At 40.7% G+C, this 72,089-nt stretch overlaps 1 protein-coding gene and 1 long non-coding RNA gene across 4 annotated transcripts; one reads left to right on the top strand and one right to left on the bottom strand.

Annotated features, from left to right (window-relative positions):
* Positions 1-13,612: 13,612 nt before the first annotated feature.
* Positions 13,613-24,841, bottom strand: LOC121394530. The gene is made up of 2 exons (XR_005961751.1): positions 24,765-24,841; positions 13,613-13,748 (listed from the first exon to the last, which is right to left on the bottom strand). It is a non-coding gene; the product is annotated as an uncharacterized LOC121394530 (long non-coding RNA).
* Positions 24,842-24,943: 102 nt separating this feature from the next.
* Positions 24,944-66,701, top strand: paxip1.L (PAX interacting protein 1 L homeolog). 3 transcript variants are annotated; one of them, XM_041565314.1, is made up of 21 exons: positions 24,944-25,341; positions 30,017-30,151; positions 31,170-31,213; positions 33,077-33,140; positions 33,427-33,540; positions 35,880-36,297; positions 36,400-36,521; positions 43,752-45,231; positions 46,148-46,242; positions 47,192-47,287; positions 47,726-47,863; positions 48,431-48,552; positions 49,891-50,075; positions 51,956-51,999; positions 53,870-53,931; positions 56,418-56,520; positions 57,741-57,909; positions 60,078-60,178; positions 61,050-61,184; positions 63,482-63,557; positions 63,647-64,551. In XM_041565314.1, the coding sequence occupies exons 1-21, from the start codon at positions 25,261-25,263 to the stop codon at positions 63,724-63,726; spliced, it is 3,864 nt and encodes a 1,287-aa protein (XP_041421248.1). In that variant the 5' UTR covers positions 24,944-25,260; the 3' UTR covers positions 63,727-64,551.
* The last annotated feature ends 5,388 nt before the right edge of the window (positions 66,702-72,089 follow it).

Here is a 72,089-nt window from a genome sequence, read left to right as displayed (position 1 = left end):
TGCGAGGGGCACACAAGGACATTTCATGAGCGCAATTGATGCGCTTTGGGTCATTGTGCACATACTGACTCGAGTATAAGCCGAGGTTCACTTTTTCAGCACATTTTTGGTGCTGAAAAACTCGGCTTATACTCGAGTATATACGGTAAACTTTAAAATCGCACAGCCTTTTTTAGGAAATTACCAAAACTTCCCTTGTGCTCCTTATCAGAAAAGACAACAAGGTGACCATCGATCGTGCGGAGCTCGATTTCTACTCCCTGGCTGTCTCCTATAAGGAAGGCAGGGAGGAGAAATTGAGCACCATTAGATGGCCTTTTCTAAAGGCTGTGCAACTTTAAAAGTTTAATTAGTCTTGGTGTTTTTTTCTGTGGTATACCAACAAATTTTTAAAAAAAAACAAAAAAAAACTTTGATGTTACTGGTCCTGTAAGAGCCTCTATGAAGGAGGATATTGCAAAAGCATTTTTTGGATTCTATTTAACAGCTATTCTACAGCTATATGCCAGGTTCAATCAATATACAAGTTATTTTTGCCTTTCCAATTGTTTTTGCTTTATGTCATTTAACTTTGATTTTGGTTTAGAATGACCAAAGGATGTTTGTTATATTTTTGAGCTTTGCCAGTGCTAAAATGCTTTGTATGTTGTGCACTTAACTTTTTTCAATCAACATGGAAAATATTTTAGTATATTAAAGACGTTTTAAAGTAATAAATATATACTTTTAGCATGCACTGGTAAAAGCTGTGTATTTGCATAGGTTACATAGCAGATAACAGATAAAACACCATTGTATTGGACAGGGCTTATCTGTTGTCTGCTATGTAACCTGTGTAGTGATGGGTGAATAAATTCTCCTGAAGTGAATTTGCGCGAATTTCCACGTGTCACAGCCAGCGAATACATTTGCGAAACTATTGCAAAAATTCACCAGCGTCCAAAAAGTCGCTTGCGTCAATAGATGTGCGTCAACACTATTCGGATGCCCATGGACTTTAGCTCGCCATCAAAATTGACAGGAATGTCAAAATTGCTTCTGGCATCAAAATTTACGTGGACGTCAATTTTCGAGTTGCGAAAATTTTACGCCGTTTCGCAAATTTCTCAGGCAATTCGCTAATTTTTCGGTGAAGCATAGCAAAACGGGAGAAATTCGTCCATCACTAAACCTGCTTGAAGAGTTGCCCCTATGGCTACAGGTTTATATAAAGTATATTAGTCTTTCTAAAGCAAACACACCAGTTTTACCAGTACATTATATTTTAATTACTTTGATACACTTTCAGTTGTTGGTTTTATTTTTTAAAAACAGAGGAGTCAGAGGTACCATAAAATGAGGAGTCTGAGTTGACTTTTTATGTACTGACTCCACAGCCCTGGAAGTTTGCTCCTGGGGCAACTTCGGAAGACCAAAAAGATGCATTGGTTTAAACTCAGGCAATTTCAGTTATTTCCAATGGAAAAGCATCAGGAGATTTGTAGCCCACAGTCTTGCATTTTTATCGTGGATGACAAATACATTAAAAATAAATGTATTAAAACAAATGTATTAAGCAATAACGTTCAATGCTCTTTACCAAAAGGATTTCAAGCTAGATCACAACCTTTCTATTTTCAGCCTAAGTGAGCTGAAGAAAATGAAAGGGGTCAAATGCATAAACCTCTTAACGTTACTATGGTGCATGAGATTTGCAATTATGGGGGGGGGAGGATAACTAACAGAAAACAAAGGAAAAATGGAAGATGCGTGTCTTTGAGCTGCCTATGTTAATCTGTTCTTCTATGTAAAGCTGAAGCCAAATAATACAATAAAAATAATACAACAATGTGAGTGTGGATTCCTTTAGTAGTTCCATTTTTATAAACCTTTTTTTTTTTTTCAAGATCTTTTTTAGAATGCGCATCATACAAAAACATGACTTGATAGTTCCAGGGGAATTTTCTATAATGATTATAAAGCTATACACCATATCCCCTGCGTTTCACTTGGACACAACTCAACACGTAACACTTTTAAGAGCAGCAGAGAGTGTAAATGCCTATATTTTTTCAGTCAAAATCAGGCCATCCATTGTTCCTTTCCGAGACAGACTTCAGTGCTAGGTCTAACCTGCTGTGCATTTTATCCTTTCGCATGATCTTTTTTGAGACTTATGTAATTCAGAGTAAAGCACAGTAGCTCCTAGATATGAGTTATCATTGACCTTAAAAGACCAATATTGCTGTCGAAAATTAAAGGATGAGGAGAGCACTTCTCAATAGCAAAACGCTGTGGTTGTGTTTATTAAAGGCTACTACACGACATGTTTCGGGTCATTACATACCCTTTCTCAAGTGCACACTTTTTTGCACAGCGTTTTGCTATTGAGAAGTGCTCTCCTCATCCTTTAATTTTCGCCAGTTGTTGGGATAGCGGTTTACCCAAGCGAGGATTTGATGCATTCTTTGAAAGATTGAAAAGGCAGTGCGGAGAACGTCATTTGTTTATTTTCCAATATTGCTGTCTTAAGTATGTAGAACTTTCCTTCTAAAGTTTTGCTAAACACTCCATTGGCTCCAGCTTACTTGTTCTTAGCCCAGGGCAATACATTTGTGGACAGTTTTGCTTTAGACTTTTAATTAAGAATGGGATAACATTTAACGAGCCACTAACACATTGATAGAAGTTAGGAAGACAAATTATGAAAAGAGTTCACTAATACTAAAGGGATAATATAACATTGAGGTTAAAGTGGTCCTTTGAAGGGATACTGTCACGGGAAACGTTTTCAAAATGCATCAGTTAATAGTGCGGCTCCAGCAGACTTCTGCGCTGAAATTTGTTTTTTAAAAGAGCAAACAGATTTTCTATATTTAACTTTGGAATCTGACATGGGGCTAGGCATATTGTTAGTTTCCCAGGTGCCCCCAGTCATGTGCTCTGATACCGGTCACTCTTTACTGCTGTACTGCAAGTTGGAGTGATATCACCACTTCCATCATACTGTGTGGTTGTGTTTGGTGTGCTCTCTGAAAGCAGTGTTTCTCCCAGGCCCTTGCGGGTCAAAGTGGGGGAGGGTCAAATCTGGGTAGCTTACCCTTCCCTTGATCTCTGGGACTTTTTGGTTTATTTTCTTTACGGATGTTTGATTTTTGAAAAAAACCTATTCTTACCTGAACTATGAGAAAGAAAGGAGATACTGCCCTGTTAGCCAGAGATCACCTCTGGGCTATGGAAGGAGGGCTGCAGAAGTCAGAATGGCAATGGCTGCAGAGCGCAGCAGGAGAAGCACTAGCGCTAAATCCCCAGTAAACAAAATAGCAGGTGACTTGTCCTTGGAAAGTGAAGCCGAAGAAAAAGTGGATGGTGGCTCAGATCGGGTTCCAGATGCTAGTGTTACTGCGGGGAGCTGTGGTGCGGTGGCAGAGGAAACGGATCAGGAAGTTTGCAAAGTCCCGGCGGAAGGACAGAAGGTACCGTGAAACCTGGAGGAAACCTCGGCAATGGAGGAAGCAATAGCAGCAGTGGAGCAAAAGTTAGCAGAGAATGCATTGGGAGGCAATACTGACCAGAATACAGAGGTGCAGACTGCTGGAGAAAGCTGGAGGGTGCTGCTGTTAGACATTGGTGCAGAGAGCATGGGGGAAGGGAGCTCTGAGACTCACGCTGTGCTAGTTAAGGAGAAAGATTGCAGTGGGAAATCTCTCTCACAAGAGACTCAACAAAAAAATCAAAACTAGCAGATAATACAAATGCTATGGAAAATGACTGTGGGGTAGGAGAGGGGAGTGCTGTAATTGAATATGACAATATTTTATTGCTGCCCTAAATGATTTAAAATGTCTGGAGATAAAGCAATCCACCATTACTAAAGGAACTGATTTACTGATAAGGGATTTAAAGTTGCTAAAAGGAGAATGGAGAAAAAAAGCTATATGAGAACTGGCTGTTTTGAATAAAGATTTAGGATGTGGATGAACAGATCATAAATATTCTTAATGTTATTGAACCATGGAAGGAACTGTATCACAACAAAAATGTTTTGATGAAATTAAGAGTGGAGGGAGTGATGTGGCAGCAAAAAGACTCTTTAAGATTTCTGAACTATTGAAAGAAAATGTGACTGATAATGTAGATATAAGTAAACAATCATGTGATACAAATGCAGTAGTAATCAAACAAGTAACCCTAAAAAGGCCAATAACCCAAGTATATCCTATACCTATACAAAGCTTTGATTCCTCCCCCCCATGCAAATAGGCAACATTTTTATAGGAAAATACTAAAACAGGTTGATAAAGGTCTGGTATCAAATGAAAATGTGACAGTAACTCGTTCAGGTGGAAATTATAATGTGTCGGTTACTGGCAAAACCTCTGATTTTTTTGTGTTAATGAAAATATTTCTAGTAGTTAGACAAATTCTGAACAACCTGATAATGATAATGGAGCAGGACATGGTAATGTAAATCTGCATACAGGGGAAAGTGTTTGGGGGAGAAAGAAATTGTTTCAGGAGGAGGGTGAGGAAGAGGAATATGGTAAAAGAAAGAATGTTGTAAAAATCAAATGTTGATGGTGAAAGAGAGGAATTCCCAGGTAGACGATTTGTAGCCAGAAACCTGTTAAAGCAAGTTCTAGGTTTTTCTGCTGAAGATGTGTATGCAATGATCAGTATACCAGATACTGAGTTTGATTTGAGTTTTAAGTTATCACAAGGGTTGCAGGAGTTTTGGTGACAGTATAATTTAAAAAAAAATGTAAAGATATTGGCAAAACCTTAAGGTTATTCCCATACCCAAAGGCAGAACTTAAAAACATAACAATAATAATGAAAAATGAAACTGTACACCCAGAGGATATTTTAGTTTGCTTAAAAGACAGTGTACAATGATGTCATCCCTGGTTAAAAAGAAGATTTGTGGGTAGGTGGGTATAAAGTACAAGTTAAGTTACATACTGAAGGTTACGCACAAAAGCACCTACCCTCATCTTTCTTTATCGGTAAGGACAGGGGGGTTTTGCTATTATGTTGGGCAGCCTCGGCTTTGCTTTAAGTGTGGAACAAGAACTCATTTGGCAGGTAAATGCAGTTTGAAAAAAGATGCACTTTGCGGAGAGACAGGTAAAGAATAAGGTGCAAACTTTTTCTCAAAAATGGTCATGCCTACAGAAATTGCCCAAAGGTCTGGTGCAATACTAAAAATGTTTTCCCAATATTGAGGAACACTTAAGAGAGCATAAGACTAGTGAAGGACGAATTTATTCGCCAGGTGCAAATTCGTGATGAATTTCTGCATTTGGCCGTCTACAAATAAAATCCCGAATTTGCAGTGAAAATCCACCGCTGAAAATTCAACAGTGTCAACGTTTTTTTTGTAGCCAGCACCGGTTTCAACACCATCGACAATTTAGACTCTGGCAACGATTAACGGACGCCCATTGACTTTAATGGGCGCCGGCATCAACTTCGACACCGGCACCAATTTTGAGGAGGAGGAATCTGAAGAATTGGAGAGAATGGAAGAGGAGGAGAGAGAAAAAAAAAATAAATCAAGTTCAGGATACCAGTAGAAGAAAAGTAAAAAAAACATGATGAAGATGTATCTCTGGACTTAGAATGGGATTCTATAGAGGAGGGGGAGGAGGAAATGCAAACAGATTTAGGTTCAAGAATTCAAGTAAAAAGGTCAGGAGTAGAAAGTAGGGTCCCTTTTCCGCTATGTGGATCCTTTAAGTCTGTCGCCTACGTGGATGATGTCACTCTCATATCAAAACCTGAGGAGGAGGGAAAGGTTTTAGAGCACATCAAAAGCTGCTCTGAGGCCTCAGGGTCTCAGATAAACCAGGAAAAGTCAGACGCTTTTTGGACTTTAGACAAGGATCCAAGCTTTAAGCTTGGAAAATTTCCACTGGCCCCAGGTTTAGTTAAGATCTTGGGAATCAAATTCGGGAATGGTGATTTAACAAATTGTGAAGAAAAACAAAATGCCTGTCAAGCAAAAGTTCAGCGCTGGAAATCATGGAAGCTGACTTATAGAGAAACAAAAGGATACCTAGGAAATATTGGGACATTTCATGGCTATCAATGCAGGGAAAGCTTTTTGTAAGAGGTAACATGAAATATCTAAGTATTGTAGACAGAGAGTGTCCATGGGGGTGTGGAGTAGAGGAATCACAGGAACATTTTTTGTTGGACTGTAGAGTATCTTGTACTTTAAGAGTAAAAGTGGCAAACAGTCGCCATTTAGACTTGATTGAAAATCGAAGTTATTTGGAATTTGCTTACGGAATAATAGGGGTATATTTATCAAAGAGTGAAGTTAATAGTGAAGTTCCGCCACTAGAGTGAAATTGCGCCACTCTCCATTCATTTCTATGGGATTTTTATAGGCGTATTTATCAAAGGGTGAACTTTCACTTCACCCATTGATAAATACGCCTTTCAAAATCCCATAGAAATGAATTGAGAGCTGCGGAATTTTACTCTAGTGGCGGAACTTCACTAAATTTACCCCATAGAGCCGGTAGTAAAGATAAAACGATTCTGTATATCATTATTTCAGTCATTCGGTATTAACTTATGGCATATGAGTTGTAGGATGACTACTAGCAAATTGAATACATCAATTGAAATTACAACTGAGATCATATGTAGAGAAATCACCTTTATTAAAACCAAAGAAAGGCAATAGTCTGAATAATTTAAAAAAAATGTGGGAAAATCTGTACATTTTTACTGATGTTTGGATGCTATTGATTATATTTTGTTTGACATTGTACATATATTTTTGTAAATCTGAATAATTTTAAATAAAATTCCCTAACACAAGATAACAGCTGCCTGGTAGATGTAAGAACAGCACTCAATAGTAAAAATCCAGGTCCCACTCCGGCGCCTTCAGTTACATAGGAGAAACAATAGCCAGAATAACTTTTCTTTTCATGGATAGTATACATTACATTAAGGGGTGATTAATAAACGCTTACATTTAAATTTTAAGTTTTTTTAAACTAAGTAACTCCACAGAGATTTATTAAACACTAAAAACATGAAAAAACTTGAATTTAAAGATTCAAGTCAAGTTCATGTAGACATCAATGGGAGTTGTGATATGCAAAATGTAAGCAATTTTTTCAATTTGAGTTTTTCTAATGTTTTTTTCAGCTTGTAAACTCAAGGTATTTTTGACAATTTTATTCAATCAAGTTTTTTTGTATTAGCATTCTCAGTTCCTTTTTCAGTTCAGACCTTTTTCAGTTTTAATTTGATATAAATCACTTTAAATCAATGCTTATTTTACTGCCATAAAACATGGTAGGAAATAAGGTAGAAAGAATATGTAATATAACTATCCAATTGCACTTTGAATGAGCTCTTAATCTTATCCAATTTTGTATGCCCCAAGCGGAAAAACTTATTTAGCATCTGTAGTTTCAGAATCAGTCCATTAAAATGTGGATAATAAATCACTAAAACTAAACTCTTCAGCCGGGAAGGATGTAATGTCTAGTAATTGAATTTACCAAGTCTGTTACTATTCTGTGGGTACTTTTTTTTTTTAATTCAAAATTTTCGCGTTTTTTCTGAGCTTGTAAATTCACAAATTAGAGTTTTTCAAACTTCTCTGGCAGATTTATTAAGAGTCAAGTTGTGTTTTCCACAAAAATTTTTAGTGTATTTTGGAGTCACAAATTGAATTTTCGGGTTGAAAAACTTTTTTGTTAGCTTTTTCCAGATTTTTTCCAGATTTTTCCAGATTTACTATACTCCAACCCTGGAAATAGCTTGAATCTGAAAAAAAAACATCTAAAATTTGTCAAGGTCATGTAGAAGTCAATGGCAGTGGTTTATTGATCCATTTGAATAGTGTTTTTTTGGAGGGTTTTGATCAATTAGAGTTCTCGTGTTGTTAACCCCGAACAAGCTGATTCAAATGCTTTCAAGTTTTTTGTTAAATTAGAAACCATTCCAGTTGTGAGTTCATTCCAGGTCTAAAAAAGCTCACATAACTCGAAAAATTTATCTTTGATAAAAAGAACCTAAAGTCACAAATTCGATGTATTTTTCTATTCTGATTTTTTTAATAAATAAGCAAACATTCAAGTTTTTTTTTTAAATTGTGAGTTTATTCTAAGTAGAAACTCTAAAAACTCACAAGTTTGATTTTTGATAAATAAGCCCATTATAGTCCACTAGCCTGCATTTTTACCCAATTACATGACTTGATGCATCACCTTGCAGTTACTGTGCTCCTATGCACTTGTCTTCATTGGCTACCTATTTAAAGTCTATGAGCAAGTGCCCCAACAGGCGTGAAACGTTAAGCCCTTTCCTGTCATGTCCTAATTTGGGGGAATCTCACATTGCCATGCTCTAAATGCTTTACATTATCCGAAAAATATATATAATAAAGGAATTCTCTACAATTCCTTTTTTCCAACCATTAAAATGCCACCTCTTAATGGATAATTGTTAAAAACCCTTGTTTGTAACAATACAGTAATACAATGCTTAACTTGTTATTGTCACGGTCAGCACCCTAATCCAGAACCAATGCTAAGCACCCTGTTCGCTCTTGCTTCAGCTTATAACAGCCGCCTTTCACCTCGGGAGGAGCCCTTGGCTAATCAGATGCCGCCAGGTCTTATTAATAGAGGTGCCAAGCTAAGGGTTCAGGACGAGCAAAGGGGTACGAACGTAAGGCAAAGTCTTTTGGGCAGAAGGTCACAGTACAAAGCATAGACAGAAAGTTTAGTCAAATTAGGCCGGGTCGGTGCGGGCAGAGTACAAGCGGAGTCAGACAGGCAAGGGTCAAACTAGGAGATTAATCAGAAGGGATATGGATACAGCAGAGTCGGTTACCAGGCAGGGTCAGGATTTCAGGAGTCAGGATTGTCACAAACAGGCAGGGGTCACAACAGGTAATCAGATATTGGAAAACAGAAGCTTTAAACAGCACAGAAGCACCAGAAACTTACTAGGAGGAAACCTATAATGGGCACTGAAAAATACAAAAAGCCCCTTTAAATATGTTTAAATTTTGCGCCCTTGCACGCTGGCGTCATCATGCCAGCGCAAATGCTCCTATAAAACAGGAGGAGGCACGCCACACGCGTCCTAAGGAACCGGCGTAGATGAGGATGAAGGACATCGTGACGGGCTTCCCCTCCGATGGTGCCGCGGGCGTACCCGCCAATCCGCTAGGCCACCAGGGAGGTGAGTAATTACAGTTATTAAGATTATATGAAAAGATACAGCATATCACAAAATATATTAGGAATGATAATTTTAAGCAACGGTGTCACCTAGATTAGCGTATGCCATCTCCCTCATCTCTGGGCTTTGTTGGCTAAAGTCGTTGGCATGGAGTTTTTTTCTTATTCATTTTGTAACAATTCTTAATATTAATTTTTTTTCTTGGGAAAGAAATACAAAAGAGCCCCCATCCTACTTCATACAGTATAATGTCAGCAACAAAAGGGGACAAACTGTTATCACCACTAGATTTCATATAGTCATAAATTTCCTGTTGGCTTCATCTGTGGCGGTTTTCATCAATAATACTTGTGCAAACTCAAAATCCTGGACCTTTATATAATATTAGGCATCCAGATGACATGTTTGCATGTCTGGGGTTGAGTCAGGCTCAACACAGTCAGACGATAAATAAATTAATACTCTTTAACTCTCATTTTAATTAAATTCTTTATATTGATCTTTATTCACACTGAGCTTCTTAAACAGACATTTGCCAAATCACATTATTTCTTAGTGGGGCATAAACAAATGTATTTGAAATAACTGTTCGGTAGGGTTTGAAGTTTGCTTAATTACTTCCTCCTTTAGTGAAGATAAAGTGATTTTTAAAAAGCTTATGCTTCAATTAGTCCTAGTGAAACTTTGATGTTTACCCCATGCTGTTTATATAAATCCTAAACGTTTTACCGATTTATTTTTTCATCATTAAATAATATTCATTATTTCTTCTTAAGCTTTTAGAGTGAAATTGTTTTAAAATGCGTTAAGTGAAGAATAAAATAAATCAAAGTCTTAAGATGTAAACAGAAGTTATTTTATATTTTTATCTCCAGTAATTGTAAGGGTGATTTGTAATAATGCCAAACTGAATACATATTCTATTAAAATAATGCTGTATTGGGCTCCACCTATCCACCTTTTCAGGTAATAGGCGTCATATTGAATACGTGCTATTAAGCTCCATTTGTTATTAGCAATTATTGGGAGTTAATGAGGGAAACAAATTCCTCCAATTAAAACTAGCCCCACAAAGAAATATACCGTATATACCTGAGTATAAGCTGACCCGAGTATAAGCCGAGGTACCTAATTTTACCTACAAAAACTGGCAAAACGTATTGTCTCGAGTATAAGCCAAGGGTGAGAAATGTAGCAGGTAAACTGAGACTTTTTCAATGCTGTAAAAACAGGCATTTTCTATTCTAAATAATTGTTATAGACAGTTATATTTAGAGGTTATGGGAAAAGGGCCCAGGCAGAGAGTCCCCCCCACGATCCGCCGGCTAACCCACCCCACACACAGTCGCCGCCAGTCCCACCCCGAAACAGGCCACTGAAGGGAAGCCCCATCCCCGGACCAAAGGAGGGACTGTGCCCGCACCACACAGAGTGTGCTGCAGCGCCCCCCACAGCAGACGGCACCCCCAAGAACATGACCCAGGCAGCACTGCACCAAAGGCCCAAGCCTGACGAATGCAACAGTGGCCCGCTCCCCCTCTGGGGCTGCCAGAGACCACGGTGATAAGTAAACCGCAGGTCTAGAGGAGATGAGGGGGGTGGCGTGAACCATGCTGTCTTTCCCAGTTCTTTGTAGATTCCAAACTCGAGTAGAAGCCTCGTTTTTCAGCACTGACTCGACTATAAGCCGAGGTATATTCAAAACGTGCCCCATAGATATTCAGGCAACTATTTTGTCCCTTAACAAAGACAAATAAACTGCAGACTTGCTCTGAAATGGCAAAGCCAGAAGCTAATGTTGAATGCCTGAGTACAGGCACCTTCGGTACACAGTAATTCTATAAAAACATGAAATCATAATATGAAGACATTCATTCTCAAAAGACTTACTTCATAAAGCAATCTCACAGCGTTGGAAGGCAATGCTAGCCAACCTCAATGTATTTGAAAGCCTCATGTGCGCACCCATGGGTCAAAAGAGCCTTTAACACCCATGAGCTTTCTAAAACTGTCAGTGCCCACTCTCCTTCTACTAGCTGCTTGTGTGTGGGTAACAAATTATATTTGAGCTCTGTAGAAACCTTGGGTGTGTGACAGATACTGGAGAGGGTTAGTGGGAATTAAAAATGTCACTAGTGATTGTCAACCACAGCGAGAGCACGGCTAAGAAAAATATGCCAATGGTTAGGCATATTAGGTCATACCACACTAAAACACCTGGGGAAAGGGTTTTGTATAGTGATAAGCGAAACTGTCCCATTTCGCTGAATAATTTGTGAAACTGTGAAAAAATATACAAAACGATGAAAAATTGCCGGAATGCACTGAAGTCAATGGGCATCAAATTCTTTTACGTGCAACAATTTTTCTTGCTACAAATACATTAAAGTCAATAGGCATTTTTTCTTATGGGACTTTATATATATATATATATATATATGGTGCAAAGTTTGCTACACGTCTTATCACCTATAGTAGTGATGTGCGTGCCGGGCCGATACCCACGGGTCGGGTCAAACTCGCACGGACTTTCTGAGTTGCGGGTGGTGGTTGATCTCTTCTGACTGCTCTCCCCGCCCTTACAAATGCTGGCTTCCGACTTGAACTTTTATAGACGAGCACCTGCTCGCCCCGCCCCTTTTGTGACATCATCGACGGGCGGTGTGGGTCTATAAAAGGAACCCGGAAGTCGGGCTCGTGGAGGGAGGGTGGCAGGTGGGTGTGTGTCGGGAAAAAGCCGACCCGCACATCACTAACCAATAGCAACCAATCTGCAGGAAGCCTTTCCTGGACACTTGTCTAAAGCAAAAATCTTTAGAAATAACTGTAGCCTGGAAGAATTAGCAGAAAGTAAAGTCTTAGACAAAGTTATTTTGCTTTTCTTGATTTTTCTTTCAATTTGGCTACAGGTTTCCAATAGATTATATAAGTAGTTTGTCATAGGGTGGTGCTCAATATTTTCACTGCATTAATCTATGTGATCTGGGGGTATAATTCATGGGGGGTATAATTCACTGAATGGCACTGCCATTACCTTGACAAAGGGGTTGTTCACCTTTAGATTAATTTAGGTACAATGTAGAGAGTGATATTCTGAGACAAATTGCAGTTGGTTTTAATTTTTTATATGTGGTTTTTGAGTTATTTAGCTTTTTTTACTGAGCAGCTCCCCAGTTTGCAATTTCAGCAATCTGGTTGCTAGGGTCCAAATTACCATGCATTGATTTAAATATGATACTAGAATATTAATAGGAGAGACTGGAATAGAAAGATTAGTAGTGATGGGCAAATCTGATTTAGCCATTTTTTGCAAATTTTCGGCGAAGCAAAGTGTCTAAAATTTTCAGCAGTCACCATTGTTGTTTAAAGGGGAAGGAAACCTAGTCGGCGCAAACCCCAAACCTAGTCGGCGCAAACCCCCCCTCCCGTTTGTTGCCCACCCTCCCTCCTCCCCCCTGGCCTACCCGTCCCGCAGGGCAAATGCCCCTAACTTGTTACTTACCCTTCTGCCCAGGTCCAGTCCAGGGAGTTCACTGACGACATCTTCTTCCACGCGATCTTCTTCCTGCTTTGAACGGCGCATGCGCGCGACTTTTGGCGCATGCGCAGTAGATCCGTACCGGCGAAATGATCCTACTGCGCATGCGCCATAACGCCGTTCACAGCAGGAAGATCGCGTGGAAGAAGATGTCGTCTGTGAACTCCCTGGACTGGACCTGCGCAGAAGGGTAAGTAACAAGTTAGGGGCATTTGCCCAGCGGGACAGCTAGGCCAGGGGGGAGGAAGGAGGGTGGGCAACAAACGGGAGGGGGTGGGGGGTTTGCGCCGACTTGGTTTCCTTCCCCTTTAAACTGCAGTTTTTATAGGCTGCTCATCATTAGTCATTGCCTCAGTGTAGCAAGTAGTATATAGGGCCCAGTGAGGACATGACTGTATTTTTAATATATTTTTTGCATAATAGGCCATCTTTTAAGTGTTTTAATGTGCCTTAAAAATATTTGCTGCAGGGCCCTGAAATTTAGAGTCCCTCGCGGTAAGGATGCACCAAATCCACTATTTGGGATTTGGCCGAATTCTCAGTCGGCTGAATACGAAACTGAATCCTAATTTGCATATGCAAATTAGGGTTGGGAAAGGAAAAAGGTTTTACTTGTTTTGTGAAGAAAAGCCATGTGATTTCCCTTTCCGGCCCTAATTTAAATATGCAAATTAGGTTTTGGATTCGATTTGCCAAGCACAATGATTCAGATGCATCCTAATCCTGTTTAAAAAGGCCAAATCCTGGCAGAATCCCAAACCTAATCCTGGATTCGGTCTTCCCTACCTAGTAAATTCCTGGAGAAGAGTCTGTAACAGGCTCCAATGCCTAGTGCTGCAACTCATCAATAGTAATCTCTACACCATGGTTTTGTCCACATCTGGTATTTTATTTAGTTTTCATAGGTGTTTGTTCCTGTTTCTCGGTATACTGGTTTTATACATTTGATTCCCTTGTTCTTCATCACAGCTTATTTCAGACCATGAAATGAATAATGGAATTCTTCTTCCTGCAAAAAAAAAAAAACCTAACATTCTTAGTATGTTGAATATGGCAAATCCCACAAATATTGTTTACTGAGCTTGAAAAAGTTATGAAGAGGATCTTGAATACCGTATTGTAGCCTACCATAATGCTGAAGTTATGCTGCCACCCTCTGACCATCAACTATAGGGAATTAGGTTTTTCCAACAGTGCTTTGATTCCTTAACAGCTTTGTTCACAGACTTTTTTCAAGTATTTAGGGAGTTATTTATCAAAGGTCGAGTGTTAAGAGTTTTTTTACCTCGAATGAACTAAAATGACCTCAAAACTCGAATGGTATCTTATTTAACAAAAACTAGAATGGCAAAAACCTTTAAGTGCGAGTTTGAGTCCTGAAAACCTGAAACCTGAAACCTCGAATTGATTGAGGTTTTTGGCAAAAAAAAAACCCCTCAAATTGATCAAAAAGATTTCTCGATTCGAGTTTTCGCCCAAAACCTTCCGAAATACAACTCAAATATCAAATAGTAGGTTAACCTCTTCAAATGGTTCAAGGCCATTGACTTCTACAGTACCTCGACAGGTTTTAGGAAGATCTTGCTGATAAATGGATGTAACTCCTCTTTCTATTGCCAATCCATAATTGTACGTCTATACAAACAATGTAATGGGATGTTGTATTTATGCTTGCACAGCTTTTGAAAATGTATAGGACTTACTTACAACACACCAATGCCGAGGGTGCAATCACAAAAGGGTACAAAATTGCATTACTTGGGGCACATGCAGGGACCACTTGCGCTTGCCTCAATAGACAGTGCAAGCTGCACTCTGAACCTTGTGGTGAATTAAAGGGGTGGCTCCCATTTAAATTAACTTTTGGTGTGTTATAGAATGGTCAATTCTAAGAAACTTTTCAATTGGTCTTCATGATTTTTTTCTATAGTTTATAAATTATGTGCATTCTTCTTCTGACTCTTTCCAGCTTTAAAATCTAAAAACAAATGCTCTATAGGCTCTATAGGCTACAAATGTATTGTTATTGCTGTTTTTTATTATTACTCCTTATTACTCATTGGGGTGTCCTTCCATAGGCAGGTGGCATAGGCAGGTACAGTCCTCAGCAGGGCCTTGCGGCCTCCCAGCACGTATTTTCTCCAGAAGTTGTGATTTACAGAGTAATAAACTTGGGCTTTATGTCAATGCTTTGAAAACCGACTTGCCTTTTGTGCAGATACTCTGAGATGGATCTTTAGGGATGGATTTATTATTACAGGTATGGGACCTGTTATCCTCGGGACTTGGGGTTTTCCATATAATGGATCTTTCTGTAATTTGGATTTTCATACCTGAAGTCTACTAGAAAATCATGTAAACATAAACCAAATAGGCTGGTTTTGCTTCCAATAAGGATTAATTATATCTTAGTTGGGATCAAGTACAAGGTACTGTTATATTATTACAGAGAAAAAGGGAATCAATTTTTAAAATTTGATTATTTGGATAAAATGGAGTCAGCCTTTCCGTAATGCGGAGATTTCTGGATAATGGGTTTCCACATAACGGATCCCACACCTGTTTTATGATTTTTGATTTGTGTTCATTTTATAATAATATGAACACAAAAGTTTCATCAGGTCAACTCAGCTCTACCAGAATGCCAATGATGAGTGGATTTTTTTTAAAATTGGAATGTTGATAAGAGAGTTTACTCCACAATGTTTCCTGAGTCCTCAAATGGCTTGGAAGTGCACGGAAAGCACTGTGGTCATCACTATGGAAGAAACAGAAATTTCCTAGAATTCAGTCTCTATACACTTATCTATGAGATGATTAATCTAAGACAGTTAACTCCAGTTGGGGGTAATAATGAGCAAATGCCGTGACTTGCTCATTAAGCATGCAACGTTAGAGGTGAGATGTATGACATGGGCACTTGCAACAGGAGCTCTCTCGCGCTGGTGAGGGGGGCAAAATTAAAAAAACAAAAAAAAAACACTACTGTAACCCCCAAGTCTCTATTAGCTCGCACCTTTGGTTGGGGATAATATTTCTGTCCAACAGGTGCCCTTTAACTAGGATGGATATGCTTTGTGCTCATTTTCCAAAGCAAGCAGGGAAACTTGTGGAATGCAAATTTAAATACACAGATGAATAAAGGAAAGAAGAGGGTCGAAGTAGCCATAATTACAGCTAATTCCCAGTTCAGTTCCAACTGTCTTAATGATCAGCCACTTTGAGCTGTTAAGTATTCCATCTGTCAAAACATTTCCCTCATCATAGTCATCAGCTCAAACAACTGAGGTGTTTTAGATTATCTCCATTTAAGAGAATGACATTTTAGCAACGTTTAGTAAACAACCGCATCAGCTTTAATAAGGATTGCCAGATGGTTCAATTTTCGGATACAAGGGCCACAGGGGCTTTGGATTTTGAGCCATACTTCAGAAACGAAGATATTGACTTTTGCTATTAATTGTGGAAACGTGGAGACATTGCAGTTTTGTTTAAGCTTGCAGATGTAATGCATTTTAAAAAAAGACAAAATGTGTTTTAACTTATCCCCTTTTGAGCTATTTTTAACTTATGGATCGCTGGAAGTAAAACCCATGTGTCACTCCAGTCTCCCAAAATCGCTTGAAGTTTCCTCTTGTATCGATTTTGAGAGACTGGAGCGACACATTGCCTATGGAAAAGCTTTTTACTGGAGAGTGCAGGAGATTAGTTGCCCAGAGAAGCAGCGATTTATCGCTAGCAATTTATCTCCTGGTGTGTCACTGCCGTAATGGGCCAATCTGCAGGTTACACTAGCAGCTAGAAATAGTGTGCCAAAGAAGAAGGCTATTTGCCAGGGCTCACGTATTTAGATACAGCCAGCGGCACTAACCCTATAGTAGAAAAACTACCACACAACCTACAAGATAGGTGGATGAATGTTGAAGCGAAATACAAAGAGGATAACGGAGTTGCCTTTCCTCCCTTCTCTGTGTTTTCCAGGTTTGTCCGACAACAAGCAAAAATCAGATGTGATCCCAGTTTCTCCTTTGCTACTAGCAGTCACGACTGGAAAAGCCACCTAGACCACACAGTAAGACCTCTGTGTTTACACACAAAACAACTGTACCTTCAGAAGTGACAGACTGTCAAGATAACCACAGGCAATGCCCAATTCATCAAAAGTCCCAACCTTTAAAGAAGTGCAAAGGGTTGAGGAGTAAACCTATTGAAGAGAGGATCTCCTTTCTCAAACAGAATGGAATCTGTTTCAAGTGCTGCGAATCCACTGAACACATAGCCAAGGACTGTTGAATGCTCAGAATGTGACAGTAAGGGACATATTACAGCACTACACCCTGTTCCACCTCCTCCACCACTGGAGACTGCACAAGCCAGGAAAGATCAGGGCAGGAAGCAAAAAGAAAACTCACTTTCCCCAGTAATATCTAAGTGCACTGCGGCCCAGGGCAGAGGCTACGTTCATGTTCAAAAATTTGCCTAGCAACGGTATACCCCACTGGAAAAAGGGAGTAAGCAGTAGAGATGTATGTAGTCCTTGACGAGCAGAGTAATAGGTCACTTGTCAGGTCAGACTTTTTTGATATCTTTAACATTAAAACAGGTACAACTCGATATACCATAAAGACATGTGCAGGGATGATGGAAATTGCAGAAAGACAAGCTACAGGTTTCACTATTGAATCTTTTGACAGGAAGTTCCCACTCGCTGCTCTAATAGAGTGTGACATGATTCCCGGTGAGAAGTCAGAGATTCCTTATCCAGAGGCAGCTTACCACCATCCTCACCTCTACTCAATTGCTCACCTCATTCCAGCTGTTAAGGCAAACGTTCCGATCCTTTTACTTCTTGGAAGAGACATTTTACAAGTACATAAGGTGCGTGAGCAAATTAATGGACCCTTTAATGCCCCTTATGCTCAAAGACTTGACCTGGGGTGGGTCATTGTAGGGGAGGTTTGTCTGGGGTCAGTACACCAGGCAGACAGTTTGTGTTGGCAAATAGTGGCATGTCCTTTTTTAGTCCATGCCAGAACAGTTTCACCGTCAAAGAAACTTTCAACAGCCCGATACAGTACTGGAATCCTGAATCATCATACAATAAATAAAACTTCAGTATCAGCATGGAAACTGACAATTTAGGAACTTCAGTGTTCCAAAAAACGAAGGATGATAATAAACAAGCACTGCCTATAGAAGATCAAACCTTATTTCAGATCATGGATAGAGAGACAGATCAAAATCCTGCAGATTATGCCACTAGGCCTACACAGACATCATGTTTTCAGGACTCTATATGGTTCTCAGGCCCATCTTTTCTGAATAAACCAGATAGAGAAAATCCTTGTGTTACGAACACATACCCTCTCATAGAACATGAGGTTGATTAGAGAAATTAAATCCGAAATAGCAAACCTCAGCACCAGAACTTCTGAAGCCACTCTCCATTCACATTGCTTTGAGAGGTTCTCTAACTGGAAGACACTAATTAAGACTATAGCTAGACTCATTCATGTCGCCAAAAGTTTCAAAAAGAATACTGGTAGCAATCGACCGGGAAGCTGGAAGATTCTCCAGTTTGGAAGAACTTTCACAAAGACTGTAATAATTTATTCTGTTCAATATATATACTTTGGACTAGAATTCAACTACATCAAAAAACAAAAGGCATTCCCAAGGCAAAGTCGTCTCAATAAACTCAGTCCTGTTATAGATAAAGATGGACTGCTGAGAATAGGCGGACGCTTGTCTCTTGCAGATTTGACAGATGAAGAGAAGCAGCCTATTATTATCCCTCACTGACTGTAAGATACCACCACAATCAAGTGGTTCATCAAGGGCGTCACATAACAGAAGGAGCAGTCAGAGGTGCAGGTTTCTGGATCCTTGGTGGCAAGCCCCTGTTATCTGCAATCATCCACAAATGTGTTACCTGTTGCAAGCTACGGGGAAAAATGGAAATTCAAAAGATGTCCAATTTACCTGAAGATAGGATTAAGCCTGAACCCTCATACATTAACGTTGGTATCGATGTTGGTCAGTTGTAACCCGCCGAACCAGAGGAGGTAGTGCTGACAGCAAGCGTTGGGCAGTTCTTTTTACTTGTCTGTCTACAAGAGCTGTTCACATAGAACTGATAGAATCGATGTCAGCATCTAGCTTCATCAACGATTTAAGAAGGTTTTTTTCCCATTCGTGGCCCGGCAAAGTTACTCCGTTCTGAGAGAGGAACGAACTTCGTAGGAGCTTGCAAAGAACTGAATATTTGTACAGATGATACTGAACTGCAAGATTATCTTAGAGACAGAGAATGCACATGGATCTTTAATCCTCCACACTCATCTCACACGGGTGGTGTTTAGGAGAGAATGATAGGTGTAACTAGGCGTGTTTTGGAAGCAATGTTACTCCAAGTTAAACCTGCCCGTTTGACTCATGAGACTTTAAATACTTTCATGGCTGAAGCTATGGCAATCATAAATGCAAGACCTTTAGTACCAGTATCTTCAGACCCAGATACTCCTATGGTCCTTACCCCAGCTATGCTCTTGACTCAAAAGGCAAACCCCTTGTCAGCCCCTTCTGGGAAATTTACATCAGCAGAACTTCATGCGAAACAATGAAAGCAAGTTAATGCCTGGCTGATTCATTCTGGAAGAGATGTAGGATGGAATATTTGTCCACCGTACAAGGCCCCAGAAAATGGACTCAAAAGCGGCCAAAAGTTGTGAATGTTGTTTTGCTAAAGGACAGTCAAGCAAGCTAGAATGAATGGCCAGTGGGACTGATCATCAAAACATTGCCGAGCAGAGATGGTAAAGTCAGAAAAGTGGAAGTAAGAGTCATCAAGCAAGGAACTGCTAAAGTTTATATGAGACCAGTCTCGGACATTATTGTTCTTCTTTCAGAAGATAGTTAGAGATCCTATCTCGTGTTGTATTTTCCAAGCATAGACAGTATTCAATGTAGTGGCACAATTGTTATGACAGTCAGGGAGTGTGCTGCCCTCATAGGGATTCTGGAAGAATTATATTATTGATAGGTGCACTGCCATCTATTGGTCACTCTCACTGAGGCAGCTATAAAAAACAGGTACTGTAAATATGTAAGCAGGAAGTGACCTAAATCAGGAAGTTCTAAAGTTGCTTTCACTTTGTATGTTCTCTCCTCATGACTCTGGGTGTTTCTTCCTCAATCCTGGGGCATCAATTGTCTTATCACAAAAAAATATCAATATAAAAGATATAAGAACGTTATAATCCACCAGTAAATATTACAAGAAAGCAACTTCTTCTGTTTATTGAAGATTCTAGCTATTGTTTAGCTGACTGTCTAGCTGCACACACACAGTACAGTGCCGTGAGGGCAGTACGATTACCTTACTTCAAAAAAAAAAAAAAAAAAACAGACTCCGGACAGAGATCGGGACGATTTGTTTTATATGAGCACATATGGGCCTTGTACCTCATTGATTAAAAAATCTCTTTCACAGTATTGGCCTTTGGTCAGCATGGATCCGGATATGTCTAAACTAGTGAACAAGAGACTACGGTTTGGGCACAAATGTAATAGTCAATATACACAATCAACAGGAGGCGGCTCGTTAAAGCCAGGTATGTATAAATGCAACAACTGCGTGATATGCAATACCCTTATACTTGGGGATAAATTTTATCATCCACACAGCGGCAAACCATATAAAATCAGGCAAAGATGGACGTGCCAATCTCAAAATGTTGTCTATATTATCAAATGCCCGTGCGGGTTATTGTACTGTGGTAAAACCACTAGACAATTGAGAGACAGAATCAGCATGCATCGATCAACGATACGAGCAGCATTAGACCAGAATTATGATAACAAAAAAGTAAACAAGATATTTCTAAGTGGCTAATAGCGCAGCATTGGCTCAAGGCACATCATTCAGTGGCCTTGTTTAAATGCATGCCCATAGACTGTGTGAAAGTTCCAGGAAGAGGACAGTGATGTTGATCAGCTGTTGCTACAAAGAGAGGCTTTTTGGACCTTTGCACTGGTATGTGTAGCTCCTAAAGGACTAAACTCTGCATTGCAACTTAATGCTTTTCTGAACAAAATATAATGTCTATCATTGATTGATATGTTTTTGAAATATTATTACGGCTCTAATTGCTTCCCTTATCCATGTAACAGATTTGTAACTAGGTGCCTTTAGAATCAATGTATCAAGTGCATTTGGGATGATTGTTATTATTATATTTGTAATAAATAATACAGAATGGATTAGGAGCATTATAGGCCTATATTATCCATAAGGGACTATTTCAAATATGGCTTAGATTGTTTTTAAAAAGGTTTTAATAACACGTGTATAAGCACTATATGTTTACCTGTCATAGATATTTTAAACAAGCTTTTTAGGTAGCATATGTTTGCACAATTGCTGTTTCTCAGCCATACAAGGAGTTAAAAAATGCACGTGATGTCACAGGCACAGTCACATGATGTGGGTGTATATATAGATAGATAGATATTATCCATTTCTCCATTATAATCAAATACTCCAAATTTTTAAAAGTGATTTCCTTTTTCTCTGTACTAATAAATCAGAATCTTGCACTTGATCCAAAATAAAATATAATTAATCCTTATTGAAAGCAAAACCAGCCTATTGGGTTTATTTAATGTTTAATGCTTTCTAGTAGACTAAACGTATAAAGATCCAAATTACAGGAAGTTCCGTTATCCAGAAAACACCAGGTCCCGAGCATTCGGGATGATAGATCTCATACGTGTGTGTGTGTGTGCGTGTGTATATATAGTTTACAGAACTGCCAGAAACCCTAAAGATATGACAACAAATGGGATATTCTAGTAAATAATGGACCCCTACTGTAACTTATAAAGATACGGTGTTACATTATACTTTACACAGGTCACGCAACACTGAGGTGACTTAATATGTGTATGCTAGGGATGCAAAATCACATGACTTTTCATCACACAAACAAAGCAGTCCAAAAATGTTTAGCCATGTGCACACAGTTCTCTTTCCCCTAATTTACATTTGATCTGCTGGGCTGAACTGCCAGAAAAAGGTACAAAGTTTCTAACTTAATTGGCTCTTGGAAGAGAGCCCAGAATACATACTTAAGAGATGTTTTTAACAGTTTTAGATAAGAACTTACACAAATTAAAGGGCAATTCACCTTCATTAGAGAAACTGTAATAATGCATAAAAACCACAGAAATGTGTTCAAACTTTTATAACCTGCCAAATTTTGTAAAATGGACATGGTAATTAGGGGGTGTGGTCACAAAATGGGCGGGGTCAAAATTCCTTTTGTCCCTCTTTCCGTTTCCAAACTGTTGGTAAGTATGACTAAGCACTGTATTTATAGTGAATAAAGTACCCCATTGTATTATAATACACAAGTTTCAATGAGTCATGTGACAGAAATGGCATCAGAACTCACCGTTTACAAGGATATAATTTACAGGATATTCATGGCTTTTGTGTATATATAGTGGATAATGCACCCCCTACTGTAATTTATACAGATATTAGAAGTCACCGAGGAGTTACATGACCATATAAAAGCACGAGGCCGCAGGCCACAGGTCACGTAACTCCGAGGTGACTTTAAATATCTTTATAAATTACAGTAGGGGTGCATTATTCATTATAATCTACAGTGTTTCTGTGTGCATGCAGTGTCTGTTTTGCTCTATTTTAATATGCACAGTGCCAACAATTAGTCTGTTTCCCTTTAGTTCCACTTTCATTTTTGTACCTTTTTTACTGGCTTCATTGATTCACCATGGCATAATGCTGCAGACGGAGAGTGGTGAAGGAAGAAAGGAGCTCAGGACCGGTGGGTGGGAGCGACACCAGAGATTTATGGTGGGGGGGACGGGACGCAGAAACCATTGTAAGAGAGGTGACGGGTTAAGAATGAGGGAGGAGGGCTGAGAAAGGAGAGCGTTACAGTTGCAATGCAGAGAAGTGAAGAGCTATACATGCGGCCAGGAGATTCATGGACGATGAGGGCAGCAGGTGATATCAGAGAGGCACAGAGTGAGCGAGACGGAAATGGATGTCGGGTGGGAGCGAAAGATGAAGCAGGACCTCAGAGGGACAGGGGGCGTTAGAAAGATCAAGCCTTGAGAGGGTAAAAGGGATCGTGACCAGTGTCGGACTGGGGCACCTGGGGCCCACCAGAGAACCTTATCTGAAGGGCCCATTACTCATGAAAGCCCAGAAGGGAAAATAATGTGATAGGGACCTTAGATTATAAACTCGCTGGGGCAGAACTAATGGTAATTTGATAGGGAATTTAGATTGTAAGCTCACTGGGGCAAGGACTGAAGATAATGTGCATTCCATTTAATCAACTTAATTAAATAGACTAAAAATGAATGTTACACTTAAGTAAAAGTTAATTTTTTAATAAACGTTTAATTCCATATTAGCAAACTCCCACCCAGTCCCAGTAAAATAATTTATAGCTCAACCAGGAGTAGAGCGATGGAGAAATGTAGCTACTGGAAAGAAGCATGAAAATGGGCAATAACATAAAAAAAAATGGGGCAGCAAACTTAAAGAGGCAAACAAATGAAGATTCCTCGGGGTGGTGGGCAGTCAGGGTTATACAGTATGTGTGGATTATGGGAGTAAGACATTCACTGGCAGCTTGTTTCCTCCACACCCAGGCAGATAAATTCCATATTCCCCCCACTTTACTGACTCACCCCCCCATCAGATTGTTTGCTCACCAGCTGAGAAGTAGCCAAGGAGGCAGCAATAGGCAGCTGCAGCTGAGAGGGAATACAGGCAGTCAGACCTCCCCAGCGGAGCGATCAGCACAGACCAGGAACCGCACCAGTATTCTTCATTGCACATCTCCCTGATGCAACACTCTCTTGATTCCCCCATCCACGTGAATGGCGCCAGCGAGTGACGTCATCACTGGGCGCACATCAGTAAAAATTATCCCAACCGGAGCGCAGCAGGGACAGGAGCTGCTGGGGCAGCAAACGGGTACTAGATGGAGTGGCAGCGGGGCCCACTAGGTACAGGGGGAGGGGGGGAGGGAGGGAGGGGGGCTGTCCGACCCTGATCGTGACTGGAGTAGGAGGAGTGAGAGCGTGCCATTGCAAATAAGGAGGCTGGCTGGCGCAGAGTGACGCATACGCAGCGCAGTCACGTCACAAGCTGCTGAAGAGATGTTAAGGGCACCTGCTTGCCGCCCCTAACATCTTGCCGCCCTAGGCCCGGGCCTAGGGGGCCTTCCCCTAAATCCGGGCCTGGGCTGCGTCCAATTCAGAGCAGCTGCCCCAAGTCATGTGACTTGTGCTCTGATAAACTTCAATCACTCTTTACTGCTGTACTGCAAGTTGGAGTGATATCACCCCCCCCTTTCCCCCCAGCAGCCAAACAACAGAACAATGGGAAGGTAACCAGATAGCAGCTCCCTAACACAAGATAACAGCTGTCTAAGATCTAAGAACAGACTCAATATTAAAAACCCATGTCCCACTGAGACACAATCAGTTACATTGAGAAGGAAAAACAGCAGCCTGCCAGAAAGCATTTCTCTCCTAAAGTGCAGGCACAAGTCACATGACTTGGGGCAGCTAGGAAATTGACAATATGTCTAGCCCCATGTCAGATTTTAAAATTGAATATAAAAAAATCTGTTTGCTCTTTTGAGAAATGAATTTCAGTGCAGAATTCTGCTGGAGCAGCACTATTAACTGAATCATTTTGGGGAAAAAAAAAATTTCCCATGACAGTATCCCTATAAGGATATAATTGACAGGATATTCATGGCTCTGGTGTATTAGGATATCGTTTACAGTTTGGTCTCACAGAGAAATGAGCAAACTCTAGATTACAAATATATTCATTTACAGGAGGATAACAATGAGAAGGCCTTTATATAAGTAAAATCAATGAGAATACAACATACAACACAGCGAGCTTTCAACACGCTCATAATAAACATTGCCACAGTATGTGAATCCATTCCTCGTTCTCATTTACCTCTCACCTACTCAGCCCGGTATAGAGCTGAAAAGGCGCCTATTCTTTCAAGCTTCTGCATATTTATAGGGCACGCAGCCCACGCCTACTTTTTCTTCAGAACGTTCCATTTCTGCCGGGGGAGGGTGGAGAATACGTCCACGGACCTCTTCTCTCCTTTCATTCTGTCGCTAGCTATATATTAACCGCGTCCAAGAAAAATTATGATGTTGTTTTTATTTACCCATCTCAATAGCCCCAAACCGCGTCTCTGAGAGAGTTCTGAAAGTTTCAAGAAGGTCTCGCCCACCCCTGCGCTTAGGATGGTACGTGCCGCGGCGACGCGCGCTCCTCAGTTGGTGGCGGAGTTGCTGAGCATTGGATCCGTCGCTGCCGCTGTCTCATTGATTCCCGCCAAGGCGCACCAACAGCAGGTGGTTGAGGGCCAAGGAATGAACTGAAGCAAAGCATTCTAGTCCCGGAATCTGAAGCGGAACTCGCCGTAGGTCCCATCACCATGGCGGAGGACGAGGTGAAAGTTCCTGAGGACATGTTCAAAGATGTGAAGTTTTACCCAGTCGGTGATCTGGACCCGAAGGTAACACGGGCCGTACTAGTTCTACCTACTCGCTGATACCATAATAACCCTCACCCCCTTGCGCACATTTACTTGTTCCCTGCTCTGCGCAGCGCGGTGGGATCAGGATTATTGCCTGTTCGGAGGGGATGTTCTAGGGCTTGCCAAATAGTGAGTGCATTTCTCAGCGCGGGACTTCGTGGAGGGCGCGTAGTGATGACGTAGGGCGGGCGCTTCCTGCTATATAGTGAGCCCAACATGGGGCTTGTGCAGAGAAAAGTAGAAGTAGTGCAGCTCTTTCAGTTCTAAATCTGCAATGACATCAGCTGTATACCCAAGTGGCCCCACCCATTTCTTTAAAAACATATTTGAAAACTGGGATCTTGGTCAATTCTCCACAGTCACGTGATTTGCTACTTTTATGGTTAGGAGCCTGTGTATTTATATAGACATTTGTATAGACTGCAGTGAAAGCTAAGCAGCCACCCAACCTCCAGTGCTGTTGTCCTATGAATACTTGTATGATGTAGTCGTGTTAGAATAACCTCCAGCATCTTTCAATAAATAATCAAGGGCTAAAGCATGCTGGAAGTTTTAGTCCAACATCGTCTTTCTTAAAGGAGAACGAAAGACAAATTACACTTGTGGGTGCCAAAAGTTAGGCACCCCAAGTAATTACTTTTACTTACCTGACACCTCAGGCCGGTGCTCCTATTAGCAGAAATCTGCAGGGCCAGGGGTTATTCCGGTGAGTACCACGGAACGTTCTTCTTCCTGCTTCCTCGGTCCTCTCGCGGCTGCCATGCACAGTAGAGCAAAAAGCCGAACTTTAATGAAAAAGCCGGCTATTTCACTCTACTGTGCTTGCATCTGCCCTGGGAAATTTTAAAAACGAAGAAGCAGGAAGAGGATTGCTCCGTGGTGCTCGCTGGAATAACCCCGGGCTGGTGCAGATTTCTGCTGATAGGAGCACCGGGCCGGGGTGTCAGGTAAGTAAATAGAATCACTTGGGGGTGCCTAACTTCATCAAATATTTAAGTGCTTTTATCAGTGGCACAATAACTATTTCCTGGGCAACCTGCCAAAACGTTTTGAGGGACCTCGTGTATGTCTTGTTAAATGTGAATGGCTTTATACATATATTCCACCATGGTGTCGGCACTCACGAAAAACGGTGTTGGTATGCCTGGGTGCAGAAACGATAATTTTATCCATAGCGATCCAAAGGAATTCACACTCACACGTCTTAAGTAAAGTTAAAAATATTTATTAGAACAGATGACCTTTCTCAAAGTATTCATTCTACAAAAAACATGCCTTATATACACACAATCTGGTGGGAAACAATGGTAGCTCTGACGTTTACTACTCGTCAGAAACAGAGCGACTCCATTTATGATAGAAAACCACAGATTCATTGCACTTCATTATACAGTGGTGTGAAAAACTATTTGCCCCCTTCCTGATTTCTTATTCTTTTGCATGTTTGTCACACTTAAATGTTTCTGCTCATCAAAAACCATTAACTATTAGTCAAAGATAACATAATTGAACACAAAATGCATTTTTTAAATGAAGGTTTACGTTATTAAGGGAGAAAAAAACTCCAAATCTACATGGGCCTGTGTGAAAAAGTGATTGCCCCCCTTGTTAAAAAATAACTTAACTGTGGTTTATCACACCTGAGTTCAATTTCAAAGGTTATAAAGCCATTTCTAAAGCTTTGGGACTCCAGCGAACCACAGTGAGAGCCATTATCCACAAATGGCAAAAACATGGAACAGTGGTGAACCTTCCCAGGAGTGGCCGGCCGACCAAAATGACCCCAAGAGCGCAGAGACAACTCATCCGAGAGGCCACAAAAGACCCCAGGACAACATCTAAAGAACTGCAGGCCTCACTTGCCTCAATTAAGGTCAGTGTTCACGACTCCACCATAAGAAAGAGACTGGGCAAAAACGGCCTGCATGGCACATTTCCAAGGCGCAAACCACTTTTAAGCAAAAAGAACATTAAGGCTCGTCTCAATTTTGCTAAAAAATATCTCAATGATTGCCAAGACTTTTGGGAAAATACCTTGTGGACCGACGAGACAAAAGTTGAACTTTTTGGAAGGTGCGCGTCCCGTTACATCTGGCGTAAAAGTAACACAGCATTTCAGAAAAAGAACATCATACCAACAGTAAAATATGGTGGTCGTAGTGTGATGGTCTGGGGTTGTTTTGCTGCTTCAGGACCTGGAAGACTTGCTGTGATAGATGGAACCATGAATTCTACTGTCTACCAAAAAGTCCTGAAGGAGAATGTCCGGCCATCTGTTCGTCAACTCAAGCTGAAGCGATCTTGGGTGCTGCAGCAGGACAATGACCCAAAACACACCAGCAAATCCACCTCTGAATGGCTGAAGAAAAACAAAATGAAGACTTTGGAGTGGCCTAGTCAAAGTCCTGACCTGAATCCTATTGAGATGTTGTGGCATGACCTTAAAAAGGCGGTTCATGCTAGAAAACCCTCAAATAAAGCTGAATTACAACAATTCTGCAAAGATGAGTGGGCCAAAATTCCTCCAGAGCGCTGTAAAAGACTCGTTGCAAGTTATCGCAAACGCTTGATTGCAGTTATTGCTGCTAAGGGTGGCCCAACCAGTTATTAGGTTCAGGGGGCAATTACTTTTTCACACAGGTTTGGATTTCTTTTCTCCCTAAATAATAAAAACCCTCATTTAAAAACTGCATTTTGTGTTTACTTGTGTTATCTTTGACTAATAGTTAAATGTGTTTGATGATCAGAAACATTTTGTGTGACAAACATGCAAAAGAATAAGAAATCAGGAAGGGGGCAAATAGTTTTTCACACCACTGTAGGTATGCATTACAATTAAATCTCACAGTATATTTTAATTAGATACGATATTTAAACAAGTTTAAAACCAATATATCAGGACATTGTTCCTTTGTAACTATTTTGTAACTATCTGATGACTCCTTATACTCTAATTTATAACTTTGTTTTCAGTGTCACTGATGTAACATTCTTTGAGGATGTCTAAAAGTCCTGACTTAAACGCTTCCTAATTCATCACCTATTACCCCCAAACGCTACAACCTTAACCATACGTACCCCTGCTATAATTCGTCCTCCCACTGACTCTAAACTGTGTGTAAACTCCAATCATTCCAGTTATGCTATCGTTAACCACACAAAGTTAATTGTTTCTTACCTATATCACATGGTCAATATGGTACATGCTGGTGATTGGATTCTTTCTTTCGTTCACATGATTCCATCTGTTGCACTTAATTGGGTGAGTTTCTTTTTACTTTGCCTACTTAAGGTGATGATTTTAAAACACTAATGGTCTTGATAAAGGTCCTAGAGGTGGACCGAAACGTTGGCCTGTTTTTTAATTATCTTAATGAAATTATGATTTTAAAGTAAACCTGTGGAAAGGTTCCCAGTGTGCACTCATTTACCTTGGACTTATATTGAGTATGCTCTTTTTGAGTAGCACCTAGGAAGCTTGCTGAATAAAGTGGAGTGCGGAACACACACATTGATGGTGTTGTGCTCTCTTAACAGCAAATATTGTTGTTGTACCATTTTCTGATTCCTAAGGAGTAAATAACAAGGTGTTTGGACTCAGAGCACTTACATCTGGCCTGTTTTTGTGCTTCTCTACATATTTTCTGTACCTGCGTATTTATATTGAACATCTGGGAACAAAGCAGAGATTGCACTCCATTTGCCCTATAATACTCAGCCAGTAGCAAGTACTGCCTTTACACTTGGGGGGTAATTTATCAAAGGTCAAATGTTAGTTTTTTTTTATACCTCGAATAAACTTACAATTTGAATGGTTTCTTATTAAGAAAAAACTCGATTCAGCAAGTTCAGGGTTAACTACCAGAAAACGCAGAGTTTTCTGCAAAAAAAATAAAAAATAAAGACAAAAAACTGGAACATCATGAAAGCTATTAACATCTTCAAATGGCTCAAGGGACCTCTGCCATTGACTCCTACATGACTTTGACTGGTTTTAGATGGTTTATTTTTTCGATTTGGGCTAATTCCAAGGTTGGGGTATAATAAATCTGGAAAAATGTGTATTTTTTTTTTTTCTTCTGACCAAAAAATAAAATTGAAAACTCAAATTGTTGTGTAAAACACAACTCGACCCTTAATAAATCGACCCCTTGGCAATACTAGAATAGAACTTTTCCTGCTAAAACTGGGCCAACAAATTGCAGACTGGGCAATTATTATAATTTAGTGAACGGAAAGATATTGGGACCTAAAGCATCACTTGGGCCCATTGTTTTAATATTGTGATTGAATTATGGCAAAAAATATGAAGCTGTGCTTTTGCTCCTGATCATGTCACACTGGAAAATGCCAAACAGTTTACCTTTGATAGGTCATTAATACAGAGAAGGAATGTTCTGCACATATAAGTTATGCCCGAATACAGTAGTAGCCTGGATTATTCTCAGTTTATTTGCTGTCTGGTGTGTTTGCTCCTATGCTCTGCTTCTTTCTGGATTTTACATCTTCCTGAATTTTACATTTGTTTTTAGCAGTCCCTTGGAAAACGTAAAAGTGGAGTTAAATTGTATTAGCTGTTGTTCAGTCTGGTGTTGGTAAATACTAATTAAAATAAATCGAAGCTTGTGCTTATCTTATTTCTGTTATTGCCTAGGTTGTTCAGATGCTAAAAGCTGGAAAGGCAAAGGAGGTTTCATATAATGCCCTTGCTACACACATCATCGCAGAAGATGGTGACAATCCTGAGGTTGGAGAAGCTCGTGAGGTTTTTGATCTTCCTGTCGTGAAGGTAATTCATGTAAATTCATTTTTTCTACTATGGGATCCAGTATCCTGAAACCCTTTATCCGGAAAGCTTGTCTCCCATAGACTCCATTTTATTTAAATTATCCTAATTCTTAAAAATTAATTCCTTTTGCTCTGTAATTATAAAACACTACAGGTGTGGGATCTGTTATCCAGAAAGCTACGAATTATGGAAAGGCTGTCTCCCATAGACTTCATTTTATCCAAATAATCCAAATTTTTAACAATGATTTCCTTTTTCTCTGTAATAATAAAACAGTAGCTTGTACTTGATCCCAGCTAAGATATAATTAATCCTTATTGGAAGCAAAACCAGCCTATTGGTTTTTATGTTTATATGATTTTCTAGTAGACTTAAGGTATGAAGATCCAAATTACAGAAAGATCTGTTATCCGGCAAGCCCCAAGCATTCTGGATAACAGGTCCTATACTTGTATACTTAAATGGAAAATTCCAAGTAGTAGATCCCAAGTCGGATCGCTATTAGAAGGCACTTTGAACTGTATAAAAGCACTCGACCAGCAACTTACTACCTTTATATGGTAATAGTACTTCTAGAAATCCTTGTATGTTACTCCTGTATAGCCAATGGCTGCAACTGGATGCAGCCAAACAGACTGAACTTTTTAGTTAGGCCCAAATGTAATCTTTCAGCAGTTTTATCAGGAGCCTGTATACTGTATACCTCTCTATACGTTGTAATCAACTCTATGCAAATAGTATTCTAGTATTTTGATCTAAATGTAGGGGCCAATGTTGCATTTATCCAGCTTTCCTGGGGGGACTTTGACATGGAATAGACCTTGCTGTACACTTGGTCAGTTCAATCATTTCTTTTAGGTAAATAATCTGCAAAAGCAGTTTGTGCAATGTTGTTCATTCAATTGCCATAAGAAGCTAAAATCACGTTATTACAGACATTGTATCATGACTAAAATAGCTTGACTCTTGTGTTTTCTTCTTAACTTTTAAGGTGTATTTTTTTTTTTTTTACTTACAGCCTTCTTGGGTGATACTGTCTGTTCGCTGTGGAGTTCGCCTTCCGTATCCTTTTGCTCTTCATACTGGGGTCATTTTAACATTTTCACTTTTTAATACCTTCGCTTTCCATAGCAGGGCATAGATTTAGCACCCACACAGTAAGATGAATAGTGAAAATGTTCTACAGAAAGCAATGTAGAAACACATTTTCCATATTCGGTGCATGTATGGTGGGAGACAAGACGGGCGGTATTGGCAGAAGGCTTGGATATCGGTTGGCTCACCGATTCTGGAAAATTTTGATCTGGCGCCTTTGAAGGCACTCGAACATTGGCCATTGTTAGTGCTGAATTGTCAGATACAGGTAGAATTCTATTGTTTCTACTTGTATATCTGATGATTCAGCTGTACACGTATGTATTGAAACGAACGATCTTTCCTGGAAAGATTTTTTCCAGGAAATATCATAATTGTAAAGTCTCAAAGGAGAACTAAACCCTAAAAATGAATGTGGTTAAAAATGACATATTTTATATATTGAACTTATTGCACCAGTCTAAAGTTTCAGCTTGTCAATAGCAGCAATGATCCAGGACTTCAAACTTGTCACAGGGGGTCACCATCTTGGAAAGTGTCTGTGACACTCACATGCTCAGTGGGCTCTGATTGGCTGTTGAGAAGCTAAGCTTAGGGCTCGTCACTAATTATCCAGCAGAAAATGAGCTTCCCCTGTAATATAAGCTGATGCTACAGGTTTGCTGATTATTAAATTCTGATGCTAATTGCACTGGTTCCTGTGCTGCCATGTAGTAATTATCTGTATTAATTACTAATCAGCCTTATATTGTGACATTTCTATTCTATGAGTACTGTATATTTTGAGTCTATCAGTAACTGACAGCAGCACAGAGCATGTGCAGTGTATCAGCAGAAAAGAAGTTGGGGAGCTACTGGCGAGCACATGCATAATTCCACTCATATGCATAATCCCACTCATACACGTATCAGTGAGTTGGAGTATAGGTATGAGTGGGATTATGAGTATGAGGGATTATGCATATGATTATGCATATTTATGAGTGTGGGATTATGCACAGGAGTGAGTGTCATTACATGTACACATGAGTGGGATTACAAGTATGAGTGGGATTGTGCATATGAGTGAGTGGGATTATGCATATGTGTGAGTGGGATTACATGTACACATGAGTGGGATTACAAGTATGAGTGGGATTGTGCATATGAGTGAGTGGGATTATGCATATGTGTGAGTGGGATTACAAGTATGAGTGGGATTTTGCATATAAGTGAGTGGGATTATATGTACACATGAGTGGGGTTACAAGAATGAGTGGGATTATGCATATGAGTGTGTGGGATTATGCATATGAGTGAGTGGGATTACATGTAGGAGTGAGTAGGATTACATATACTTGTTAATAAAGTTACATTACCAAAAAACTTCTAAGCAAGGTCATCAGGCATGGCTGGATATGCAACAACTACACAGCTGCCGACTGCTCTACAGGGAAACAAACAAACAAAGCTGCTTGAGTTCTGCATGGCTGGGAAGTAAGGCGGGGGCTCCCCCTGCTGTTCATAAGTATGATTGTTTCCCTGCCCAGCAGTTAGGGACTGTCTGACAATTCCTATCCACAGCAGTAAATGAAGGGAGAATTTCACTGCATACAGTCAGGTTTCTTATAAAAACGGTACACATTTTTTAATTACAGTATATTGGAGATAGGTTTCTTTTTCATTAAAGAAAGTAAAAATGGCATTTTATTTTTTTGCCTTTCCTTGTCCTTTAAGATTCGATTAAAGTGTATGTGAAAATGATAGTTGTGGAATTAATTGCATGAACTGCCTTCTGATCAATTGAACAATTCCTTTGAATGGTGTTCTTACCTTAACATTCATTTTCAGGGAAAATGGATTTTCTCCAGAATCTGGTCAGATATTTTTTGGAGTAACTGCTTGCCTTTCCCAGGTATGTATCTAGAATTGTTTGCTGGTTAGTCGGTATGTATGTATGTATGTATGTCAGATATACAGGGTTTGTGTGTTCAGTATATTTTGTCCACTAATATAAAGACATAGAATTTGAGCTGCAGTACTTATTACTGCTTACATCAGCAGAAGCTCTGTTGTGGTTCAGAGAATGCATACAAATTGCATTGCACTGCATACAATTGTATTGTAGCCTTCACTTACTAAAAAAATATCTTTGTCTAATCCACTTTGAATATTTATTAAAAAAAATTCTCTTTTCATAGGTATCACCTGATGATCGCAATTCTCTTTGGGCACTGACTACTTTTTATGGTGGGGATTGTCAGCTAAGTCTCAATAAGAAGTGCACTCATTTGATTGTTCCTGAACCAAAAGGGGTAAGTTCCATTTTAATGGTATTTCTTTTCAAGTGACTGCACTGTAATATTTTAGTGTTTTTTTTTTAGTTCTTGAAACAACCTCGCATGTAATTAATGCATATGGGCACTCCTGGTTCTCCAATCAGATGGGCAGGACTCTTTCAGTTGAACTCTAGAATGATGCACAATGCTAGCTTTCCCATCCAGAGTTGTAACTAGGAATACACCGAATCCACTTATTTGGATTTGGCCGAATCCACTATTTTGGGTTTGACTGAATCATTCGTGAAAGATTTGGGCCAATATCCAACTGAATCCTAATTTGCATATGCTAATTAGGGTCAGGAAAGGAAAAAGTGGGGAAAAACATTTTTTTTTACTTTCTTGTTTAGTGAAGAAAAGTCGTATGATTTCCCTTCCTGCCCCTAATTTGCATATGCAGATTAGGATTCAGATTTGGTTCAGTCTGAATCCTGATGAAAAGGCCAAATTCCGAACCGACTCCTGGTTTTGGTACATCCCTTGTTGTAACAGGCATTTTAGTTTCTTACTCTGAACTTTCTGCTTCTTAAAGGGGTGGTTCACCTTTAAACAACTAGTTGTTTTCAGATAGATCGCCCGAAATAATAACTTTTTCCAATGACTTTCTATTTTCTGTGTCACCGTTTTTCTAAAATTGAAGTGTAAAGTGTAATTTTTCACCTTTTGAAGCAACTTCGGGAGGGGGGTCGCCGACCCTGTAAACTGTTCTAAATGGCTACATGTAGTTGATACATTTCTTATCTTTGTCCCTGCTGAGCAGAATCTCTGGGTTTCATTACAGGCAGCTTTTAGAATTGATACAATAGTTACTAATACTCCAGAGACGCTGCTAAGAAACGTATCAACTAAATGTTGCAAAATTGTAACAGAATCTGCTCCTGAATTACTGAACTGCCAGACTCGTACACCAGAGACAGGGACATTAAACTTCAAACGTAGATTTTGGAAAAACTGTTAAAAAGTCTTTATTTCTGGGGATCAATCTAAAAGCAACTGAATTGAAAAAAGTGTTTGGAAGGTGAACAACCCCTTTAAAGGACATTTAAAGCCTACATTTTTCTACCATGTTTATAAGTTGGGCATATCTTTCCCACCCAAGTCATATCATGTGTACTGCATAAACCCCCTCCATTTGCCATCACATTTTCCTAAAACAAATAGCAACTTTCACCCGGCGGCCATTTTCCCTCTGACACATCCTCAGTACATTGACCTCTGCAAACAGGACATTGTTTGCTGTAAAGTTCACCCAATGCAGAATGCAGATTTACACAGGCTCAACATACTTTGAGAAAAAGTTCTGCTGGGGTTCCTTTTGGTTAAAGGAAAACTATACCCCCCAAACAATGTAGGTCTCTATAAAAAGATATTGCATAAAATAGCTCATTTGTAAAATCCTGCTTCATGTAAATAAACCATTTTCATAATAATATACTTTTCTAGTAGTATGTGCCATTGGGTAATCATAAATAGAAAATTGCCATTTTAAAAAAATAAGGGCCGCCCCCTGGGATCATAGGATTCACTGTACTCACAAACATACCAACAAACCATACATGTTAGGTCACATGAGCCAATTAACAGACAGAGTTGTGTCTTTTGCTTCCTCACTTCTTCCTGTTACAGTTAGTGTTGTAGTATTTCTGGTCAGGTGATCTCTGAGGCAGCACACAGACCATCACAAAATGGTGGCTCAAGGCAAGAGATGTAAAAGGCGCAATATTTACTTACATATATATTCCAGTTTGGTAAGATTCTTTAATATGCCACTTAATATAATATGAACTATCTGTTGCTTAAGTGTTCATTTTGGGGGTATAGTTTTCCTGTAAGAGGAGCTCAGGAGAGGTGGTTAGGAGAAAAAATATAGGATCAGACAGCTAGAGTTTCTATGGGAACCAGCTATGCTATCTCTTCATTGGCTGTTAAATTGGAGAGTGTGTTTAGTAATCTCAGCTGAGAAGAACTGAGCATGCTCATGAACCAACAGCCAAAGTCAATTCCTGAGGTGGGGGACAGAGTGGATTAGAGGAGGAGAATCAATTCTAAGTGATTAATGGGATGCTTCAGCCTTACTGTTAACCTTTTAACAACCAGAGTGGCAGTTATCTAAAGATTTCAAAGAGGCTGTTCACTGATTACATTTTTGCGGGGGGTTACATGTTCTTTAATTAAGAACAAAAAGAGAACCTCACTTCCTTCAATCATCCTAAATCACGTTTACTTGAGTCCTGCCTCCTTGTTTTTCAGGGGCAGGTTGTACAGTGCTGCTTTACATGTCATTTTCCTTACGTCTGCTCTTCTTTTTCCCTTAGAACAAATATGAATATGCCTTCCAACGAGGAAGCATAAAAATTGTTACACCGGATTGGGTTTTGGACTCTGTATCTGAAAAAACCAAAAAGGATGAGGCACTTTACCATCCTAGACTTATAGTTTATGAAGAAGAAGAAGAGGAGGAAGAAGAAGAGGCAGAAAATGAAGAGCAAGAATCTCAAAATGGCAGTGACGAAGATAAATATTCATCTAAGTCCAGTCCGGTTACATCTCGTGACGGATCTCCCGTACACAATCGAGAGTCTTCTCCAAAACGCAGCAGCTCAGATAAAATAAAGAGTGAACTCATGTTTGATGATTCATCTGACTCTTCTCCCGAGAAACAGGAGAGAAATCTGAACTGGACCCCGGCAGAAGTCCCCCAGATGTCCACTGCAAAAAGACAGCTGCACCAAGGCAAGGATTCTGGACTTATTAATTTATGTGCTAATGTTCCTCCTGTGCCAGGAAATATACTACCCCCTGAAGCACGAAATAATTTGCTCGCTTCCCTCCCAGGAGCCCCTGGATCAGAGAGACCAGACATGATGGCTTTCCGCAGTCCAGCAGTGAGAACACTAAGAAACATTACTAATAGTGCTGATGTACAGCAAGTTAATAGGCCGTCCAATGTTGCACATGTAAGTTGCTTTTTTTTCTTTCCACGTTATTTAATATGCTATTTTGGTTTAATGTCTTGTGTTCAGTTAGCCCTGTCTCAGCTCCTATATCTAGTGTTTTCTCTTATGTAAAGGGGAACTATCGCGAAAATGAAAATTTAATATTCGCTTCAGCATACTGAAATAAGGAGCTTTCTAAATACAATCAATTAAAAATTATTTACCGTTTCTGAAACAATTACGTTTATCTTCACTCTTCCTCTCTCAGCATCTGTTTCTATTTATTCTGTCTTCATTCAGGAGATGGGTGTCAGATGAATGATCCAGTATAACTTATAGGGGGCTCCTTTTGCCTAGAAGATGTATTAGCGCTCACTCTATTAAAATCACCAGAAATCCTGTCTCTCTCCATGCAGAATTTGTCCAAAAGGTAGTTATTTTGTTAGATTTTGTTTTTACTGGAATCCGTTATTCGGATGAGCTCTAATTCATCTGCTAGGAAAGGAAGGGAGGTGGGGACTGGTGTGCGGTCCAGCCACCATTTTGGACAGCTCAAGAGGGAAGAGGCGCCGTCTCCTGTATTTCATGGCAAAAAGACAGACGGTCGTCTATGTAGGGTGCAAAACTGGAAGCCTAGGCAATCTGCCAGGAGCACCTTCCCCCACAAGCAGCAGTGAGGGCGGGAGTAAAGTGCCAGAGACACCAGGGTACAGGAGATCAGAACTGCTCCCAGTGCACAAACCCTGCGACTTTCTCATGCACCTACCCATCCACCACCATGGCAAAAGGTAGGACAAGGGATTTATTCCACAGGGTGGGGAGAGAGCCCCAGCACCACAGGTGAAATACCTGGTGTCACTCCAAAACCCAGGGAGAGCAAGCAGAACCTCTCTGCAGATTATGTTCTAAGAAACAGGAGCCTGCACCTGCTCCAGGGAGCAACTCTGATCCCTTGCCTAATGCAGTACAACAGAAGGACCTTCCAACAGAGGGTACATCACAGACCCGGTAACCACCAGCTCCGAGGAACCCCCAGTACCACTGTGGGCAATCCAACTATCACAGTCCCGGGCCTCTTTCCAGGACCTCTTTCCAGGGGCTTCCTTCTCTCGTTGACTCTTTGTCCTACCCATTCCCCAAGGACCTGGCGGAAAAAATGGAGCACTCCCCCTTCAGTGGATTCACCACTCTCCAGGCTATCAAAATTGGCTGCTTTACTAATGATGGATGCAGCAGTATTCGGACAAACAGCTAGAGGGTTTTCTCAGGGCCATTTATAAATCCACAGGATCCTCACTATGGCTCACCCTGGCTTCGGCGTGGGTCGGCAGAACCATCCAGTCTTGGGCAAAATTCTTAGTCCATGACATACTGGAGGGCTCTCCTAGATCAGATCTCCTATTAACAGCAAGGTCGGACTACCTGTGCGAGGCCATTTTGGATACAGCTCAAATTATTGCGCGATCATTGCTGCTCTCAGTGTGGCATGTAGAACTCTCTGGCTAAAGAACTGGTCAGCAGACATCAGCTCAAAGAAGTCGCTCACATCTCTCCCCTTTAAAGGGGGCCTGCTATTCGGAGAGGTACAAGAGAAAATTATCTCACGGACCATGGGCGGGAAGAGTACCCATCTTCCTGCAGTCCAAAGCTCACTCAGCCACGTCTTCAAGACGTGGGAATTTTTTTTGTGGACAAACCAGCCACTTTACCAGACGTAATACCTCTCCACAACAATCCGGATTCAAAAACAGACCAGGGCACAGAAATTGACCCACATGGAAGCCCAACAAGTCACACAACAAGCCCCCCGGAGTCTACAGATCTGATAGGGGGCAGGCTGTTGAGATTCCGGGAGGTTTGGACCCAGTATTCAATGGATGCCTAGGTCAATTATATCATAAGAGAGGGTTATCGCCTCGATTTCACCTCTCCCCCCCCCCAGGAAGTTTGTCGTGTCCAGGGTCCCTAAAAAATCCCCCAGAGCTCAGGCATTCTCAACGTGTATAACAACATTGGTGAAGATTGGAATGATTGTGCCGGTGCTACAGCACAAGAGGTTCTTCGGCTTTTACTCCAACCGGTTTATCGTCCCAAAGAAGGACGGATCCTTTTCGACCAGTTCTGGATCTGAAGGCCCTAAACAAATTCATACCATCAGTGCGATTCAAAACAGAGACAATTTGATCGGATCTTTCGGGGAATGGAACCAGGACAAATACTGATGATGCTGAATATCAAGGATGCTTGCCTACATGTTCCAATCTGGCCTGCACACCATTGCTTCCTCAGATTTGCATTTGCAAACCAACATTTCTCTTACATCTCAAGAGGGACATAGGGACAGATGGGGTTAAGCTCCACCCTCTAGGAGGCAGGACACTTGGATAATGAAAAAAGGGGCGTGCCAGTATAGTGGCTTAACCCAACACCAAACTAAACCATTCAGTTTTTAAGAATCCTGCTTCCAAGGAGGGTGGACTAATCCAAGCACAAAGATTGTTTGTCAGAATACTGACATATGAGGTGCTACCAGGAACAGAGCTACCTGTATCTGTTGGGGTACACCTCCCCCGCAGGATCCCCCCACACCAGAGTCATCCCCTGGCTTTCACTGGCCATACCAGCATGCCTGCATCCCTGAAAGGAGCGCAGAAGGCCTGACTGGTGCGGCACAGCTGTGAGTATATATCCTCTGTTTGTATATGCTCTCAGTATCGCTCTGCTGCTTGCCCCCCCCCCCCAACATTCTGATAACTCTTGGGTCTCCCGCCCCTCTGCCTGCTGTTCCCACACTATCCGGTTCTGGGTCCAGACATTATGTAAACTTCCCCCTTGGTGGATCAGTGTCGCGCACTCTATCTCTGGTACCTCTGCTTTTCCGGCCAGGCACGCCATGCGTTCCAGCGCATGGTATCTTCGCGTGCCAAGCTAGGAAGGTACTCCCGATCCGCCATATTGGATGACACGCTCCCTCTAGACTGTCTAGACTGTCTCATCAGACTCGGGACACACGGCAAGGGACTGCAGCACCACCGTTCAGGACTGCTTACACTAGCAGTCATTATCCTAATTCCATCAGGGGCTCAAACAGGCTTCCTGTACCCAGACCCACCATACAGCAGGTACCACAGCCGCTGTTGAAATGGCAGAAGGTAAGTTAGGGGGACTCGAGATCAGAAAAGTGCAAGGGGCACTCCGGCACCCAGACTCCATCTGATGATTCCTCAGTGGGAGGGGAGTCATCCCACTCCGAGGGCTTTCTCCTTCCGAGGTCTCTTCAGAGGCAGAAGAGGACAAGGAGGAGGCTGAGCCGCGATCTACAACACGACATTGACCATATCATAAAGGGAGTGATTGATGTACTTAAAGGGATCCTGTCATGGGAAAACATGTTGTTTTTTTTCAAAACGCATCAGTTAATAGTGCTACTCCAGCAGAATTCTGCACTGAAATACATTTCTCAAAAGAGCAAACAGATTTTTTTATATTCAATTTTGAAAGCTGACATGGGGCTAGACATTTAGTCAATTTCCCAGCTGCCCCCAGTCATGTGACTTGTGCCTGCACTTTAGGAGAGAAATGCTTTCTGGCAGGCTGCTGTTTTTCCTTCTCAATGTAACTGAATGTGTCTCAGTGGGACATGGGTTTTTACTATTGAGTGCTGTTCTTAGATCTACCAGGCAGCTGTTATCTTGTGTCAGGGAGCTGCTATCTGGTTACCTTCCCATTGTTCTTTTGTTTGGCTGCTGGGGGGAAAAAGGGAGGAGGGTGATATCACTCTAACTTGCAGTACAGCAGTAAAGAGTGATTGAAGTTTATAAGAGCACAAGTCACATGACTTGGGGTAGCTGGGAAATTGACAATATGTCTAGCCCCATGTCAGATTTCAAAATTGAATATAAAAAAATCTGTTTGCTCCTTCCCCATCAACAGACAAGGCGGAACTTGCAGCAAAGCAGCTCTAGCAGAGGTCCAGCTAATCCTAAATTGGGCAGAGTCCAGTCAGTGAGACTGTCCGCCATTCACATTCCGGGAGTGGACAACACCAAGGCAGACTTCCTCAGTCGAAACCTACTAGACCCGGGAGAAGGGGAACTTCATCCAGAAGCCTGGTCAGTCATTGGGGTCTCCCCCAGATCGACCTGATGGCATCCAGGATCAATTGCAAGGTGGCAGCCTTCTTTGCCTGCTCCCGGGGCCCTCTAGCAACGGGAGTAGATGCCATAATGCAGCTCTGGCACTTCGACCTATCCTACGTCTTCCCTCCACTTCCCATGCTATCCAGAGTCCTGAAGAAAATCAGGCAATCTCACACCACGGTCATCGTGATAGCTCCCTTTTTGCCCAGAAGGACGTGGTTCTCGGACCTCCAAGAGATGTCCATAGCACAACCTATTCGACTAAACCTCAAGAACGACTTGCTGTGTCAGGGCCCCATAGCCCACCACAGTCCAGGCCTATTCGCTTTGACGGGATTGCTGTTGAGGCAACCATCTGGAGACTTAAGGGATTAGCGGAGGATGTAATTTCCACCATGCTAAAGTCTCGCAAGCTGACTTCGTCCAAGGCCTACCACATGGTTTGGCACAGCTATTGGTCTTGGTGCAGAGAGGCGGTTATACCTACAACGGAGTCCTGTTTATGGAATGCAATATACTACGGGTACTATCCTTCCTCCAGCGAGGTTTGCAGTTGGGACTCAAGCTCAGTTCCCTGAAAGTAAAGGTGTCGGCACTTTCAGTCCTCCTCCAGTCTCGACTCGACATGGACGACTCTATCGGTACCTTTCCACAGGGAGTAGCTCATGTCGCTCCTCCATTTCGTCTACAAATGCCAGGTTGGGATCTCAATACAGTTCTGGAAGCTCTTCTAGATCCTCCATTTGAGCCATTAGGGACAATATCAGACGAATGGCTTACCTGGAAAGTAATGTTCTTGGTAGCAATCTCATCGGCCAGACGGGTTTTGGACATTAGTGCCTTATCCTGTGATCCGACATTCCTCGTCTTTCACAAGGACAAAGCAATTCTACACACTATTCCATTATTCCTTCCAGATGTTATCGTCCTTCCATATTAATCAGGAGATTGTAGTACCATCTCTGTGTCCGGATTCCAAGAATGACAAGGAACCAAGACTTCACGGTCTAGATGTTGTCAGAGAACTTCGTTGGTACCTAGAACATACCAAGATCTTCAGGCGATCTCAGGCCCTGTTCATACTTCCTACAGGGGCTCGATTGTTGAAGGAGACCATCAAGAAGGCCTATTTATCCAAAGGAAAACCTCTTAGTGGAATGAGCTCGAATACCTTCTGGAGGTCAGTGGGAGCCTCCTGGGCATGCCGCAATGCGGCCTCTTTGGACCAGATCTGCAGAGCAGCCACCTGGTCTTCCGTTAACACATTCACTAAGTTCTAAAGCCTTGACACTCTTTCCTCAGCAGAGGCCTCTTTTGGCCGTAAGGTGTTGCACTCTGTGGTGCAATGACATGTCGTAATCTCGCTCCTACCCTGTTGTTTTTGGGGCTGCTTTGTTAAGTCCCCATCTGTCCCTGTTGAGACATAAGAGAAAACAGGATTTTTATACTCACTATTAAATCTGTTTCTCTATAGTCAATAAGGGGGACACATGGCTTCCCGTCCGTTCAGCGAGCGGACCTATTGGTCTGCAGGGGGAAAAAAATGTCCTGTTCTTACTAGTTCTGCAGTTATAAGTTCGTGTTTTCAGCAGTCTCTTTGGTACAAACTGAATGGTTTGGTTTGGTGTTGGGTTAAGCCACTATACTGGCACGCCCCTTTTTTCATTATCTAAGTGTCCTGCCTCCTAGAGGGTGGAGCTTAACCCCATCTGTCCCTGTGTCCCCCTTATCGACTAGAAAGAAACAGATTTAACGGTGAGTAATCCTGTTTTCCAGTTTGTGGCCCTACCATCCGGTCTGTCATCAGCCCTGATGCTAATGGCGGTAGTAGCGGCAACCCTGAGACTCCAGGGGATATCGGTGATGCCCTATCTGGAAGTTCTGTTGATATAGGCCAGAACAGCAGTCCAGGCCGAGAGAGACCTACAACGGGCATCGTCATTACTCCAGGAATTCGGTTGGATCATCAATTGGGAAGAATCAAACCATCAAATGACATTCTTAGGGCTGGAGTTCAACACCTTGCTACAGTGAGGTCACATCTGCTTGTGTCGAGATTCAGGATGTAATGCAGCACCTGCAGATGGGGAACATGAACACACACACAGTTTGAAGGCAATAGACTCACAAGTGCTAGATCAGTGTGAGTGAGGAGCTAAACCTATTCAGGTATGAGACCTGTTATCCAGAATGCTCGGGACCTGGTGTCTTCCGGATAATTGTTCTTTCCGTAATTTGGATCTTCATACCTTAAGACTACTAGAAAATGATGTAAACATTAAATAAAACCAATAGACTTGTTTTGCTTCCAATATGGATTAATTAGGGTGAGCAGCCTTGGAAACCAGCCCTGCAGTTTGTGAACCACTGTTTTTAAGGAGCTGAAAGGAGTAGTTCATTCTTTGCTACATTTTAATCAGACTACATTTTTTGTTTATAGTTTTAGAATTATTTGTCCTGCTTTCTTGCCTCTTTCCATCTTGCAATTTGAAATGCTGTCTGGCTGCAGGGTAGATCTCTGACCCCAGCAACCAAAAATCCTTGCTGTGTGAGGCTACAGTTTTATTGCTATTGTCAGTTTTTTATAATTTTTCTATTTTTGCCCTTTCCTATTCATCTTTCAGTTTCTTATTCAAACCACTGCCTGGTTGCTAGAGTATATTGGATCATAGCAACCAGATAGCTGCTAACATTCCAAACTGGAGATCTAATAAACAATTAAAAAAAAAAAAAGTATATTCTGCAGGATTATCTATGCTGGTCGGTATAGCCTGTTACGGCTAGAGAATGACCCTGGTGAGGTATCCCTCGAGGGGGGGGTTCACTCTGAAGGATGCAGGTAACCCTGCTCCTGGTGATACCCCATAAGCTTGAATACTTCTGTCTTGAAGAAGGTGTCCATCCTCCTTGTAAGCAGGACACTTAAAAACTGAGGGATTTCTACAGTGTGTGGGGTTAAGCCGGACACGCCCCCTTAATTTTATTATAAGTGCCTCCTGGAGGGTGGAGATTAACCCCTAGAGTTCCTGGTGTCTCCCTGAGACGACCGAGAAAGTATATTCTAAGTTATAATATACTGATATGACACTGATATTTTGTGTTTATTTCTCAGATTTTGCAGACTTTGTCAGCTTCCACCAAATCTTTAGAGCAACAAGTAAATCATCCCCAGCAAGGCCATCCAAATGCAGTATTGTTTGGTCAAGTAAAACCTTTGACGTCCGAAGCACAGCATTTAATACAACAGTCGCATCAGCCTCACCAGCAGCAGCAGCAGAATCATCCTATTGTACAGCTTCAGCCTCAGCAGCTTTTACAGTTGCAGCAACAGCAGCAACAAATTACACAGCAGGTTTTCCCACAACATCAGTTTCCCCAAGTAAATCAACAGCATCCTTTCACTCAACTACAGTTTCCTCAGCAACAGCTGCATCCTCAACAGCAGCTACATCGCCCGCAGCAACAAACTATACAACATTTCCAGCAGCAGCATGCGCTACAGCAGCAACTGCATCAGCTGCAACAACAGCATCTGCAACCAAAACCGCAAACCCTACAGCAGAATATGCAACAGCAGAATCTTCAGCAACCAAACCTTCAGCAAATTCTTCAGCATCAACAGACTATTCAGCAGACCCCATCACAGCAACAGGCTCTTCAGCCTGCTATTCAGCAACAGCAGATGCTTCAGCCCAACATTCAGCAGCAACAAACGCTTCAGTCTAACCTTCAACAACAGACCCTTCAGCCAATCATTCAACAGCAACAAGGACTTCAGCAGCAGAATCTTCAGCAGAGCCTTCAACAGATCCAACAGCAAATGCAGCATTTGACTCCTCAACAGAAGCAGCAAATACAGCAGCAGCAACAACAGATGCTTCAGAAACAGCAACTTCAGAGCCAGAGTCTCCAGCAGCAGCAAATGCAAACGCATGTTCTGCAGCAGCAACAAATTCAGACACAGGCACTGCAGCAACAGCAGCAAATACAGAACCAGGCTCTTCAGCAGCCACAGCAGAACCAAGTACAAACACATGCTCTTCAACAGCATCGCCTACAGTCACAGACACTGCAGCAGCAGCATCATGTACAGGGGCAGACTGTTCAGCAGCAGACACATCAATTACAGACACAAACGCTCCAACAGCAACATCAGATTCAAACACTTCAGATTCCGCATCAAATTCCTGCACCAAACCAACAACATCAGATCCCACCACAGATGCTTCAGCAGCAAACGCTTCAACTTCAGCAACAAATAAAACAGCAGCAGACCCTTCAGCAGCTGCAGCAACAGCAATTACAGCAGCAGCAAACCCTTCAACAGCAGCAGATTCAACAGACAACGGTTCAGCAACAAATGCAGCCACAGATTCAGCAACCGCAGATGCAGTCAGGAGTTCAGCAACAGTCCTCACTCCAGCCACAGCAGATGCAACAACATAAACACAATCTGCAGCAGGTTCAGCATCAACTGCAACAACTTCAACAGCAGCGGATGCAGCAGCGACAAATGGCATTACCCCAACAGATTGCTAATCAGCAACCACCACAGCCGCATCAGCTGCACGGTCATGATCCTTCTGTGGAGAGTAAGTTCAGAATGCAAGTAAGCTAAACAGGGCAACATTAAAACTAAAGCCACATTCTACTTCCTGATTTCAAAGAAATCCGCAGTCCATTGAAAAGCCCTCTGAATAAGTAATCCCCTCCTTCTCACCAGCTACAGCCTGTTATCTTTTTGGATGTAGAGCGGCTTCTTATACAGTTGCTTCTCAGTGGACTGCTCGTTTGTTTGCCTTTGCTCTTTGGGATCAGGCACTTGAATATGGCTTTGGTTTCATTTTCATATTTTGCCCTGTTTGAAGAGGCAAAGATAGAATATGCAGTGTATGTTCAGCACAAGCCCTTTTCATTAAAAAAAATGGCTATACTATCCCTCTAAGGTTCATTTCCCTTATTATATATTATATTTGAAAGCTATCTTCTCTCTGATTTTCATATTGTTCTAGATATTATCAACCCTTGATGGAATAGTCTCTTATTTTACAGTATAGACTTAAACAAGCCAAGATTTGCTCATTTGCCAAGGTCGCAAAATTAGTTGCTCTTTGCTAGATTTAGCCACACATTTTGACCCAAACTGGGGTGATCGATTGCTTGGCCTGGGGCTAATGGAGCCCATCAGGAGAGGACTGCATCAACATACACAGATATGTTTCTCATCTGATGGGATTTTTTAATTTGCCCAATATCTGGCTGGGTTTTGGGCAGATATTGGCTGGGCAAGGTGTAAAAAAAAAAAAAAAAAAAAAAGGTCCAATGATCTTCTCAGCCCTTGATTGGCCTACTTCAGTGGTGCAATATATAGCGCTGTTACTAAAAAGACCCAGTTTTTTATTATATGACAGTTAATGCATGATAGTACTTTTTTTTTTTTTTCCTGGAAATACTGTTAGCTGACTAGATATACCCAGACTATTTATAGGGATTTCTCTTTTCTTGCAGTTCCTGAAGATTTCTTTTTGTTGGGATGTGTGTTTGCAATTGCTGATTATCCAGAACAAATGCCCGATAAACAACTACTTGCAACCTGGAAACGGGTATGTTTTTGGGGATTACTCATCAGATTTGCTGAGGTCTTTATAGCCAGTGAAAATAAATACTGAACTGCTAGGGGGATGAGGTAAAGACTAAAATTAAGTAAGCTTTATCAGAAAGGTCTATATAAATACACCAGTAAACCCTCAAAGTAATGCTGCTCTGAGTCCTCTGTCAAAAGAAACACCACATTTCTTTCCTTCTATTGTGTACTCATGGGCTTCTGTATCAGACTTCCTGTTTTCAGCTTAAACCTCCAGGGCTAGGGCTTGAGCATGCTCAGTTTGCTCCTTTTCCCCCTCCCTCCTTCCCTCCCTGCTGTAATCTGAGCCCAGAGTTATGAGTGAGCAGGGAGTGGTCACACCAAGCTAATATCCATAAGCAATAAAGTAGGAAGGAGCACTCCAAACGCAGGCTCTGCTGCAACAAACTTTTATTCTATCACAATATGTTTCGGATCACATGGATCCTTTTGTAAGTGTTCACACTTGAAAACAGCACAGAGCATGTGCAATGGATCCGCAGAAAAGAAGATGGGGAGCTACTGGGGCATCTGTGGAGACACAGATCTTTACTGCTAAAGGGCTGTGGTTGCCTTGGGCTGGTACAGAAGCACAATACATCATGTACAACATTTCTAGCTACTTCTTTAGTTAGGGTTTAGTTCTCCTTTAAGAGTTTGCAATCTATTCCATGTAGTGCAGTGCCACCATTTTAATTTCTTAGGTGTCTCTAGCGCACAGACTCTCACATGCAAAGTAGAGTAAAATCAACATATCTTTCCTACAAGTGCACTAGCCGAGGACAAATACTTGACTGCATTCCCCAATTTACTGGATTTGTATTTCAAAGTCTCAAGCAGTATTATGGCTTCCGTTTATCCCTAATGATATATTTTTTTAGCAATGTATATTCAGTTTTTGCTTGTGCTTTTCTCGTTTCGGTTCAAAGATAATACAGACCCATGGAGGTACGGTGGACGCAGCACTTTCAAGCAGGTGCACTCATCTTCTGTGTGAAAGCCAAGTCAGTAGCATGTATGCTCAGGTATGACAACATTTTAAACCTTTTGATTTTCCCAGCGAACACACCCTCCCTTTTCTGCTCTGAGTCTTCTGTCAAAAGAAACACCACATTTCTTTCCTTCTATTGTGTACTCATGGGCTTCTGTATCAGACTTCCTTCTTTCAGCTTAAGCCTCCAGGGCTTGGGCTTGAGCATCCCGTTTGCTCCTCTCCCCCTCCATCCTCCCCTCCCTGCTGTAATCTGGACTATGAGTGAGCAGGGAGAGACTCAGGCAAGAAATGATGGCACAAGCTAATATGGCAGCTGCTATCCTAAACAGAGAGCTTCTAGAGCGGTTTACTCAGGTGTGATAAAGCATTCTGCAGAATAATATAGTGTTCTAGCTTGCACTATTGTGGCTAATCTATATGGATAATTCTGCTACCATATTGGCAGCTAATCGTTCTTTTATTGATAAAGGCATTGAAAGAGAGGAAGCGATGTATCACTGCTCATTGGCTGAATGCAGTATTGAAAAAGAAGAAAATGGTGCCGCCGTACCGAGCTCTTCATTTCCCTGTAGCATTTCCACCAGGAGGGAAGCCCTGCTCTCAGCATGTAAGTGCATCCCGTATTAGTTTTAGCACTGTTAAAGTAACAGCAAAAAAATTAGTCTTTTAAAGTAATGAAAATATCATGTAGTGTTGTCCTGCACTGGTAAAACTGATGTCTTTGCTTCAGAAAAACTACTATAGTTTATATAAACAAGCTGCTGTGTAGCAGCAGCTTTGAAAAAAAAGGCTACGTCCCACAGGTTAAATAGTAGATAACAGATAACACCATTATGTACTACAGAGCTTATCTGCTGTGTAACCTGAGCCTTTTCTCCTTTGAATAGCTGCCCCCATTGCTACACAGCAGCTTGTTTATATAAACTATAGTAGTACTTATCTGTTATCTACTGTGTATCCTGTGCTTGAATGGCTGCCCCCATGGCTACACAGCAGCTTGTTTATATAAACTATAGTAGTGTTTCTGAAGCAAACACACCAGCTTTACCAGTGCAGGGCAACATTACATTATATTATTACTTTCATTTTTTTTATGTTATTGTTCCTTTAACTAAGGAAGTTTTATATAACTTTCAGATTCATTCATCCTGTCAATTTTTTTTCATACTCCCAGATCATTTCAGTGACCGGGTTTGTTGACAGTGACAGAGATGATCTGAAACTAATGGGGTACTTAGCAGGCGCCAAGTACACTGGATACCTGTGTCGCAGCAACACTGTTCTCATTTGTAAAGAGTAAGTATTGGATTCTTTTCTCTTTTATTTACTTGCCAACTTGATAACCTGTTAATGTGTTTGAAGAAATCTGTACCCTCCTCAGATGTGCCTGTCAATGCAGAGAAGGTGCAGCGGGGATGTGAGCACATGGACTTTTCTCTGCCTGCTGATAAAACGCAATTACTCTTAAAAGGGTTTGTTCACCTTTAAGTTAACTTTTAGAGGCACATTTATCAAAGGTCGAATTTCATGTGAGTTTTTTTAAACTCCCATGAACTCGAAATTCGAACCAATCGAGAGTTATCAGTAGAATCAAAGTCAGGTGGATAGAATCCATCCGAAAACTCAAATTTCAAAAACTCGATTCGAGTTTGTCAGGAAGGCTGCAAACAATTCCAAATTGATTCCAGGACGTCTCCCATTGACTTAGAGTAGAACTCCACGAGTGTTTTACGTCTGATCGACGCCCGGCGACAAACCACTTGCGACAAATCGGATGGAGTCGCACGTGTCAAAATATAATTGGACTGAATGAAAAGTTGCAGGTAACAACTACATGGTCTGACTGTCGGATGAAGCCGCTGCTTACTGCGTCCACGAATTTGAATAATTGCCTAGTCGAATTGACAGTTTTGACCATAAAATTCAATTTTCAATTCGACCCTTGATAAATCTGTCCCCTAGTGTGTTATCGAATGGCTAATTCTAAGCAACTTTTCAATTTGTATTTATCTCTTATAGTATTTCTTATAGTTTATATTTAATTGTGCCTTTTTCTTCTGAATCTTTCCAGCTTTCAAATGGGGGTCACTGACCCCATCTAAATAACAAATGCTCTGCGAGGCTACAAATTTATTGTTATTGCTTTTTTTTTTATTACTCCTAATTCTATTCAGGCCCTCATTCATATTCCAGTCTTTTATTCAAATCAATGCATGGTTGCTAGGGTAATTTGGACCCTAGGAACCAGATTACTGAAATTGCAAACTGGAGAGCTGCTGAATAAAAAGCTAAATAACTCGAAACCTACAGATAATAAAAAATGAAAATCAATTGCAAATTGCCTCAGAATGTGTCTCTCTACATCTACATCATACTAAAAGTTAATTTAAAGGTAAACAACCCCTATAATAGAATGGCGTTCAGTGGTTGCTACTGTCAGCTGTACAGTACATTGTGATGTCTGGTTACAAACTTTGGAAATCACACTGACTGTTTTCCCACATGTAGGGTCGGATTTCATTGACTGTATAGATCTTTCTAGTCCTCTGATGGATCTGATGATTCACATGGAAGTCTTTGAGAATGGATGCCTGGTGCCATATATACTAACAAAGTAATCTCCTTCGTTTTTAGGCCGAGCGGCTTGAAGTACGAGAAAGCTAAAGAGTGGAGGATACCGTGTGTAAATGCCCTGTGGCTTTGTGATATTCTTCTTGGAAACCTTGAGGCATTACGTCAGATTCAGCACAGCCGATATACAGTATTTAATCTTCAGGACCCTCTTGCACCATCACCTCATCTGGTTACAGATCTCCTAGGTGAAGAGATTTTTCTTCTCTTATGTTCACTTTTCTTATTTTCTCTGGTCAACTGCCAACAAGGCAAACTGATTTACAGGAGTAGTTGCTGTTCGTTTTTAAAGGGGAAGGAAACCTAGTCGGCGCAAACCCCCCACCCCCCCTCCCGTTTGTTGCCCACCCTCCTTCCTCCCCCCTGGCCTACCCGTCCCGCTGGGCAAATGCCCCTAACTTGTTACTTACCCTTCTGCGCAGGTCCAGTCCAGAGAGTTCACCGACGACATCTTCTTCCACGTGATCTTCTTACTGCTGTGAACGGCGCATGCGCAGTAGGATCATTTCGCCGGTACGATCTACTGCGCATGCGCGTGACTTTTGGCGCATGCACAGTAGATCCGTACCGGCGAAATGATCCTACTGCGCATGCGCCAAAACGCCGGTCACAGCAGGAAGAAGATCGCGTGGAAGAAGATGGCGTCTGTGAACTCCCTGGACTGGACTTGGGCAGAGGGGTAAGTAACAAGTTAGGGGCATTTGCCCAGCGGGAAGGGTAGGCCAGGGGGGAGGAGGGAGGGTGGGCAACACACGGGAGGGGGAGGGGTTTTGCGCCGACTAGGTTTCCTTCTCCTTTAACAGAGTTTATATTCTTGCACATGCCCCCCAAAGTGTAACATTAATGCTGCAATGTTTAACCCTTGTTATTAACACAGGAAATGTTGTATCTCAAAATAAAACGGACTCCTGCACTTGAAGAAAAAGTTACTTTAACACATTTCCCTGATTTTACCTTTTCCCTGATTTTACCTTTTCCCAGATATTACATAATTTTTTCCTTAGGCTTCAATATTTTTTTATAGTTTTTTATTTATTTGCCTTCTTCTTCTGACTCTTTCCAACTTTCAAATGGGGTTCCAACTTTCAAATGGGGTTCACTGACCCCATCTAAAAACAAATGCTCTGTAAGGTTTCAAATTAATTGTTGATGCTATTGTTATTACTCATCTTTCTATTCAGCCCCTCTCCTATTCATATGCCAGTCTCTTATTCCAATCAATGCATGGTTGCTAGGGTAAATAGGACCCTGACAACCAGATTTCTGAAATTGCAACCTGGAGAGCTAGAGAATAAAAAATGAAATAACTAAAAAAAAACAAAAAAAAACCACAAATAATGAAAAATGAAACGAACTGCACATTGTCTCAGAAGATCACTCTCTACATCATACTAAAAGTTAATTTGAAAAGTGAACAACCCCTTTGTTGTTTAGGAATGCGTATGTATGTATATTGTAAGGTTTAACATTACCTTTCCCTTGACTACATTTCCACAATTACTCTCTGACCTGTTTCATGTTTTAAAGGGGACCAGTCACCCCAAATGATTCCAAATACTATCATGTTAGTCAAGCAAAATTAACTTTTATTACACTGTTTAAATTATTTGAATCTTGTTTCCATCAGTCTGGGAATTACTAATTATAACAAGCAGGCAGGAGCCATTTTGTGGACACTGTTATTAAGACAAGCCTTGTATCATCTCAGAAACTTGTTTGTGCACCAGAATGGGGGACCTGATGTCCATCCCCATGTCCTGGCTACACAATTATATGGTGGAGAGAACTGGGGGAATGTGGGGAGAGCAGTGACATGTAGGAAGTGCTGAATGGAAAGTGAAAGTAATTGCCTAAGGCATAGAGGAGGGGCAGACAATATTTGATTGACAGCTGAGATTTTTAAATGAGCTTACAACAGCTATGAATGCTTTCATATACAAAAGAATTTGGATTTCATGTTTAATTTGAAAAGGACTTTTCTTATACAGCTTTTCATGTCTGGGTGTCAGGCCCACTTTAAATGTGTTTTTTTTATGTGTTGCAATTCATTGTCTTATTTTGTTGATAGATGCCTGGAGAATGCCATTGAAAGTGTCCTCGGAAGTTCTGATGGTAAGTGATGCAGAATATCAGATATTTTATCAGTGAATGTTTTATATGCATGAAATAAGATATCGGTTGTTCATCAGTCTTCCTAACATTTACTTTTAACTGTGGTTTGCTGTACAGTTTTTAGGCTTTTGCATCTAAATAACTTGGTTCACATCTACGTGTATAGATTTAATTCTGCTATTTCTCATTGGGTTTAGAGTCAATTTATACTGTTTAGCTGCAAAGATTGGTTTATTTTCTACCAACAGGGTTCTGATTAAAGGGATACTGTCATGGGAAAAACATTTTTTTCAAAATGAATCAGTTAATAGTGCTGCTCCAGCACTGATTTCTGCAAACAGATTTTTTTATATTCAATTTTGAAATCTGACATGGGGCTAGACATATTGTCAATTTCCCAGCTGCCCCAAGTCATGTGACTTGTGCTCTGATAAACTTCAATAACTCTTTACTGCTGTACTGCAAGTTGGAGTGATATCACCCCCCTTCCTCCCCCCCCCCCAGCAGCCAAACAAAAGAACAATGGGAAGGTAACCAGATAGCAGCTCCCTAACACAAGATAACAGCTGCCTGGTAGATCTAAGAACAGCACTCAATAGTAAAAACCCATGTCCCACTGAGACACATTCAGTTACATTGAAAAGGAAAAACAGCAGCCTGCCAGAAAGCATTTCTCTCTCATGGGGCAGATGGGAAATTGACAAAATGTCTAGCCCCATGTCAGATTTCAAAATTGAATATAAAAAAAATCTGTTTGCTCTTTTGAGAAATGGCTTCCAGTGCAGAATTCTGCTGGAGTAGCACTATTAACTGATTCATTTTGAAAAAAAAAATTTTTCCCATGACAGTATCCCTTTAAGTAGACCTAGACGGTGTGCAAAATTTGCATTCAGACCAAAACAGCAGCCTGCCAGAAAGCATTTCTCTCCTAAAGTGCAGGCACAAGTCACATGACTGGGGGCAGCTGGGAAATTGACTAAATGTCTAGCCCCATGTCAGCTTTCAAAATTGAATATAAAAAAATCTGTTTGCTCTTTTGAGAAATGGCTTCCAGTGCAGAATTCTGCTGGAGTAGCACTATTAACTGATTCATTTTGAAAAAAATTTTTTTTCCCATGACAGTATCCCTTTAAGTAGACCTAGACGGTGTGCAAAATTTGCATTCAGACCAAAACTATGTGGAATATATATATGTGTATGTACAATCCAAGGGTTTGCAGCACTCTCGATAAAGTTGCTTGAATTTGCCTGGGTGCAGTGCCAATAAATTATCCATAACTACTACAAGAAGGTCCGCCCTCTCAGCACTTATAAAAATCATAATATTTATTATAAATGACTAAAGTTTCGGCTAGGTCCCTAGCCTTGACAAATGCTTTTCTAACACTCGTTTCCTATTTGCTCGTCATTGTGAGAAGCACCCTGCAGTGTGATTGGATCATTAGTAACACTCTGGGAATTAGGGTAAGGCCACACGAGGAGATTTTGTCGCCTGGCGACTAATCGTCCTCGTCTTCTGAGCGACTATCTCCCTGAACTGCCTCAGCGTGTTTTCCCATAGGCTATAATGAAAAGTCTCCTGCGCTAAAGCACACGCGGCGATGCGTTTTCTGTAGTCGCCCGAAGTTGCCTCACTGACACGTCAGGCTCTTTAGTGCTGGATCAGTAAAAGTGTATCTTTAATTCTAAAGTAAATGTTCTTGCATGTAAACCTTTAGCAGAGTTGCATGTCATCCGTCTTTGTAAGCTTTAACCCGCAATGGCAGATCAGAATGACTACACATTTACATTTCAGTAGATTGTTTACTGCGGTGGTATCATCGTTGTCAAAACTTCTGCATATCGTTAGAATTGTTTTTTTTATTTTCAGAGTATTCGAATGCCTCTAAAGCCGAAGCAAAATGAGCCTGCTGTTCAACCTAAACGCCCAAGGTAGGAACTGTTAAATGCATTAAGCCCTAACTGTTGATTTTATTTGCTAAGCTTAAAGGGGAACTATCGGGAAAATAAAAAATTAATATAAGCTTCATGAATATTTCTGTACCGTTTCTGAAATAATTAAGTTTTTCTTCACTATTCCTCTCTCCGCATATGATTATCCTCATTCTGTCTTCATGCAGCAGTTTACAGATGAATGATCCAATATATCTTATAGGGGGGGGGGGGCTCCTTTTGCCTAGAAGATGTATTGGAGCTCACTATATTAAAATCACCTGACATCCTGTCTCTCTACATGCAGAATTTGTATAAAAGGCAGTTATTTTGTTTGTATTGGAATTCGTTATTTGAGTGAGCTCTAATACATCTAAGGAAGGGAAGCCCTCTAAAAGATATATTGGATCATTCATCTGACTCCCAACTGCTGAATGAAGACAGAATGAAGAGAAACAGATGCTGAGAGAGTAATCGTGAAGATAAACTTGATTACCGTATATACTCGCGTATAAGCCGAGTTTTTCAGCACTGAAAATGCTGAAATACCTCGGCTTATACGCGAGTCTCAGTCTCAGTACTCCCCTGCTGCTGCGTGCTCGTTCCCAGTATCAGACAAGCCAAGCCGCTCACCTTCCCTGCTCACCGTGTAAGCACTGCACTCACTGTCACAAGCCGGACAAGGGAGAAATCACATGCACCAAACAACAGCAACGGGACCCACAAATAAAACCCTCCTAGTAGGAGGAGCTTTGCAGCATCGCTTAACCTGCTGATGTGATCACGCCCCTGATAGGTACATCGCGCTCCTGCCTTAATTTTTCATACCCGGGAAGCATTCGATCGTGCATGCAGGCAGAGGAAGAACAGATTTGTACGGGTTGGGATGTAGGCTACCTACCATCCAGCTGTCCCAGGTTTTTCCGCTTTGCCTGACTCCTCTTAGATTTATCCAGGGCATGTCTCTACACGTCAACATCCAAGATACCTATCCATTTTGGAACGCACGGCCATTTTGTATTTAAACTGAGAGAGCAATAGCCAAGCAGTGTGAGAGCTTGAGAGAAAAATATATTGGGTACCGGTATTTTGTACAGGTCTGGACTGCCTACTCCAGCCTCTCCTGGTGACGTCACGAGCGCCATTATTGCGCGGCGGCTTCTGGGATCTCAGTTCGCTTAGGTGTTTCCGTCGTTGCTCAGCATGGTCACCGGAGGCAGGGGACTGGACCTCGTTCCCTCCTGTGGGTTTCCCTCACTGTCACGGAGGAAGCGATTACGGATGGGGCTGAGAGCGAGGCAGCCGGTTTGTGTGTGTGTGACACCCTCCTCTTCCAGCAATGGACGTTGACCGGCTCCAGGAGGCTCTGAAAGGTCAGACCGTTTCATGGCTAATGGGGCGAATGTGACGCAAACTACGGTAGGCATCTAGTCTAGTGGGGCTTTTAACCTCTGGCTGATTAGGGATCATGGGAGATGTAGTTCAGTGTAGGCTTAATTCCTTTCTATGCGCTGAGCACTGACACATGCGCAAATGTCACATAAGCAGCCTAATTCACCTGAAACAGCACCTTCTATACTCGCTCGTGTCAGTGCTCAGCGCATAGAAAAGAATGTTCGGCAAGGAGCAAATACACGGTCAGTCTCTGACCCTGCAGGCAAAAGTTTAGTATAGGCTTATACACGAGTCAACACAGTGAGTGCAGTGCAGTTTTCCTAGGTAAAATTAGGTACCTCGGCTTATACGCGGGTCGGCTTATACACGAGTATATACGGTATTTCAGAAATGACACCGAATATTTCATTGTTTTTAGAAAGTTTATTATTTCAGTGTGATAAAGCTTATATTACATTTTCATTTTCGTGGTAGTTTCCCTTTAAGTTGGACTTTCACTCTGGTGCTATTGATGCTGCTATAAAATATCTTCATAGCTTGTGTGCATTGTTCTTCATCATCCTCATGTATTTATTAAGGATGCACCGAATCCACTATTTTGGATTCTGCTGAATCCTTTGCGAAAGATTCGGCTGAATGCACCCCTAAATTGCATATGCAAATTAGGATTCGGTAGATTGTTTTGTGACAAAAAAGTCACTCAATTTCCCTCCTCGCCCCTAATTTGCATATGCAAATTAGGATTCGGTTCCACTGAGCAGAAGGATTCGGCTGAAAAAGGCCGAATCCCGAACCGAATCCTGGATTTGGTTTATCCCTAGTATTAATATAGCGCCATCAAGAGGAGCAGCACTTTACAGTAATCGATAGCAAAAGAGGTTCTGGGTGGGGTCCCTATGCTTTCTGTAGAATCTGTGCTCTCCATGGAAAGGGCCTTCAAATCCCAGAATCCATCACAGTAACATAACACAAGGTGAAGAAGCAGTTGAATGACCATTTCATTGCTCCCCATAGGCACCTTTTATACCAGCCCAACATAATGAACTGTTTGCTCTTATTTAAAAAAATAAAAATTGTCTGTGTCTTTTCAGGATTGAAGATATTCCGCCTCCAACTAAAAAGCTGTCACCTGATCAGACACCTCATGTTATGTTCACTGGATTTGATCCACTGCAGGTCCAGCAATATATCAAGGTGATTCCTTTTTTAGATTTAAAGGGGTTGTTCACCTTTGAGATAACTTTTAGTATGATGTAGAGAGAGTGATATTTGCAATCTGTTTTCATTTTTTATTATTGAAGGTTTATGGGTTATTTAGCTTAAAATGCAAAGTGAAGAGCAGCTGAATAATAAGCTATCTAGTAACTAGGGCCCAAATTCCCCTAGCAACCATGCATTGATTTTAATAAAGAGAGTATGAATAGTAGAGGGTCTGAATAGAAGGATCAGTAATAAAAAATAACAATACATTTGTAGCCTTACAGAGCATTTGTTTTTTAGAAAGGGGTCAGCGACGCCCATTTGAAAGCTGCAAAGAAGACAAATAACTATAAAAAAAAAATAATGAAGTCCAATTGAAAAGTTGCTTAGAATTGGTCGTTCTATAACTAGGGATGCACCGAATCCAGGATTCGTCCTTTTCCAGCAGGATTCGGATCCAGCCGATTCCTTATTCCTAGCTGATCCGAATACTAATTTGCATATGTAAATTAGGGGCATGTAAGGAAATAACTTGACTTTCCGTCACAAAAGAAGATTTTTTTTCCACTTTTTACTTTCCTGTCCCTAATTTGCATATGCAAATTAGGATTTGGTTCAGTATTCGGACTAGTCTTTCATCGGCCAAATCCCAAATAGTGGATTTGGTGCATTCCTATCTATAATATAATAAAAGTTACCTTAAAGGTGAACCACCCCTTTAAATTCTGGTCTTGATGGAAGAGAAAGCGCAAATAGTCTTCTTATAGTTGCAGTGAATAAAACATTTGTGTATCTTATATAGCTGGGGGTGCATCGTTTATCTTGGTTTTTTTTTTCCCCCATCTTCCGTATATGTAAACGATGTTTCTGTGCTTGTTAGCAGCATATTGCATTTAATTAATGTGTGTTTATAGATCAACTGCACCACAGGGGTTCATTTTGCCAGAGCATGAAAAAAAAAATTGTATCTGAAGCGTGTCTATGGAGACCTAACAGGGTAGCACCAACTTATGTTACTCATTTATTCAGCTAATTATGTATTCCGCTTGTCTGAATAATCAAAGCCATTGAAGTGTCATTTGCATACACAACCTATTTCCATGTCAGATTGCAGCTCGTTCAAAATGTTTTCAGATTCTCTTGAATGTTTGGTGTCTTTATAGAGTTTTGCACTATATGACAGGCTTTTATTTGTATGTGTTCTCAATTTCCAGAAACTGTATATTCTTGGCGGAGAAGTAGCCGATACGGCACAGAAATGCACTCACTTGGTTGCCAACAAAGTGACCCGGACTGTAAAGTTCTTGACTGCAATTTCAGTGGCAAAGCACATTGTTACCCCCGAGTGGCTAGATGAGAGCTTCAAATCCCAAAAGTTTGCTGGTAAGTACGACTATGTTTGTTACCAACTTTGCAAAGTTCGCAAGATACTTAAAATATTAAGGGTCAGGGCACACACTCCGATTCGGGGAGATTAGTCATCAGTTTAGTTGGCGACAAATCTCTTCTTTGGGGAGACTAATCTCCCCAAACTGCCTCCCACCGGCTACAATCTAAATAGCCGACGGGATGGCACTCGGAGCAATTCGTTTTCCGAAGTCGCTTGAAGTTTCCTCATGAGGTGACTTTGGAAAACAAAGTGCTCCAAGTGCCACCCCGCTGTGATTTACATTCTAGCCGACGGGAGGCAGTTCGGGGAGATTAGCCCCCCCCCCCCCCCCGAAGAAAAGGAGATTTGTCGCCGGGCGTGTGCCCTGACCCTTAAAGGATAACTAAACCCTATAAATGAATATGGCTAAAAATTTAATATATACTGAGCTTATTGCACCAGCCTAAAATTTCAGTTTGTCAATAGCAGCAATGATTCAGGACTTCAAACTTGTCACAGGGGGTCACCATCTTGGAAAGTGTCTGTGACACTCACATGCTCAGTGGGCTCTGATTGGCTGTTGAGAAGCTAAGCTTAGGGCTCGTCACTAATTATCCAGCAGAAAATGAGCTTCCCCTGTAATATAAGATGATGCTACAGGTTTGCTGATTATTAAATTCTGATGCTAATTGCACTGGTTTCTGTGCTGCCATGTAGTAATTATCTGTATTAATTACTAATCAGCCTTATATTGTGACATTTCTATTCTATGTGTACTGTATATTGTGAGTGGGTCCCTAAGCTCAGTAAGTGACAGCAGCACAGAGCATGTGCAGTGAATCAGCAGAAAAAAAAAAAGATGGGGAGCTACTGGGGCATCTTTGGAGACAGAGCTTTACTGCGATTTCTATCTTCTTCTTTAGTTGAACTTTAGTCCTCCTTTAAGTGCCACTATTTTTACATAAATTTCCCTTTAGGCCAGTGGTTGTTTGCTTTTTCAATTGAAGCCCAACCTTTACTCATGGCTCCTTTTAGCTCATAGCAAGAACGGATGCACCACAATTTTAGGATTCAGCCGAGAACCAAGCCGAATCCAAACCCTAATTTGCATATGTAAATTAGGGGAAAGAGAACCACGTGTGCAATAAAAAAAATTTTTTGATTTCCTTGTTTGTGTGATGAAAAGTCACATGATTCTTTGGATTCGGTTTATTAGGCACTTGGATTTGTCCGAATCCTGCTGAAAATGGCAGAAAACGAATCCTAATACCCAGGTAGAGTAATGGTTGTCTGTTATTCGCCCATAGTTTCTAGAATATCTAGGACTTCATCCAATCTCACTTTAAATAAGGCTGAGCCCCCATCCTCCCCAGTGGGGCCAGTCTCAAAAGGCTGAGAATATTTTAAGGAGGTTTTCCTGCTGTGGAGAATTTAATTGACCTCCCTGTTTGGGATTGGTTTGGGAGTGATCCCACTATAAGATAGGGGATCACATGTCAGGCCCAGTCCTCTTGGTCATTGAAGATGTTTAAAGGAATTGTTCAGTATAAATATTGGGTAAATAAATAGGCTGTGCAAAATAAAAAATGCTTTCAATATAGTTAATTAACCAAAAATGAAATGTATAAAGGCTGGAGTGACTGGATGTTTAACATAATAACCAGAACATTACTTCCTGCTTTGCAGCTCTCTTGGTTTCCACCGATTTGTTACCAGGCAGAAACCAATTAGTGACTTGAGGGAGGGCACATGGGACATAACTGTTGCTTTTGAATCTGAGCTGAATGCCGAGGATCAATCATGCAAACTCATTGAACAGTTATGTACCATGCGGCCCCCCTTCAAGTCGGGGACTAACTCAGAGTTAGAGAGCTGAAAAGCAGGAAGTAGTGTTCTGTCCTGTTGTGTTAGACATCCAGTCACTCCAGCCTTTATACATTACATTTTTGCCTAACTAACTATATTAGATACATTTTTTATTTTGCACAGCCTATCTATTTACCCAGTTTTTATTTTTACACTCAACTGTTCCTTTAAGTAGCTTATGTTTGCTAGCTGAGAGTTATGGATCCTTTGGAGACACAAACACCTTTATAAAAGCAATCTTAATATTTCCTGCTATTATACTTATTACATTTCATGGACTGGTTTTCCATTTTTATTTTTTACTTTTATTTTTTAGAGGAACAGAATTACATATTGCGGGATGCTGAAGCGGAAGTGCTGTTCTGCTTCAGTTTAGAAGAATCGCTAAAAAAAGCGCACGTGACTCCGCTCTTCAAGGTATAGTATTTTAAATGAAACCCGCTAAAATAAATCATGATTGCTATTTATTTTTATCACTGCATATCAGAGGGAGCATCGGTTGCTCAAAAGTTAATTTATAAATGAAACTAGTTTCTGGGAATGTGATAGGGATCTTCGATGGTTTAACTCCACTAGGGCAGAAACTTATGTGAATAGATAATCTCTGTATAACGTGTAAGCCTAGGTGTCATTCTAAATAATTGCGATGCTGACTGGAGTAGGATTTTGAGCTGCCATGTGCGTCCACAGAAAAGCCAGTGCAGTGTGTATATCACACATAGAGGCGGGATTCCGAAGAGATTATACTACTCCAACAACTCCACAAACTAGCGTTCTATGTGTGATCGGCGAGCGCTTCATATTCTATTATATTGGAAGAGGCGACATATATCACATGTATGGGGCTGGGTTTATTATGACCATTAAAGGGAACCACAATAATGTTCATATGACAGGAGAATATCCTTTAAATAGCAAGAACAAGTCCGGGGCCCCCCCTTGTCCCCTATCTGTGGACACCCATGCATTTAATGTGAATTCCTAATTGGACTTTTGGAATTTTGAATTTTCCATGATGTAACTATACATTACTGTCTATTTGACATCATCTCAGAGCATTTGCTGTGAATCAGCAGAAGAGATAGGGGGCTTAATTGGACAGAGATATTCACTCGTTAAGGGTTGTGTTTTCCTTGGGCTGGTGCAGAAACCAAAAACAAGGAGGGATCAGCATTTCTTGCATCTTTCTTTGCGGTGTTTTAGTTGTTTGTAATGACTTTTTTTATAGCTAAGAGAGGTGCATTACACAATGCTAAAATAAGTAAAATACTTTTTTCTTTTGTTATAGGGGAAGTATTTTTACTTCACCCCTGGAATTTGCCCAAGTCTCTCGACAATGAAAGCCATTGTAGAATGCGCTGGTGGGAAAATACTAACGAAGCAGCCGTCTTTTCGGAAAATTATGGAACATAAGCAGAATAAAGTAGGTATTCAAAATGTGATTTCTCTTCTCGGTGCAGGTTCCAGGTAAAGTCTTGTGGACTGTGTTAGCCAGTAGAAAAAGTTATAGGTAAAACTTTTGATGTGAGGCATCATCACCTTTTCGCCACTTTTGTTATGCCTCATATCAAAAGTGTTATAGCAGAGACACGCTCAGATTCGGGGAGATTAGTCGTCTAGCGACAAATCTCCTCTTCTTCGAGGCGACTAATCTCACCAAACTGCTTCCCGCCGTCTAGTATGTAAATCGCCGGTGGGATGACAATCGGTGCTCTTTGTTTTCCGAAGTTGCCTCACAAGGAAACTTCGGGCGACTTTGGAAAACGAAACGTTCCGACTGCCATCCCGCTGGCGGGAGGCAGTTTGGGGAGATTAGTCGCCCCGAAGAAGAGGCGATTAAAATCTCCCTGAATCTTCGCTTGTTCCCTATAAAATCTTCTCAGTGTAGCTTTGGAATGTTTTGTATTAAAGGAAAACTATACCCCCAAAATGAACACTTAAGCAACAGATAGTTCATATTATATTAAGTGGCATATTAAAGAATCGTATCAAACTGGAATATATATTTAAGTAAATATTGCCCTTTTACATCTCTTGTCTTGAGCCACCATTTTGTGATGGTCTCTGTGCTGTCTCAGAGATCACCTGACCAGAAATACTTCAACTCTAACTGTAACAGGAAGAAGTGTGGAAGCAAAAGACAGAACTCTGTCTGTTTATTGGCTCATGTGACCTAACATGTATGGTTTGTTGGTATATTTGTGAGTACAGTGAATCCTACGATCCCAGGGGGCGGCCCTTATTTTTTAAAATGGCAATTTTCTATTTATGATTACCCAATGGCACATACTACTAGAAAAGTATATTATTATGAAAATGGTTTATTTACATGAAGCAGGATTTTACATATGAGCTGTTTTATGCAATATCTTTTTATAGAGACCTACATTGTTTGGGGGGTATAGTTTTCCTTTAACTGGACTTTAAGTGCTTTCATTTCAATAAGCAGATCATTTCTCTAAACGGTGTCAGAGCTTCCAGAGCAGTTGCTTTTACCATTTCAGATTTATGTTCTATTTAGATGCATATGGGGCTTCATTTTTGCTTGTCACAAGGTTGCATACATTATATTTATTATATTATATTGTGACACAGCATCGGTACGTCGTTATACAAATGAGCAGATTTCGGAATGAAAATGCATACTTTTATGTTTCTCTGCTGAATTTTGCTCTGGCTGGGAATTGAAAGGCTGATGCTGTTCCTGTGCTTGGATACTCATTATATATTTAGGATTCCAAATTATGAACTATTATTAGGAGTGTATTCACCAGTATGTATGTGAGGTCCAGGTGCACATGTCCCAGACCTTAAGCTTGAACGAGGTTGCCGAAACTTTTGACATCACAAGTAGACTGGCACAAACTGGACCAATGTAACCGAATATTTCAAAAAAAGCCTCGCACATTTCATGCCAAAGATTAAGGGGGTTATTTATTAAAATTTCTGAATATTTCTCAGTATTTTCTTAAAACCACTTTGTCCTAATTTCCGCTGACCTTTTTACCGTATTTATCCATACATTTTCATGAAAAAATCTAGTACAGGAAAAAGACTATAAAATCTTTAAAATCGAGATTTTTTTTTTCCAGATGTTTCATGCAATAACCAGAAGTTTTCATGGTTGTCGTGAAAAAATGTTTTCAGGCGTAAAATCCAAATAATTTGTAAGATTCTAATGTTTGTATGATTTTCTTGGTTTTTCCATGCATTTTTGGTGGGGGATTTGGTTGGAGTATATTTCAGAAAATGAGATATTTTCGGATTTTGATAAATAACCCCCTAAATGTCCTTTCGTTGGCAAGAAACACGCAAGGCTTTTTTGAGATGTAATTGGTACTGGCCTGCTACTTGTGATATATATAAACGGGTGCTGTTTGGTGCAGCAAGATGCTATGAGCCTTCTGGGAACAGAAATGTGGGATCACTACAGCTCCATGGAGGAGCCTGTGCAAACTCTGGGACTTACTTTGCAAACCCTGGGACTTACTCTGCAAACTCCGGGACTTGTGCTGCAAACTCTGGCACTTAGCGCTGCAAACTCTGCGACTAAGAGCTGCAAACTCTGGAACTTACTCCAATGGGCATTCTCATATGTTGCCCTTTATCTTGTTTCTCCTTTAAATGATGGTATATATGGTTGGTGCATGAAGAAATTATAGTTAACAGTTTGTTTTTGCAGTGTTTTAACAACTTTTTCTATCATTTATGTTTCCTTAGCGATTAGCTGAGATCATTTTAATATCCTGCGAAAACGATCTTCATCTGTGCAGAGAATACTTTGCTGGCAGCGTGGGTAAGGATGATAATTTGCATGGAAGGAATGCTCCATCACTTTCATCTACTGCTCTACTCACGCTTTATCATTATGTTTCTCTATTCCAGATGTGCACAATGCAGAATTTGTTTTGACGGGAGTTCTCACCCAGGCATTGGACTATGAATCATATCCTTTGAGAATATAAAGTGGAATAAAAGCATATTTTAATTATCCATTCGCTTTCTGTGACTACGCTGAATCCAGGACTCTGTTCAGGCAAATCCCAGCTCTTTCTGCATAATTTGGATTTGAGCATATCACCGGGGGGGGCAAATTTATTAAAAATCTAAGTCACATTTTCCACCAGTGCCAATTTAAATGTCAGGAATAAGGGATAGAAAAGAATGATTAATATGAATAAGTGAGAATAATGGTCACTGAGTTGCAGGAATTTCTCATGGACTTGCAAAAAATTTCCAAAAGCGTGGCTTTCTACCTCTGCCGACTGATTTGGAGCAGGCTTTCGAATTTGGCGACTTATAGCAAGGATCTTAAATAGTATAGGGAGCCATTTTTGGGTTCTGACTCACCGGTTATTATGATATGATATGATAAAAACTGGTCATTGTTGCTGTAACCCGTAGCTACCAATCAGTAATTGGCTTATTTTCAGCCTGCTGCAGGTAGAAACAATGAAAGCAAGCATCTGGTTACCATGGGTTACTGCCCAGGTGCACATGTTTATAAATGACAATATATAAATCAATGTTTATATATTGATCGTTTCCCCTACGATAGATGAAGGTTTGGAGTGAGGCAGGAAACTGATTAGAGGAAGAAATTGTGATCAAGAGAAAGTGATTAAAGCCTTCCAGTTAGAAGCTACTATGATATATTCATTGCCCTGGTATTAAAGGGGTTGTTCAATTTGAATTCCCCTAACAACCATGCATTGATTTGAATAAGAGACTGGAATATGAATAGGAGAGGCCTGAATAGAAAGAGGAGTAATAAAAAGTAGCAATAACAATACATTTGTAGTTTTAACAAGTATTTGTCTTTTAGATGGGGTCAGTAACCCCCATTTGAAAGATTAAAGAATTAGAAGAAAAAGGCAAATAATTCAAAAACCATAAAAAAAAAGACAAAATGAAGACCAATTGAAAAGTTGCTTCTTGGTTGTTCTATAACATACTAAAAATGAACTTAAAGGTGAACCACCCCTTTAAGTATACCCCTCAATTAAGCATTGTGAAAATCTAAAATTATTTAAAGGGAAACTATGGGAGAAAATGAAAATTTTATATAAGCTTCAGTATACTGAAATAAGAAACTTTCTAAATACAATCAATTAAAAATGCTGTACCGTTTCTGAAAAAATCAAGTTCATCTTCTCTATTCCTCTCTCGGCATCTGTATCTCCCCGTTCTGTCTTCATTCAGGAATTGGGTATCAGATGAATGATCCGATATATCTTCTAAGGGGGTTTTGCCTAGAAGATGTATTAGAGCTCACTCTATTAAAATCACTAGACATCATGTCTCTCTCCATGCAGAATTTGTGCAAAAGGCAGTTATTTTGTTAGATTTTGTTTGTAGTGGAATCAGTTATTTGAGTGAGCTCTAATACATCTGCTAGGAAAGCAAGCCTCCCCTATAAGATATATTGGATCATTCATCTGACACCCAACTGGTGGAAGAAGACAGAATGAAGAGAAACAGATGCTGAGAGAGGAATACTGAAGATAAATTTGATTATTTCAGAAATGATGCAAAATATTTAATTGTATTTAGAAAGTTTCTTATTTCAGTATGAGGAAGCTTATATTTTAATTTTCGCGATAGTTCCCCTTTAACAATCAATAACTGAAATATATTTAAAGGGATTCTATCATGATTTTTACTTTTCATTTCTAAGTTACATTACAAATAATTCACTCTACCAGTCAAAATGTTATTTTTGAACCAGCAAATGTATTTTTTATAGCTGTAATATTGGGGTGGAGGCAGCCATCTCAGTGCATTGTGCCTGATTCTGAGCTTTGAGAAGGAGCTAGCACTTCAGGATAGGATTGCTTTGAGACGGCGATCGTTTCTCCCTTTCATTGTACTTCAACACGACCCAAGTTGTGTAGCCACACCTAGTGGTAGACATGAGAATAGCACCCAAGCAGAAAAAAGATAGGGAGCACGACCTGGGTCCTGTTTAATTACATTGAGAAGGGGAGAAACAATAGCAGTCTCAAAAGTACCGGCTTCTTCTCAAAAATTTGAATCCGGCACAGTGCACTTTTAGAAATGCAAATGAATCCTTCAGTAGAGGTGTCTGGGAGCTGCTATCTTGTTAGCTGCCCGTTGTTCTGTTGATAGGCTGCTGAGAGTGGGAATGGAGGGGGCGATATCACTCCAACTTGCTGGGAAACCGTAAAGAGTGACTGAAGTTTATCAGAGCACAGTTCACATGACTGGGGGCACCTGGGAAATGGACATCATGTCTAGCCCCATTTCAAATTTCAAGGGATTTTTTTTAGTTAAGGGTTGAATTCTCCTTTAAATCCATTTCCAATCCAAACCCCAGGTCTATTATTACACATTCTGTGAATTTCCATTTTTTTTGTGTTTACTGTACATCAAAACTTTAAGTATTTCCTCAACTTTCTCACATATAAGTTTACTTGATCCGAACGTGAAGTATCCCTGCATCACAGCCATTGTGTGGTGAGGGAGCATGGAAAGTACTTTAAAAAAAAATCTCTTCTTGCTGACCCTGTGTTTCCGAATCCATTTACCCCAATGGATATTTGCCGGTAGGCAGAGAAGAAGAATGATGTGCATCTTTTCTTGGGATGTGTACTTTGGTAAAAGGAAACATAATTTATTATGTTCTGTATCATAGTATGTTCATAGTATGTTTTAAACAGCCTTCATGAGGTTTGACTTTTTTCTTTTTCTCCATTTTTCTTTTTTATGTAAATGTAAAATAATGTTACTTAAAAGTATTTTTTGTGGGGGGGGGGACCTCAGTTTGTTAAATATTGAAACTAAAAGAATAAATGTTTTGTAATTATTTTGTATATCATATTCCTAAATTCTTTTTTTTTTTTCTTTTGTTTTTTTTTTTGAAATATTGAGATTTTCCAAAGTTGAAAATAAATATACTTTAGTTGTTTTACGACTAATATGAACGAAAAGATTACTCCCCTATGTGTCATTTTTTTTAAGCTTCTGATTGACTGGAACCGTCATCCCTGCGTGCAATTGGATAGTTACACTATGGGGGGTTATTTATCAAAGGTCAGGTTTTTAGAGAGTTTTTGTTATAGCTTGAATGAACTCACAACTTGAATGCTTTCTGGTTTAAGAAAAAACTTATATGGTAAAAACTGAAATCCGTGAATTCGGGGTGAACATCCCAAAAATTAATCGAGTTTTCCGCGGGAAAAACTCTAATTAATTGAGTTTTTGAGCAGAACCCACCGAAAAAAAACCTTTAAATGGTTAAAGGGACCTCTGCTATTGACATCTATGTGACAAGTTTTAGCTGAAGTATTTTCAGGTTCGAGCTATTTCCAGGTTCGGGGTATAAAATCTAAAAAAAACAGAAAAAGTCAAGGGTTTTTTTTTTATCCTGAAAATTTGATTTTTTTTTATTATTTGGCTAAAAATTACTCTGAAAAATCTACCCTATCTATTGCAGTTTTTTAAGGGCTGCATTAATTTATAAGGGGGTTGTACATTCTTAGGTCCAATGACTTTGAGGCAGGGCTGTGGAGTAGGTACATAAATCCTTCAATTTAGACTCCTCAGTTTATGGTACCTCTGACAAGTGAGCAGATCTTATAATGTATGGCCACCTGTAGACTCGCCTGATAACAAGTCCCTTGCTGACCATGTAGGAGATAAATAATCGCATACAAGTAAAGGGAGATGGGGAGAGCTACAAGTGAAAAACGGGGCATTTGGTTGACGATAAAGCGGCAGAACACAGTCCAAAATGAGAGCATAAGAAGAGTAGGTAGAAAAGAAGTGGTTTGCAAATGTAACCCATTAAGACCATGACATAAAAGTTAAACAGACTACCCTTGTATGAGATAAAACCGCTTGAACAGACAGATTATATTATACAATTTTCACGTGCAACACATAGTCCTGCGTATAGGGCCGCCATCACAAATCACAGGGCCTCGTACAGCAAAATCTTCTGGGCCCCCTGGTCCCTGCCCACCGCTGAACCCACACCACAGTAAAGTCCACACAGACACCAGCGCTAAAATCTGTAAAGCCCCTCACTTACAAGTGATGCCAAGGCCCCCCCCAAAAAAGTTTTTACAAAAACATTGGAGGTCAGGGCCCCCTACAAGTTTAAAAAAATCATTCTTGCCAGCCCCCCTCCTATAAATTAAAAAATATAAAAAATTGTGCCAGGGGCCCCCCATAAAAGTTTTACAAAAACATTGGTGGTCAGAGGACCCATAGAATATTTAAGAAAAAATCACTGCTGGCCAGGGGTTCGATAAAATAAAAACACTGGTGTTCAGTGGAACTTCCGTTCTTCTTCGGTTTCCTTCTACTCCTTTCGTAACTTCGGGTATTTACGCGGCGTCAGGAATTTTGGGTCTTCAACGTCACAAGAACAACCAGGCCTGGTACAGCTGTACCCCTGTGCAAACATCTGAACACGGCTACCCATTGTTTATAACTCTGTATCATTATCTGTGCTCTGAGGCTGATTAACATAGGAATAACTGCAGTTACCGTAATCATGCCCACTGCTCACGTCGCTCCTTCTATTTTTTTTTTTTTCAAAACAAAGTCCTGGTCATTTGCTACTAGTAACTGTGATTATTCTGGTTAGCCATAATTTTATTAGCTCCATTAGAATTTCCTTATCTGCAAAATAATGTACCAGTCCTTCTCCCCTCTATGATACTGTCAGCTCTTCTACGTTTGTCCTAGAATCAAAGTTTCTGATACTTCTGTCCTATGAACTTGCCCCTTGCCAATATATTTTCTCACTCTATCTCAGTTTATTTCTTCTCCATTGCCTTATGCTTTAGGTCAGTGGTCCCCAACCTTTTTTTTACCCGTGAGCCACAAAAATGTAAAAAGAGTTGGGGAGCAACACAATCGTGAAAAATCCATTGGGTGCCAGATAAGGGCTGCGATTGGCTATTTGGTAGCCCCTATGTGGACTGGCAGCCTACAGGAGGCTCTGCTTGGCACTATACTATGCCAGCAGTTCGCCCACCATTTCACCCTTTTTGTTACATAGGGGCCCATTCACCAAGCTCGAGTGAATGAATAGAGGGGAAAAAAGCTTGAATTTCGAGTCGTTTTTTGTGCTCCTCGACTATCGAATTGGCGTAAATTTGCGTGAGTAGAATGATTTGAATAGATCGAGCGCAAAAACGATGCGACTATTCGCCCATTCGATAGTCGAAGTACTGTCTCTTTTAAAAATACTTTGCCTACTTCGCCACCTAAAACCTACCGAATTGCTTTAAAAGTTTTTGATCGAATAAAAAGGCATTCAATCGAATGAAAATCCTTCGATCGAATATTCGATTGTGCGCCTATTCGCCGGGCGAATATTCGCCCATTCGACTATTCGCCTGCGCGTAAATTCGCCCCAATTGCCTATTTGATTCTATTCCCCAGTCGAATTTCGAGGGATTTAACCCCTCGAAATTCGACCCTTGATACATCTGCCCCATAGTGTCAGCGACCCTCTTCCGCGATTAAGGGGCATATTTATGAAAAATCTTGCAGCTGCGGTGCACTACAACTATCACACAATTTGAATGTATGCCAATTGCATTGATTGATCCATAGAGAATGTTCACCGTATTTTTTACTTATTTTTTTCGTTGCATTTACAAGCCATCTGAGCAATCGCTTTTGGTGCAGAAGAATATGCGAATATCCACATGTCAAAATCGAGTTATGTTTGCTTCCGTGGCATCTGATTTTAGAGGCAACAGCACTGGTCTGAGCAGTTTACCACCAACTGAAATACACGTTGGGCTGCGCTAATTGCAAGCTAGTTGCACTTTTTCTAAAAGTGTTGTTGTTTCATATTGTCTGGTTCCTTTATCTGAAGTGTAAAGCACAAATATGAGATGTGTGGGCTGCACGGCAGGAATCTAAAGAGCGATTAGAGTAAATATTTTGCACCCCGTTGTTTTCCCACAGCTGCTGAGGGATGGTTTTATATCTTTGATGTTTCTGCACCCGTTGTACTCGAAATCGACAGTTTCACGGATAAGCAGTGAGCAGACTTTACATGGCTTACGCCTGAAGCGCGGAATGAAAATTATCTTCCCAGATCCGCGAGTAATTGGAAATTGAATTGAAACCACAGCAAAAATGTATCCTAGTGCTTCCATCACTGTGTACCCTTACAGCTTTAGAATCACATTAGCACCCAGAGTTTGGTTCCTTTCGCAAAATTTACTTTAAAAGGAGAATGAAAGTTTTACTTGACACTAACCCCCAGGCCTCCCTCCTTTGTACAGGTAGAGAATAATTTCCCTTTTCTCTTATTGGAAGCAAAACAATCCTATTGGGTTTACAGTATTTAATGTTTAAATAACTTTTTTTTAGTAGTCTTAAAGGGATTCTGTCATGATTTTTATGATGTAGCTTTTATTTCTAAATTACACGGTTTCATTTCTGAACCAGCAAGTGTATTTTTTAGTTGTAATATTGGTGTGTAAGTTCATCTCGGGTCATTTTGCCTGGTCATGTGCTTTCAGAAAGAGCCAGCACTTTAGGATGGAACTGCTTTCTGGCAGGCTGTTGTTTCTCCTACTCAATGTAACTGAATGTGTCTCAGTGGGACTTGGATTTTACTATTGAGTGTTGTTCTTAGATTTACCAGGCAGCTGTTATCTTGTGTTAGGGAGCTGCTATCTGGTTACCTTCCCATTGTTCTGTTGTTAGGCTGCTGGGGGGGGGGGGTATCAGTCCAACTCGCAGTACAGCAGTAAAGAGTGACTGAAGTTTATCAGAACACAAGTCATATGACTGGGGGCAGCTGGGAAACTGACAATATGTCTAGCCCCATGTCAGATTTCAAAATTAAACTTAAAAAATCAGTTTGCTCTTTTGAGAAACAGATTTCAGTGCAGAACTCTGCTGGAGCAGCACTATTAGCATGCATTTTGAAGAAAAACATTTTCCCATGACTATCCCTTTAAGGTATGAAGATCCAAATTACTTAAAGATCCCTAACCCAGAAAACCCCAGGTCCCAACCATTCTGGATAACAGGTCCCATACCTGTAACTGATGTAAAAATATAAAGTTTTGGAGTGGGATTGATGGGCACCATCTTGAGCCGCTTTGGATCTTCTGACAGATCTATAACACTAAGCAAGAGTGTTAGAGAATCACCCATTACTTAGTTTAAACCCTTAAAACGGTTGTTCACCTTTAACTTTTAGTAGATAGTAGATAATTTTTTTTGTAGTTTTTGGGTTATTTAGCTTTGTATTCAGCAGCTCTCCAGTTTGCAATTTCAGCAAAGGGTCCAAATTCCCCTAGCAACCATACATTGAATTAAATAAGAGACTGGAATATGAACAGGAGAGGACCTGAATAGAAAGATGAGTAATAAAAAATGCCAATAACAATAAATGGGTAGCCTTACAGAGCATTTGTTTTTTAGATGGGGTCAGTGACCCCCATTTGAAAGCTGAAAAGCACCAAAAGAAGAAGACAGATCGCTCAAAAACTATTCAAGGATAAATAATGACAACCAATTTAAAAGTTGCTTAGAATTGGTCATTCTATAACATACTAAAAGTTAACTTAAAGGTGAAATACCCATTTAAGGATTGTGGCATGACACCCTAACAATGTATGAGAGAAATGTGCCTTTAATGGTGCCTTTATATGGGCTTCAGAGGGATGCTTAGGAGATATAGGCATCATTTTCACTCCTGGCCAGGTAATACTAGTGCAGGTAAACTCTTTTCAAGTTCATATTGAAAATGAAGAGAACCACAGGGCTAACTGGTCCCAGTTTGTGGGGGAACCTAAAAGAAAGCCAAGTGTCCTGAGCGATGCCTTCGATATTGAGAACCTGGAGGAAAGCAAGAACTGCAAGCCCTGGGGGACTGTGGGGCTCATTTAGAAACAGTGGGCAAATTTGACCCATAGCGACCAATCAGCGATTAGCATTTTACATTGAGCTGCAGGTTAAGCACTGAAAGCAATTGGTTGCTATGGGTTATTGCCCAGATTCACTTTTGCCCACTGTTTATAAATGACCCCTGTGAGTCATACTGTAAAAGACTTGTATGTATGAGACTTGTACTAGGAAAAGCTCCTTTATAGGGGCTAGGCTAATAGGCCCTCACCCCATGATAGACAGGGAAGCCGTCTGTGTATTAGTTAGAGCCAGACAGACTTAAGATTTTATTTACTGTATTTTGTTCTGTTTTTATTTTTTGGAGAAGCCTTAAATAAACTGGCCCAGGGCAAGTTCTACTGTATTGAAATGTCTATGCCACAGTTTTGGGTGTCTGGAGTGTTCAAAGGTCTATCCCCCCATTGAGACCATGATC

This window comes from Xenopus laevis, chromosome 6L, assembly GCF_017654675.1.
Source record: "Xenopus laevis strain J_2021 chromosome 6L, Xenopus_laevis_v10.1, whole genome shotgun sequence".
NCBI lineage: Eukaryota > Metazoa > Chordata > Amphibia > Anura > Pipidae > Xenopus > Xenopus laevis.
This window is presented reverse-complemented; position numbering and strand designations above follow the sequence as displayed.

Excerpts from the sequence above, each read along its gene's own strand:
- paxip1.L (XM_041565313.1), top strand. The coding sequence starts at position 25,261 with ATGGCGGAGGACGAGGTGAAAGTTCCTGAGGACATGTTCAAAGATGTG. Across the intron at positions 31,214-33,076 it reads CGCTGTGGAGTTCGCCTTCC|GGAAAATGGATTTTCTCCAG; the intron begins GTATCCTTTTGC and ends ATTCATTTTCAG. Across the intron at positions 47,864-48,430 it reads GGAAGCCCTGCTCTCAGCAT|ATCATTTCAGTGACCGGGTT; the intron begins GTAAGTGCATCC and ends TCATACTCCCAG.